Source organism: Cebus imitator, unplaced genomic scaffold (genome assembly GCF_001604975.1).
Source record: "Cebus imitator isolate Cc_AM_T3 unplaced genomic scaffold, Cebus_imitator-1.0 Scaffold119, whole genome shotgun sequence".
Taxonomy (NCBI): Eukaryota; Metazoa; Chordata; class Mammalia; order Primates; family Cebidae; genus Cebus; species Cebus imitator.
Genome location: NW_016107434.1, coordinates 3,095,893 through 3,167,981, shown reverse-complemented (window position 1 = coordinate 3,167,981; position 72,089 = coordinate 3,095,893). Strand labels below are relative to the sequence as shown.

The window sequence follows — 72,089 nt, the reverse complement described above, 5'->3', positions numbered from 1 at the left end:
GATTCAGAAGCCAGGGGGGTGGTGCTAGAGATCAGCAGCTCCCAAACCTGGCAGATCTCCCAGTCACCTGGAGAGCATTGTAAAAATGTAAACAGATCTACGGAATCAGCATACCGGAGTGTAGAGTCTAGAAATTGGTTGTTATAGAAACTCCCCACAGAGAAGGCAGAGCAAGAACACGTTTTGTGTGTAGTTTCCTTAATAAATGTCTTGGCTTCACCATCCTCTTGTTTAAATGCACCAGGTAAGCTTTGGAGATGAGAGATAGGACACCTTCCTAGTGATTCTTAGCTTCAGCCAAGTTTACGAACTCCTGGGCTCATGTGATCTTGCAGTTCTCTTCCAACCCTGAGTGCCTGCAATTTTAAGTAGAAATGAGCTGGGCATTGACAGAGCAGATGAATTTGGCTACATAGACCTAGTGGGTTTACATTGTGAAGATGTGGGCTTGGATGACTCAACACACTTTTGGAGGAATCACACAGTGTTAATGCCTGGGATTAGCCTAACTGCCCTGTTTTCTGTGCTTCCTTCTCTTAGTGCTTGGTCTAACTTCAGTCTCTTGTGTATTTGCACATTCCTATAATATACATTTGCAGCACTTAAACATATAGAATCATGTGTTACTTAACTAGCAGGATACATGGTGAGAAATGCAGTTAGGTGATTTCATCATTGAGTGAACCTTATAGAGTATACTTACACAAACCTAGATGGTGTAGCGTACTTCACACCTAGGCTACATGGCATAACTTATTGTTCTTAGGCTACAAACCTGTAAAGCAGGTTATTGTACTAATTATAACACAATGGTATCTGTTTAGCTAATCATATCTAAACACAGAAAAGATACAGTAAGAATATAGTATCAAAGATAGGAAATAGTTCACCTGTGTAGGGCACTTACTATGAATGGAACTTGCAGAATTGGAAATTGCTCTGGGTGGGTGGGTCAGGGAGTAAGTGGTGGGTGAATCTGAAGGCCTAGAATGTTACTGTACCCTACTGTAGACATTATAAGCACTGTACATTTAGACTACACTAAATTTCTTTTTCTGATAAAGTAATTGTGCCACAACATTATGGTGGCTCTGACTTCATTAGGCAATAGGAATGGTTGAGCTCCATTATAACCTTATGGGACGATCATCATATATGAAGTCTGTGTTTGACCAGAATTTCATTATGTGGTATGTGACTGTACTTTAAAAATATCTATTGTAATATTGATATAAAGGCATAATTTTAAAATATCTATTATGTCTCAAGTAATAATGCAAACTATAAAACTATCCTGGAAAAATGTACTGATCACATAGGGTATCCTTCATGAAACTTCCTCCAATCTGTGTGAGCTATCTTACCTCCAGAGCTTTGGGGGTTTACTATGTCTTCAATTTTGGCATTTAATGATTTTTTAAAATTCATTTGGTTATAGACACTATCTTTTAGATAAATTATAGGCCCCTGGAAGATAATTACAGTGTTTTGTACCACTTTATTTTCTCTCTCGTACTTTGTTTTTCCTTGTGTATAGTAGATGCTAAGTTATTTGTTGAACAAATAATCACCGTGTTTTCTTTTGGCATGTTGAAACTGATTGCAAGATTTGCTATCTGCTGCTAATAGATGAAAAATTGTATTTATTTGGGTTTTGCTGATAGAAGTCCCTAAATGTATCCCATATGGGTTGCTTTTGCCCAAGAATCTAAAATCTTAATAGCTTTGTTAAAGAGAATAGACATGTTCAGAACAAGAAAGATTAGTTAATGGAGTCAAACAATCGCCGGCTCTGTTCTCGACTGTATTACTTTCAATTTGTTTAGAAAAAAACAAGGAAGTGGAGATCCTTTGGATTCATGGCTATGCCAAGCCTCAAACCTCTTTGGAGCTCAAATCAAAACCTTAGAGAGCATCTGTCCACACTCTATTTCCCTAGCTTGGCAGAGAACAATGGAAACCTAAAGTATGTCTCCTTCATTCAGCCTAGAATATTTCTAAATTACTTATCTGTGGGACGCCTGACAGCTACTGCCTTGGGCAGAGATGCAACAGGGGGCTGCCTGGGTAGAATGATTTGAGGGGCGCCAGAGAGGCTCCCTACTCCAGACAATCTTCCCTGTTTCCTCACCCTTTTGTTCCAGTCACCCGTGCAAACAGGCTGTCAGTGCTAGTTTTTGGTGAGACTCTGTAGGTGGTAGAGGTTTCAAAACCAGAAGAGGGGGAGTTGGCATCTGCTAGCACACACATGTCTTCATTATCAGGATTGGAAATGTCTTCCCAAGACTAGCCATGCATTTCAATTAAATTTGTAAATTTATGACACAGGGCTGATTTCAGTTTTCAAACTGTCTCCCAGACTGCTCTCCCTAAATGAGGAAATGAATGCAATGCTGTTACCTTTCACTCTACACTTAAATCGCCCGGTCGGCGCTGGGTGTTATGTCTACTGAGTGCAGAGTGATTGGCTTTAACTGATCATGCATTCCAGGGCAAGTCCAGGGCTCCCCAACTTCTACTCCCCTGTGGCCTGGGGGAGAAGCTCTGCAAACGGAAGAGGCCTTTGTTGTGCAATTAATCACTGAAGTCAAAGTATGTTTGGGTACTACAAGTGATAGCTCACAAAAACTATAAAGTGTCTGATCTGTGTAGCTGTTAAAATGCAGTCTCTATGAGGAGTTTTTGACTTGTAAATAGGAAAATATAGGAATAAAGTAGGGAAAATGGTCAAATTTGGATTGGACAAAGTAGAAGTGATATGCTAATTTATCATGGTATAACTTTTTTTTTTTTAAGAGACAGTCTCACTCTGTTGCCCAGGCTAGAATGCAGTGGTGTCATCATAGTAACCTCCAATTCCTGGGCTTAAGTGATCCTCCTGCCTCAGCCTCCTGACTAGTTAGGACTAGAGGCACACATCATCATGCCCAACTCATTTTTTAAAAAGCATTTTTTTTAAATAGGATCTTGCTATGTTGCCCAGGCTGGCCTTGAACTCCCAGCCCAAGCAGTCCTCCTGCCTCAGCCTCCCAAAGCACTGAAATTACAGGTGTGAGCTACCATGCCCAACTGGAATAACTTTTAAAGGCTAAATTCTGGTGTGTTAGGAGCTAAGCCTAAAATTACTTTCTGCTGGTGTTCTTACTTTCCTGCTGGTCTGTTTTATCATGGCTGCTAGTGAAACTGACCTGGGAGGCACAGGAGGTGGTTGGTGCCAGAGCTGTCAGGGCCAAAGGTCAGACTCTGAAGAGAAAATGAGCATGGAAGAGTGTGTCTATCTACGTAAGTGGCCCTGTTGGCCTGCGTGGGATAAACGAACTTGGAGTTACTCATTATTTCTTATTGTTTATGGCTCTTTTCTCTTTGTTATTTTTCTACCTTTTGGAAACATTCCACATAGACTAGTCAATGATGTTTTCATCAGCTGCTGTGGCAAGGAAAAAAGTTTCCCTTTAAGAAATTAGTAAGTTTGGTTTTTTTTCTAACAGTAGAGTGACTTTACTTATTTCATTGACTTTTATAGCTATTAATCATGTGCAATAGTTATGTCAAGAATTCAGAAATGCCTCATGAGTGAACCTTGTCAAGAAGGATAGAAATTAGAGTGGTCCTCACAGTCCTAGACAGGTCTCCATGATTGCACATATTTAGAACCAAAGTTGGACATTAGTCCTTTTTTTCTTGGAGAAACAATTAGACTCTGAACTGCAGGGCTATACCTTGTATAAACTCAAGGAGTATCAAAAGACCTGAACAAACTGCATAGCATGGACAGAGCCTTACTTCTGATGTTCAGGCTACCAGGCAGTGGTTGGAGGGATGGCTGGACATAGCCATATCCCTCTGAAGGCACATTTAGAAGTGCCCTTATGGCATTAATACCATCTATGCTTCAGGTAAGCCTAATGAGGAAAATACCAAAATGTTGTCCCCAATCTTCTCTATTCAAAGTGCCATAAACCATGTGATAGTGAGCTTTCTGAGGCAAGAAAGCCACTTGCATGTTGCCCTGAAGTCTGCAGGCTATTTCTTGTGTCTTGGCCTGATGTGACTTAGTTCAAAGCTGCAAGGAGATCATGGCACAGGAGTGAACATTCACTCCTTTTTGTATTTCATCCTTCAAGCTCCATATACCCCTTTTCTGACTTTTTCTTCTGAAGGGAGATCATCAGAGTGTCATTATTTGTTCACAGAAGCTGTCCCTGGGAATGATTGGTAAAGCCAAGCTATTTCGGGTAGTCAGACAGGCGAGTCATTTATTTTACCGGTGTGATCTACGGTGAGGGCCAATACATTTTCTATACCACGGAAATCTTATTCACCATCCCAAAGGGCCGTAGGCCAGAGTTAACAGAGCCAGTGGCAAAGATGTGCGTTTTTGCATCTTCCTTTATCGTGTTCCTCCATGTATTTCTGAACAGTCATGAGAATAAAGAGCTCTTGCATTTTTTTAGAGAGATTCTGAACTCCTGTATTTACATTTAGGGTAAGTCCAGTGGCGTAGCAGCTTGGACCTTCAGTTTTTATCATCCTGCTTTTTAGGGAACGTGGGCATTCCCTGTGGCATGCTGACTTAAAGGCACATTACCTGTTGACACACAGCATATCTTATCCATTTTTTAGACCATTTTTATCTTTTCCTTAGCAATGGATAATATTAAAACCTTTTAAGAGATTCACAGTATAGCTGATCAGATCTCATACATTTCCCAATATGCCTTTTATGAACTATATTCTCTTAATGTGTCTGTTTATCTGCCAGTATTTCCAAAGCCATTAACCTTTAATGGCTTGGACAAAGAAACATACATGATCTGAGCCATGCACTAAATAAGTTACACTGTACTAGCTGGCTGGCAGGGCTTTTTGAAGCTGGTAGCACTAGAGGCCAAAACTTTACCCCTCTGCTCCTCAAGTCACTTCTTGGTCCTGTTGTCTACAATACAAAAAAGCAAGTAATGTATTAACAAGAATGCCCTGATAGAAAATATTACCAGATTGCATTTTCTCTCCTGACTGAAATGAACCAATCAATATCATTTAGGAGAATTTCTAACCTATCACCAATAGGTATTGAAAAGATAATGCTATTTTTCAGCGACCAGTTACCTATTTTGAAACACTAAAATTAATCCCATATGTTAGAGTGTAGACCCCAACCTGAACCATGATTTCAGACCAGTTGTGTCCAGACGCCAGTCATCAGCCTACATTCCTTTTTACATTAAAAATATAACTTAGTCATTGGCTGGGCTCAGTGGTTCACACCTATAATCCTAGCACTTTGGAAGGCCAAAGCAGGTGGATTGCTTCAGTTCAGCAGTTCAAGACCAGCCTGGGCAACAAGGTGAAACCTGTCTCTAAAAATACACACACACGTGTGTGTGTGTGCGCGCGCGCGCGTGCGTGCACATATATATACACATACATACCTAGCCTCATACTTAACAGTTACTCAAAAGTAATAGGCTGGCAGTCTCGTTACAGTTCACACAAATATGCAGAATGGGAAAGAAGGGAAACGAGGATGAGATGAACCTTCCCCCGCCCAAAAAGTTAATTGTAGTCACAGAATTAAGTTGGGAGAGGCCATAGGCAAGGTGTAATGTTAGCTCCAATTTTCATTCTCAAGTTATTAAAAGCAAAGGAGGGAAACAGACATTGGAAAGTAGCATAGGGCAGGAATCAGAGACATCAAAATTCCAGCAAAGACCATAAATAAAATGAATCAGTGAAATATGAGGCAATCTCTGTCTTTATAACAGGGAAGTAAATTGGTTCCCCACTTATTTCCACAGTCTGGTTCATCTGGATCTGTCCCCACTGTGCCTGTATTTGCCAGACACTGGTGATCTCACAGGCTTAGAACTTATCTGGAAAGTAACAAGTAGAGGACAGTGGGAAAGCTGGACATGTTGTGATTTTTGTAGATTTGATGTGTTTTTCGAGCCCGAAATCTGAAATCTTGTGGCTATGGCTGTCAGAATAATCATCCTTTTAACAGGCCTCGTCTTCTTAAATCAGTTGTCCACCTCTAAGAGATTAATGGACAGTTATTTAGGAAGAAGCCTTCTGTCAGCTTCTATTGTCATTCTTCTGAAGCAGATGGTGGTTTTTCGCTTTTCACACTAGGAGCTTCAACAGGTTCTGTTTAGAGAGGAAAAAACAAGGAAAACAAACCAACCCAGCAGACCTCTTTTTTTGGTCTGTCATTTCACTCTGTCACACAGGCTGGAGTGCAATGGTGCGATCTTGGCTCACTGCAACCTCTACCTCCCGGGTTCAAGTGATTCTCCTGCTTCAGCCTCGCAAGCAGCTGGGACTACAGGCACGCACCACCATGCCTGGCTAATTTTTTATTTTTGGTAGAGACGGGGTTTCATCATGTTCGCCGGGATAGTCTCCATCTCCTGACCTCATGATCCGCCCACCTTGGTCTCTCAAAGTGCTGGGATTGCAGGCGTAAGCCACCACGCCTGGCAGACTTTTAAAAAATAAAAACATACAGAAAACATCAATGTATAAAACAAAATAAAGCTTTTCTTATTGAAGCAGAGCTTGCCAACACTGGCATCTAGAGGATCCCCTAATTCTGCCTCTTCTCCTTAAAACACCTTTGCTGAACATGAAAGCTCTTTAAAAAATAGATTACATATATTGCCCCAAACTATTGGATTTCCAGTAGTGCAAACAAATATAAAGCAGCCTGAAATCTCTTATCTGCCCTACTTCCTCGATATCTCATTTATCTCGATTGGCTGGTGTGCTCAATCCCTGTGGTCAAAAATAAAAGCACTTCTGTTATTACAAACTTCATGATGATTTCAGTATCTTCTGCCGTGTACAACACAAACCAGATAAATACTGAACATCAGAAGAATAAAGACATGGTATTTCCTCAGTCTCACAGATGGCTAGATTCTAAGTTGCCTGTAATTAGCTACAGGCATGTGGCTCTAGTCTGTAGAAAGCCCACAGTATGCTATAGGCTCTCCCAAAAGATGAGGCTGTAACAGTGGGGAGCTTAAGTTTCTCACTGGAAAGGCATGTCACTTTTTGAATGCAGTTCACCTAGCTGCCTGTAAACCCCAGCTCACTGATGAGTTCAAGAAAAAAAAATAATAATAAGATTTTGTGGTGGTTCTAATATGAAAGCAAGGTTACAGTCAACTTCTACAGGGTCAAGAGTAGGCAAGAACATCAGAGGACATGACTCACTGTCCCATCTTACACTTGTGTCTTTCCTCAGTAGACTTTGGCAGCATTTGGTATTTACTGGGGCTCCCAATAACTCCTTAGGGAACATATGCATGATAATGAGAAAAAGGAAAAGATAAAGTTTTCAAAAATTTTACTCAGACATTTATGAATTCAGAATATTTGTTATCTTTCTCTAACATGTTTGTATGTTTTTTTCCTATATTTCCAATTTTTTTTAGGGATTGCCATATAACATTCATTCATTTATTTATTGAGAGATGGAGTCTCACTCTGTCACCAGGCTGGGGTGCAGTGCTATGATCTCGGCTCACTGCAACCTCTGCCTCTGCCTCCTGGGTTCAGGCGATTCTCCTGCCTCAGCCTCCCAAGTAGCTGGGACTACAGGCATGTACCACCATGCCCAGCTCATTTTTGTATTTTTAGTAAAGATAGGGTTTTACCGTGTTGGTCAGGATAGTCTCCATCTCTTGACCTCATGTTCCACCCACCTCAGCCTCCCAAAGTGCTGGGATTACAGGTGTGAGCCACCACACCCAGTCAACCTTTATTTCTTTTCATTTTTATCAATCCAGGAGGTACGTGGATTTATGTAAAGTTTGTTACACAAATACATTTCATAGTGGTAGGGTTTGGGTTTCTATCCATCACCCAAAGAGTGAATATTGTATCCAGTAGGTTGTTTGTTGGCCCTCACTGTCTCCCCTATTTTAATCCCCAGTGTCTGTTATTTCCCTCTATGTATCCATGTGTAACCCCTGTTTAGCTCCCACTTATAACAGAGCATATACTATTTGATTTTTCATTTTCTGAGTTATTTCACTTAGGATAATGGTCTGCAGCTCCATCCATGTTGCTGCAATGGACGTGATTTCATTCTTTTTATGACTGCATAGTATTTCATGGTATATGTGTTGCACATTTTTTGATGGACATTAGAACCAACATCTAGGCTAGAAACAAAAACAAGTACACAATGAGGAGGCTGGACATGTATGCAGCTAGAAACTATCTAACCAGCAACTTTTTTTAATTTTTTTTTTTTTTTAAGTTCTGGGGTACATGTGCAGATCTTGCAGGATTGTTAGATAGGTATACACATGCCATGGTGGTTTGCTGCCTCCATCACCCCCATCACCTTCATTAGGTATTTCTCCTAGTGTTATCCCTCCCCAATCTCCCCACCCCTCAACAGCCCCCAGGGGTGTGATGTTCCCCTCTGTGTCCATGTGTTCTCATTGTTCAACACCCACTTATGAGTGAGGGCATGCGCTAACCAGCAAATTTTCTTTGATTAAATGCCAAAAGCCCTTACCTAAGTGGGAAAAATAAATTCCAGACTTAGGACAAAGTTAATAACCTCTCTGAGTCTTGGTCTCCTTGTGGGCAAAGTAATGTGGCTACTTTTAATTATCTTGAAATATATACCTAAGATGACATGTGTAAATATTTAACACATTTGGGTGGCCTTCAGCATCTTTTCTTTTTCCTTAATACTCAATCAGCTAATCAGCAACTAAAACTACACTTCTAAATGTTTTTATAGATTTTTCCCAAGGATAAATGCAAAAAGCAATTATAACTCTTGAGTATTTACTAAACATTTAAACTGTTTTAGGCAGAAAAAGAAAGTTATCAATGCATATCACTTGTCACATAGGTATTTGCTAAGAACCAACTTGTATCTGGCACAGTGCTGGATAAAGGAAGAAGGAGAGGTCCCAGATATGCATAATTCCTTCTCATTATCCTCAAGTCATTCCAATGGTTTAAGAAAAGACACCTACCCAGTTTTAAGATGAAATGTCTTAAGTACCTTAAGAGAGGCACAAAGTGCTTTGTCACTTAGGAAAAGAGCAATTACTTCTGGCTAAGAGAGATGAAGGAAGCTTTGGTGACTCTGACACTTAAGCTGTGAATAGAAGAATGGGAAGAATTTGAACGAATGGAAATGACTTAGTTGTTGAGGGAACAATGAAAGCAGGATGCAAAGGTGAGAAAAAGCCATGTACAAAGAATGTAAGTCATTTGGATGGGTCATTGAAGACGTGGAGTGAGGTGAAGGAAAAGATACTTAATCAGTAATCACATAGTATTTTAATTTTTATAGCAACAATGTTATTAGGTGTGGTATTATTCATACTTTTAAGAGATGAAAAAATTGACGTGCAGGGGGTTAAGTGACTTATCCAAGGATAGTCAGCTAATTAAACCAGAGTACTATGAATACAACAACAGATCTGGGTCTGAAAAGGTAAGATAGACAAGTAAACTAGGTTTAGAACAGGGGCAGATTGGATTGCCAATCCAAAACCATATGATTTGAATCCTATGATATAGCCCAGGAACTGGCAAACTACAGCCTATGAGCCACCTCTGGCACACTAACGGTGTTTGTCAATACAATTTATTAGAATACAGCATTGCCTACTTATTGGTTTATTTTTCTGATGGCTGCTTTCATACTGCAACAGGAGAATTAATTTATTGTCCAATGAACAAATGTTAAATTTATTATAACCAACATGCACATGTGCACAGGGAAATGGGATTACTAAATGTGTTTTAAACAAATTGTATAACATTAGCTAAGTCAAGAGCTAAGCTACTCAGCCACTTACAGATGCCAACAAGTATGTGATTAATATTAAGCAAGAGATTTTTATTTGAAGCATGGAAGAAAAAGCATATTTTTAAATGTCTGAGTTGGTAGATCTTTAAGTATTTAATGTTTTGAAGAAATTTTGAAAATAAAAATACCAAGGATAATGTATCACACCCATGTTCCCACTACCTAGAATTATAACTTAACATTCATCACATATTCTTTAAGATTTTAAATTTAAAAATGAAACATTACAATGAAATTCTACATGGCATGTTATTGCCAGTGTCATTCTCTTCCCAGGTCTTTCTAGCAATAACCTCTATGATGAAATTGAGTATCTTTCTAGTCTATTTTGAATACTTTTATGTGTGTTTCCATATATAAACACAGATAGTTGTTTGTATGGGTTCAGTTTAAAATTATATGCACAATGTTGCATACTGCATGCAAGTAACAATAGCAGCTCACATTTATTCAGCTATTACCACCTGCCTGAAGCTACACTGCTGTTGCAGGACGCCACCACTTACCCAAAGCTAGCCTCTGGGTCAGGGGTTTCCTCACTATAGTCCCTTCTGTGGTTGGCAGAAAGATGTTACAGGAAAGGGGTCCCAATCCAGACCCCGAGAGAGGATTCTTGGATCTCACACAAGAAAGAATTCAGGACAAGTCTGTGGAGTACAGTGAAAGCAGGTTTATTAGGAAAGTAAAATTAAAAAATGTCTACTCCATAGGCAGAGAAGCGTCAAGAGCTGCTGGCTGTCCACTTTTATGGTTTTTTGAAGATACGCTAAGGGGTAGATTATTCATGCCTCCTCTTTTTAAGACCATACAGGATGACTTTCTCATGTTGCCATGGCATTTGTAAACTGTATGTTTACAAATATAGTAAACATACAGTTTACAAATGTAGCAGTGAGGACGACCAGAGGTCACTACATGGCCATCTTGGTTTTGGTGAGTTTTGGTTGGCTTTTTACTGTAACCTGTTTTATCGGCAAGGTCTTTATAACCTGTGTCTTGTGCTGACCTCCTATCTCTTATCCTGTGACTTACAATGCCTTAGCCATCTGGGAATGCAGCCCAGTAGGTTTCGGCCTCATTTTACCCAGCTTCTATTCAAGGTGGAGTTGCTTTGCGCCTCTGACACTGTCTTATCCTCATTGATCCTATGTATCATGCATGTTTACTGTCACGTTTCTTAGGAAATAAGGCACACAGACAGGTCTGTTGTGCAGGGTCACACAGCTATTAAGTGATAGGGTTAAGAATTCTGCAATCAGGCTTTGGATCCTGAGCTCTTGACCATCATCATAGATGGCCTCTTCACTGTATCACTGCAGAATTCTTCACTCTCTCAGTATCATGCTTCTGATATCTGTGATTGTTGAATTTGTGGATCTAGTTCATTCCTTCTCACCATTATACCCTATTCTGTGGAATGAATACAGTACATAAGCAGCATTGCACGTTGCATGGTGGTTAAGACCTATAAAATTGGAGTAGGAGGCATTCTTCTCTCAGACTTGTTGTAAAAATTAAGTTTAATTCAAATGCAGTAAGTAGAGCAGCATCTGGTACAGATTAAGTACCCAATAAATGTTATTTGCTATTGTCATATATCTGTTATTCTATTGAACACATTCATTAGGTTGTTTGCAGTTTTTCCTCAATTGCGTTTTATTGCCACAGTGAAAACTCTGTCAATTTATAATTCTTTTGGGTATCTCCCTACAAGAAGAATTGATGGCTCGTAGAGTGTGTGCGCTTTCGGTTTTACCTGATGTTGCCAAAGCCAGCTACACCAATTTATTCTCCCTAGTGCACTGTGTGGCACTTCCTATTCCCCGACATCCTCACAGTTAATATTTTCTGATTATTTACATTTGCCAACCTTATGGGTAAATTCAACCTTCATGTTGAATTAATGAATTTTTAATAAGTTTTACTGAGACACTATTTACATATTCTAAAACTCACCCTTTTAAAGTGTACAATTCAGTACACATTAGTATCACTCAGTACACAGTGGTTTTTATTATGTTCACAAGGATGTACAACCATTATTTCAATTTGATTTTGAAGAAAATCTTACCAGTTAGCAGTCACTCCCCATTTTCCCCAGCATGGGGAGACCCATGGTTTTGGTAATCTGCTTTCTATATGGATTTGCATATTTTGAACATTTCATATAAATGGGGTCATGTGTTTTCCGATTGGCTCCTTTCACTTAGTGTTTTTGAGGTCTATGTTGTAGCATGTATCAGCAAATTCATTCCTTTTGATGGCTCAGCTATGTTGTATGGATACACCACATTTTGTTTATCCATCAGGTGATGGAAATTTGGTTGCTTCTACTCTTGACTATTATAAATAATGGTTAAATAATGGCTCTGTAAACATGCTTTTTTTATATAGACATGTTTTCAATTTTTTATAGACATGTTTTCAATTTTCTTAGTTATACATATGTATCTAGCAGTGGACTTGCTGGGTCATATGGTAATTCTGTGCTTAACATTTTGGAAAACTGCCAAACTATGTTCCAAAGCAACTGTAACTCTACAATCACATTAACAATGTATGAGGGTTCCAATGTCTTCACATCTTCATCTCTAGTACTTGTTATTGTCTGTCTTTCTGATTCCAACCATCCCAGTGGATGTGAAGTAGCTTTCCATTGTGGTTTTGATTTGCATTTCTTGATGATTAATGATGTTGAGCATATTTTTATGTGCTTACTGACCATGTGTATGTCAGCTTTGGAGAAATGTCTATTAAAATCCTTTGTCCATTTTTAGAGGAGGGGGTATTTGCCTTATTTGAGTTTTGAGGAGTTCTTTGTGTTTTGGACACAAGTCTCCATCAGATATATGATATATAAATATTTTTCCCATTCTGGTTGTGGAGGTTACAGTAAGCCGAGATCACGCCACTGCACTCGTCTGAGCAACAGAAGGAGACTTTGTCTCAAAAAATAAACATTTTGCCCATTCTTTAGGATATCACATCTTAATTGATGTGAATTGGTGAATTTTAATATTTGTGCTTTCTCATTTCCTCAGAACTTCATTTTTCAAAATCATCTCAATATTACCTGCTGAGTGGATCACAAGCCAGAGTACATTGAAGTAAACAATGCTCTGGGTACACAGATTCCATCTGTCAGAAACTATCACATTGTTCACAAAAACAGTCTTCAGCTAGTGAAGAAAATTAAGTTTTGATAAAGCTGAGACGCCTTCACACCTAATTAGGGTTTGAATTTAATAACAAGTCCGGAAAAAACATTTCAGTATTTTCAAATCACTGATAGATTAATTCAAAAGCATTTGAGTTTATGTTTAACCTGCCTTACTTTTTCCTTCTTTCCTTTTCCCTCTTCCTGCCTTTTCCCTATTTCTATTTCAGATTGAAAATGGCTCAGGAGTCAGTCAGCAAGTTGACGTCAGAGAAGAAAGTGGAGACAAAGAAAATCAATCCCACTGCTAGCCTGGTGAGACATTTTTCAGCATAACCTAATGATTTTCATTAAAATTGAAGTGCGTCCAGGAGTGTGTCTGAATTCAAGGGCTAAAATTCAAAGCTGAAATGTAATATCCAGATTCTCATTTCCCATCCCAGAGTTGCAGGTGGGGGGGGGGGAAGGTGTGGGTCGAGGTGCAAAACATAGCTTTATGTTTTTCCTGTAAATTCCACATAGATCATTTCTGATTAGCCACGTTTAGCCACTTGCCATTTCACGTCCTTTCATACTCTACCCACAACACAGTCGCCCTTATTGCAAAGGATGTTTCTCTCAGAATGTTTAATTACATTCATTCTCTTCAGTTCCTTTTCCCCATTAAGGAAAAAGGCAGGGATTCTATTTTGTTAGTTGGGAAATTTGAAGTGCACAAAGATACAGCCTACCTAGGGTCACTTGGTAAGTGGGTAACAAAAACCAGGACCAGATTTTGGGCCTCCTAACATCTCTTCCTGTGCTGGAAACCAGCAGTCTCCCCAGTCTTCTAGATTTGAGATTGCACTGTCCTCCAAAGTCCAGTTTTCAATAGAGATCACAATGAATCTCCACCTAGGTGATACAGACAATAGTCAGAAGAGCTGCATGGTTAGGATCCCAGGATGTTGAGAAGGAAATGTCCTGGGTTCAGATCACAGCTCTGCCACTTAAGTAGTTATAAAACCTTAGTAAAGTTACCTTGTTTCTTTCTCTTCCATGAAAAGAAGTATTACCTTTTCCTTGGGGTTATTTTGAGAAAAGTGAGAAAAGACTTGTAAAATGCCTTAAGAGCTTAGTAAGTATTAGTTGTTTTTCTTGTCGCTGTGAATTTCAGCTGCTTTGGTTGACCCTGCAATGGGGAATGGCAGTGAGTAGGAAGCGGAAGTATCACCCCTCCCCTCTAGGAATTTTCAAACGCTACCCTCTCTGGCCTGATGTCCCACAACTACTTATTTAGATATGATTATCCTTTTTGCTGGATGCTTCAAATCCTTTGAAAATGTAGATGGGATCCAAATTGTAAAGTGAGATTATTTCTGTGGATTGACCATGGTGTTTCTCATTACCACCCCATGAGCAGCTAAATGAATGTTTCATGAGGTTGATGAATGAGAAATGGAGAAGTCAGGGCCATAGAGTTGGTCAGGAAAAGCCATTGTTGAGGACATGGCCCCTGTTCCCATTTGATGGTATATTTGTGACATGCATTTGTATGATTTTCATTGGCAGCCAGCTGAACCCCGATTTTTATCTTCCTTCATCAGCCTCTACCTCCTTCCTTCAGACCTTTTATTTGGGCCTCTATCCAGATTTTTACAGCCAAGCCTGTCCTCCAAGGCAGGGAGAATGGGGTCACCCATGTAAACCAAAGGGAAACGGTGGGTTTACGACCTCCCCTGTGAGCAAGCTCCCAGTTGTGATCCTGAGCGTGTTGGAGTTGATTCTTTTATTGTCTGTTAGTGTGGGTGGGTGGAAACTAGGGAAGAGCTTGTAAATGGATTTCTGATTCAATTTTCCAAGTCAGGGACGGGGTCCAAATTTAGGATGAGTGTCAAAAAATTATCAACTTAAGCTTATGTCTAGGCCAACTTAGTAATTCACTGCAACATCACATCTCATAGCTCACAAGCAGCTAAGGATCCATTCTCAAAGGCTTCTCTCTGCATCTGCTCATTCCAAAAGAGTGTGTCCTTCTCCTTTTTAGCCTTCTAATTGTCCTCCCCTAAGAGCAGGCACACCCATCCTTACCATACTCATGTGTTTACTTCTCTGGTGTCACAGATACTGTTAGGGTCTGTGTTTCTGTGTGGTGTGCCCCTATTTTTACATCTTCCCAGCAGATGCCTATGTCCCTCCCTTTAGAAGGCTGTCCATGAGGAGGAAGCTCAGAGAATGAAGGGCAGAACATCCATGGCAAATCGGGAACTTCTGTCATTCTGTAGAGACTAAATCTGGTCATCTCCCATTTTGCATGGCTTTTGTTGAGTTCTGCCAAGTTTATTATTTGCAAATACATTCAACTTGGAAACAGTTTTTTTTCATATCTAGACTCCTTAAAAGCTATTTCTTGATCATTCCCTAATTCCATCAGTGGGCCAAGGGTAGGGTGGAAGGAGTCCTGGAGTAACACTGTAAAGTTAGGTCTTTGTCACAAAGGAGGAAAACAGAAAAGACCACCCTGGCTTGGTAAAGGCCCTTGTTTTAGATGGATGTAGTTGGTAGATTGGCTGGTTGTTGATTTCTTGTTTGTCTTCTGGGGAGTAAGGGTAATAGGTAGGGAGGGGCAGATAACTGAGGGCTTAGGGAAAGAACAGTATTTCTAGGCTGTTTGGCATAATTGCACTCAGCATTCTAGACCAAAATTTAACAAATTTATCAAAACTTAAGAAATGACACATTTTTTTCCCCATTAACAGAAAGAAAGACTGCGTCAGAAGGAAGCCAGTGTGAACACCAACTAAGATGAAGACACACGGAAATGATGGCACTCGCCATGGAGAACCTTGTACACATGCTCTTTCTGACCCCAGGGCTGCAGGACGTTCTTGAGAGATGTTACTAAATGTTTTTTTGCTCATCTCTGAGGTCATCTGCAGAGAGCCCCATGCCTTCTTTAAGAAGTCCCTTATTAAGCCACAGGAACAATGGGAAACTATTTAAGGGAACACTGCAGAAATATTTGATTATTATTTCTTATTGAAGCCCAAAGTCCACTCTAAGACCAGAAGAAATACCAAAATTTTCTGAAACTTTTTTTAAAAGCTGAAATTTCCAGCTTTATAACCAAAGCTTGATATGTGTCACATTTTCACAGAAGAGAGAAACGATCATTTAGGACAGTTGCCTTGGGAAGAGTTCAAGTCTTTGTCTTTACACCCTGCTGTTTTGATTATTGGTCTTAGTTTTGATCCTATTGCAGCAAAATCCTGCAGCATCTTACTCTCCAATAATGTTGCAACTTACCAAAACTATTTTTGGAGGGGTCTAAGAATATGTATTTTCCAGACTAGAAAAATGATTTTGTTATTCATGTAATGGAAAGGAGAAAAAAAACAGAATTGTACCTGGGTAGAGAAAGGGAGATAAACAGCCATAAACTTCATCCTGGAGAACAAGTTATCATGCAAGGACTAGACATCTGTTATTAAGTGAGTCCCATTCTTGTTTCTGTATCAGTCCTTCATGGTTTTGTGGGCCAGCAGAGATTCTGCACCCTAACTCTCAAGAGAAACTAATACCTGAGCAAGCACAGCCTTAGGGTCAGAGAACCTGCTTGGACAAGGGACCCAGTGGCCAGAGCACCTTTCACATTTTGGATCATTCGTAAATGGGCAATGTTGTGTGGACATGCCGCCGAGTTCTACGTCGTGTGCTGTGACTGTGCAGCTGGACCTCCCCCACCATCCCCAGGAGGCAGTTTCCAGACAGGAGAGCAAATGCAACTCACAGCCTCCACTCATGACCCTGACAAGGTGTGTGAAGTAGGATGAAGCAGGACTGTTTAATGTCAAAAAAACTTAAGGGCAGAAAAAAAGTTTCTTACATCAAAATGAAAAGATTACATTAATATGAAACTCCAAGTGGATTATTATTCATAGGCAGCTTTTGTGACCCTGGCTCTTGAGTCACATGGGGAAACCACCTTGGACCTCTCTGACGATGTTGTCCTTAAGCCACCTCTCTGAATTTATCTTGTGAGGAGTGAAGATAGGACTGGATATGAATTGAGAATATGATCAAAGACTCATTTTTAGGCCTTGAAGGAGAGGCCCGAGCTTTTTCCTCCAATTGGTAGAGGACTGTCCAGAGATGAGCAAGCATCTTAAATTCCTTCCTGATCCAGCCACCACATGTGGCCTGCCCCTTCCTCCACCGTCTTTCCAGAACCCTTGGACTTGCCAGGTGCCTGAGCATCTTCCCAGGATATGCCTGCCAGCCAGCAGCCCCTCAGGAGTGCTCCTGCAATAGATGCAGTAACAAAAGCAGCACCATATCCTCATCTAATGTCAGCCTCCGGAATGAAGTGCAGTCAGGATCAAGTCATACAAGCCATATTCATACAGGTGCTAACCACCTTTTCTACTGGTTCAACTGAAAGGAATATGGTAATATAATTGGATTTTTTAAATTCAAAATAAAGGAATGAGACAAGCAAAATAGCAAAGCTGAGAAGGAACATGCATGACTAAAAAGGCTTGAAGTTGCTTGTGAGCAAGCTGCTTTTTATACGCTTTCTTAGTTTTCTTGATTTTCACTTAACTCAAGACACCCAAAAGAACTAATTAAAAACTAATTCCACTCATAGCCGTCCCCGTGCTCCTTCTAGTGTTATGCACAAAAAAAGTGCCCGTTTTACCCATGCCATAGAAATCAGCTCTGAGTTCTGTGGTGCCCTGGTAGGCTGCTAAGAGCAGCAGGTGGTTTGCAGTGGAGTCACAGTAGCCCACTTCGGTCTCCAAATAGGATGCTCATGAGAAATCACTAAAGGTAAGCAAGGTTGTCACTGTGGCCACGTAACTCTTCCAGGGCCAGTGCTGAAGAATAATGAGTGAAAACACTTAATTGGAGCTCATCCTAGTCAACAGACTAAAACTTGGCAGTAAAATGTCTGTTTCTACAAAGCAAGATTTGCCTGCCTCGGTTAGGGAAACCTAGTGGTTTTGTCACACTAGTCAATGTATTAATGTTAGTGTTTTAAGACATGACAAAATCTTCATTATTCTCACCTAATTTGAACCCTGGGATGCCCCCTCCCAAGTCCACCAGTGTACCACATTGTTGACACAGCCTTCATTTTTAACTCAAGTTGATGCTCAGTAAAGGTCAATGATGGTTTGTTCAAGGAATTTCATCTACAATAACCTGGAGTCCTTGAAAATGATCCCTGTAAAATGCTGTTGAGCTTGTGTTCAGTGCAACAGGAGTGTCTAAACCTTCCCTGGAGAAGAGGTGATCAGGAGGCCATTTGGCAGCTTGAGCACATCCAGCCAGCAGGCTTTAAGTGGCTGTTGTAGGCATAGCCCTCCCTCAACTACAAAGCAGAGTAGCCAGTATTGCTATGCTGTGTCTAACCAGACACTCACACCTGACTTACTAGTAACTGAGAACCCTTAATCTACAAACAAGTTTTTCTCTTCCTAGACAAAATTCACTAAGTCTAAGGACACAATGTGACAGTTCAGATTCTTGCATTAGAAATTCACAATAAGTGTCAGAGCACACAATATCATAAGTTCCATAAATTACACAAAATATATCATAAAATATACTATAGACATGTTAGGTAAAAAGCATCAGGCCCATCAAGTGTCAAAAACCAGGTTATGGCTCTTACCTCAAGAAGCGGCAGCTTATGGGGAAAAAGGAATAAGAAAAATTGTGGCCAAGCAGAAGTGGATGTATATGACGGCAGTGGAGGCCCAGAGGTCTCAGGTGATTGCCCTACTGCCCAACAATTGCCTTTTGAATCCTTATGCTGATGATGGTGTCTTTCTACACACTCACTGCAACTACTCAGGAATTATGGAGAAAGATTTTCTGACATCTGAGAAGTAGAATAAGGAAACCCAGTGGTGCTATTATACTCAGATTGCCAGTATGGTTGAGAAATTGAGTATCAGAGGGCATGCTGGTCTCCCCTCCCATCTATCACGGTCAGAAGAAGCTGCAAACCTTCTTGGCCTCCTTCAGGTACACCTCTTGTTTTCTTAAGTACCACAGAGAATGGTGTTTCCTAAATGAATAGTTCATATACGGCTGGTAAAGAAAATGGAAAAACTGAAGGAAGGAATGTAACATGTTTGTAGAAATAACCCCTCTGGTAAGACAAGTCTTTTTTTCCCTAAGGGCCACAGTGAGATGTAGCAGAAGAAATATGTGTATTTGGGGCAAAGATTTACCTGTTGGCCTGGGATTGCATATTCCCTCTACATGATGCTGTCTGCAACAGAGGAATTTTCTTTTTAATTATATTTTTCCTTTCTTGAAAGTTATGTATCCTCATTTCTATTTCTATTTCTGCTTCTCCCTTGGCCACTTCATTGATGCAGATCACACAACAGCACAGCAAACTGCACTAAGTCAGTGTGTGACGGGGAATTAGCAATGCACACCTGCAGGCCCTTTTTCCCAGGAACCAGGTTCTAACATTGACAGGGGAAGCTGTTCATTCCCTGACATACTAAATTGGTCAGTTTTGTAGTACTCACCTCTGCCCACAAAAACAAAGAATCAATTTGGAGCTTTATATGGCAAAGAGAAGGAATACCTCCGAAAATAGCCTTCCTCCCTCTCCCCTCCCATATATCTGATCCAAATATCAAATATCTGATTTTATAAAGTAGTTTAAGCTGCCTTTTTAAATTGCTGTCAAGAAGCATCAGGTATATTTGAGCTCCTTTTTTTTTAATCCTGTCTATTCTAATCAGAGAAAGAAATGGCCGAAAAGTGGAGAGGAAAGAAAAAGCTTCTGTTTTTAAAAATATTTTTATAGTAGTTATTTTACCTTTAGGGACCCTACAACTGAAGAGGGTGGAGAGAATAAGGAAATAGACTTTTCATATCTGCTTTGTCTTCATAAAGAAACCTGCCACACAGATGAAACCAGTCTATGTGGCCAAACTGATTGATAGGATTTGCAAAGTGGGTAATTTTTAGCCTTTCCAGAATGCAAATAACTTGCTTGATATATTTCCATTTTCCAGCTATAAACAATCCAGCTGCCTGGAATCTTATTAGTACAGAAGCGGCTTTAAAAAAGCACCCTCGAACACTGGACTCAGCAGATCTTTCTCCTTTAAACTTACATAATGATATTCATATCTCCATTAGCAATTGAATCCAGGCATAACCAGGCTCAGTTACACAGCTGTATGTGACCGAGAAGCCCATTTTGTGTCACTTCTGCACACTCGTCAGCTGTTGACACCTTATTAGATGCACTGCATTTTTGCTTCACAATTCTTCATCTCCCTTCCCAAGGAATGGGCAGTCTACCAAACTCTTCCAGATCAATGCTTTGTTGTAAAGTGATAAATTTAAGAGAATTTTAACATGTCAAATTTGAAGCCAATTCAGTAGCCTTATTTGTTCCAAGACTCTTTAACCAATACTGTGATATAAAGCTAGCATTTGGGAAACTTGTGTAGTAAAGAACTGATTTGGAGACATGAAGATATTAAAATGGCAGCCAGCTAACTCTGTCTCTTGAGCCACTATGCGCTTTCTACCAATGGAAAGATGATGGAGGCAAATTAAGCCCCATTCAGTAGGCCTGCTGTCCAGTGGAACTTACTGAACTCATTTCCTCCTCTATCCCCAGCCCTTCTCCTGGCTACTCTGGTGATAACCAGGGGCATAGAGGACCTTCTCTTCTCCAGTAGGGTAGTTTCCTGTAGTCAGTAGCTCACATGAACTCCAGACTTTATTTTACATTACATCTCTGAAGTACTTGATCTGGGGAAGATTGACTTTAATTCCATTTTTATATGAAAGTGGTAGATAACAGCCGTCAATTTGTTTTTCTACATTTCCTCTAAGCTTATGTAATTTTGTTTTTAAATATTCTCTTAAATATACCGAGAATCTTCTATTCTGTCTCCTTTTCTAGAGGCTGATCTAACTACACTTACTGGCTGTTTTTCCAAGCTTTGTGTGAAACTTGGTAACACTGGGCCAGCAAAATGCAAAGTAGACTACAGTTTCAGGCAGAAAATCTCATCCAAAGAATCCAGCATGGATTAAACCTCCACCACACTATAGCTCTCACACGGGCTGAACATTTTCCTAAACTCTACCTGTGCAGACAGTGAAAGGTTCTCTGCCTTTGAAACTATGAGAATGTCTTAAATGACTAATTCTCTCTATAGTACGAGCTGCCAATGCATTATCTTAGTATATCAAGAAGGAACTGTCAGGCACACATTAGCAATGGTTTGTTAATGTCCCTGTCAAAGTTGTACCTACTTTCCTTCCTTGTTTTCTTCAGGGGCTTTCTTCCACTTTCATCTCATGAAACAAATGAATTGATTGTTCAGCTGGGTTAGCTTTCCAAGTCCATCTTTCCAAAATGAAAGGTTAGTCCCATAGACCACTGGGTATCCAGGGAAATTACTCTTTACCTCCTCATGGCCTGGACGGTAGGTGTTCCCAGATTAACTCTCTGGCAATTCTTAGTATGGATTTTGAATTCCAGACTTCTTTATAGGAGATGTATAAAAAGGAATTTGTAACATACAGAAATTATACTGCTCTTCCCAGTAAGGGACGGAAAGGACATTTTAAATCGTTACATTTTAGATGTTTTTGTGAACTATGAATATCTCCTTTTTCCTCTCTTCATGCTAACCTGTCTCTAGATAAAATCTCATTTCTTCATGCATCGGACCACAAGGCATGAAGAGGTAGCTCAGACCCACTGAGACCGTGTTCTGCATAATCTTTGAAAGGCTTCCATTTCCATTGAAAACAAATCCATGAGATAGAGGGAAAGTCTAGTAACGATTTTCCTGTTTGCTCCTAGTGACACAAATAAGTTTTAGGGATCTACCCAAGGGATAGGTCTACTCCAAAACTTAATTTTATAATTCTATGATTTCCCAAGGCATAATGTGACCCTACTGTCAGCTAGATGTCTTATCTTCAAAGAATGTAAGCTTTAAGGACTTCCCTTAAAGAACCAATCTAAAAATACTCCTAAAACGGCAGAAACTTTTCAAATTAGAAATTGAGTAATTTTTAAGAATCTTGAAAGAAATCATTCATTTGTCATGGTCTTTTTCTTTCATTGAGTTTTAAGAGTTTTAATTTAGAGTAGCATGCCAAGGAGGATGTCCTTGGACTTTGACTTAGGGGATCGTGCTTTGGCTTGGGAATAAGCACTGGCCTGCATGCCCAGAACCTAAGTGAAGGCAGTCAGCATCCTGGTATGAATCGGACCTAGCAGAAATGTAAATTACTTAAAAGTGCTTTAGAGTTCAGTTTTCTCAGTGACACCCTGGACCCTGGATGCTGCTGTCTAAAGTGCATTTGGTCCATGCAGTTCTATGTCTTCATATAACTGGGGCCTTGTGAGGTTGCAAGCAATGGGATAAGTGAGAAAGAAAGGATGCGTGGAGGAGTAAAATTTGAACGAGGCTAACGCAATGTTTTGCTGATAGATTACATTGTTAGGGAGCTGGTGGTTTGGGGGCATGGTTTTATCATTGGCAGCTTTTCAATGGAAATTGAAGGCATCTCTGTTAGGCAGATGTGAGTGCCCATGATCTTGTATTTATCAGTGCCAGACAGTGTACTGGAAAAGCAGGTACCCCAGTGAAACTGGTCTGTACTTGGTTTAACAGCTCCAACAGTTTCAAAATCCGTGGGGCTGCTTGTCCATAGACCCTGTTTACTGCATGCCTGTTCAAAAGTCATTTTGACGTCTAGCTTCGTTTTGCCTTTTTCCTTCATATTCCGTGGCTTTTTCTTACATTTCTCCCAGACCCAGATTTTTTCACCCCTCTGCATCACAGACAACCAAGTATCTCCCTTGGCCCCTCCTCCATCCCCTCATACCCTGTGCTCCATTCTCAGCCGTTTGGACAGGGAACCCCGCTGTCACCAAGGAGCCCATGTGAGACACACTGCTGTGACTGCCTCTTGTTAATGTCAGCATCACCTCATCACTTAGGCAAAAAGGAAAATCCATAAAAGATGGAAAATACGTCTCTTTTTCATTTTATTCTACTTTAAGAAGGTTGGCTGGGGTGGGGGGCATGTTATTCTAGGTCTTCAATTTCTCATAGATTTACCTTAAACTAAGGCCATTCTTTTGATAAATTTGTACATCAGACCGGATCACCAGCTATGATGCAGAAGGCTAAATTTTTGAATCTCAAGTAACTTTTTATGCTGCTGGACAAATCGACTTAATTCTGTGCAGGCAAACACTTTGAATCATAAGGCTTTTTATTGCCATTCCATTCTTACTACTACTCATGATTCAAGCATCTACCCCTGTTCTGAATCAGGACGTTGACACTTTGTGATTATTTTCAGATGAACAGTAAGTGCTACACTCTTGAAAGCACTTAAAGTGTGAGCATGTCCTAAATTGTCAACCATTTAACCTGGTAAAACATAGGCTTTTCTGTTTAATTATTAGACCAATCTGTAGATATAATCTGAAAGGGTTTTAGGCAGTAATGAAGACAGTTGGGAAAGGAGAAGGCAGTTTAAAGACATGAAACCTTATGTTACATGCCCTTCGATACTTTTAAGCATAATCTCATTGGATTCAGGTATTTTTCCCTTTGCTTAAAAATAGGTATTTCTAATTTGTTTGCATATTTAATTTTGTCAAAGCTGAGAAATGTTCATGAGTTTATAAATGTCATTTGCAACCAAATGAAGTATTTATTTTTAAAAAGAAAGGTTGAAGGAACTGATTTGTACATAATAAAAATGTGTATATTTTTTTTCCTCCTTGACAGTACTTGGTCACCATATCAAGTGTATTTTTGTACATAATATATATTGATTAGAAAAGTGTCAGTTGTCTATTCAAGAAAATTCTATCTCTGTGATAAGTTATATTTATCCTAATCTGTTGATACCTCCATTCACTTAAGAGATAGAATTATATTTTTTGGAATTTGCAGAGAATTGCATTCATGGCTTTCAATTGTAAATATGCTAAGGGTATTTTAATAAATCTGGGTTTCATGTCCATCTGGTGTGCAATGCAGATTTGTTTTCAGGTGGTGTATAAAGCAATATCCCCAACAGTAATGTGGAGAATACCAGTCATTTCTAGCTTGCATTTCCACTCAGGTACACTATTACTACTCTGCACAAGAGCTGGGTCTGAGTAAGTCTATCATTTTTATCTTCCTTTCTCTCCCATTTGTACTCTTATCAACTGTGGGGAACTTGGCCAGGCATTCAAGGGTAACAGCAAACACACACAACCAGCCCCACATTGTCTCAAGGCTTATCCAGAAGCAACATTCCCTGAATGTAAGTTGCCCAAGGACTGGGGCACAAAGATTGGTGACTTCAGGTTATGGGTTGAAAATAATAAACTAGAGAAACAGAATAGAAACATAACTGTATTCTTACTAAGCACAAGGTACATATTCTTTTCAAGGAATAATATGAAGCATGCAGGTATTTTGTAAACATAAAACCAAAACACTTTAAGCAAAACAGTGTTCTATTTAAATACATATGTGATTGTGTTATTTCTTTGGTGTTCCTGAATGCCATACACTCTAGAGTTCTAGATATTTGCTGAAATGTATTCCATTACATATAGCAATGTTTAGTGAACAGACATAGCTATTATCTAGGAAGACATTTCATCACTGCAAAATCTTCTAACTCAGTCATTGTGCTGCAAAAATCTTTGGACACTGAAGAAAATCTCAGTAAAACTGCCGAAGTTCAAGGGTATTGTTAAAAATCACATGCAGTGTTGGTCAACACTTCAAGACTAGAATCCAGATTTCTTGACACTAAGGCCAAAGCCCTTCCCACTGATGGATTCATTCATTAGACTGCTCTCTCCTATGAAATACTCCATCATGGAGAAATATTCTGGAACTATTTTTTTTAAAAGAAAGATCCAAATGCTGCTAACATTTTTAACAAGCATTATTGGGGTTTTGTTGTGAATTACAGCACCTATATGAGGGTAGAGGCCTGAGTATCGTAAGGACCTAGGAATAAATACCAGCACAGCATAGGAAGCATCTCATCTCTGGTCTAACCAATACTTATCCTCCCTTGCTTAGTTAAGGAGCATACATTTTTGCCTGCTCTTTAAATAGTCTACGAAGCTGATGGTTCAACGTCTGCCTTAGTATGTTTTGTGTTCCTGTAACAGAATACTTGATAATGGGCAATTTATAAACAGAAATGTATTGTCTAGCAGTTCTGGAAACTGAGAAGTCCAATATCATGGCACCAGCATCTTGTAAGGACTTTCTACATCATCACATGGCAGAAGGCAGAAGGCCACAGAGGCAAGGGGACCCTAGCTTTGTTCACAACAGCATTAATCCCACTCATGAAGTGGAGCCTTTATCGCCTCATCACCTGTTAAAGATCCCATGTCTTAGTACTGTTACAACAGCAATTAAACTTTAATACGAGTTTTAGAGAAGACATTCAAATCATAGCACAGGTTATAAATCCCTGAGGCTAAATATTCTCTAGATCAGCTGCCCACTTTCACTTTGCTGTGATTGTCACTATGGAAATAAACTTTAAAGCTCTCCACTGACCCTTTGTGCACGGTAGATGCTGCTCAGTCGAAATCTTCTGAAGGTAATGTTTGCTTCATGTCCATCATTGTGTGATGATAAATGCTAAGAAAATAACTATATTAGTTATTAATTTCTATGTAATAAAATACCCCGAAATATAGTGCATTAAAGCAACAATGTTACTTATTTCTCTTGGTGTTTGTTGATCAAGAATTTGAGAAGGGTTCAGCTGGGCAGTTCTCACTTGGTGTCTCAGGGTTGTAGTGATATGTTTATTAACTCATCTGTCATCATGTTCATAAACATGTTGAGATATCTGTGAACATCTAAAAAAACATTGAGTTTGTCATCATCTGAAAACTGGATGGCTTGAGTGGGACTGGAAGTTGCACTTCCCAGTTATCTCACTCAGCTGGCAAGCTGGTGCTGGCTGTAAGCTGGAAGCCTCAGTTCCTCTCCACATGGGAGTCTTGAGTGGTCCATAATAAAATGGGTCATGTTTTTTTCTGACCAAAGCACAGAAGCTACACCCAGTCACTTTCATCATATTAAAGCTATTTACAAATGGTCTGCCCAGATTGGGGAAGTGAGGAACTAGATTCTACCTCTTGATGTAAGAATATAAATGCCACATTGCAAGAGCATGTACGATGGATGTATATTGAGATCTTTGGAAAATACAATCTGTCACAGCTGCTTTCCCATTTTTTCTATCTAGTCTTTCTCCTCCTTCCCTTGTTATTTTTGTCCTAAATCTAGGTTTCAGATTTCTTTTTCAAAATTTTTTCTACTTTTCCCCTTGCACCACGACTGTGAGGACTCCCAAGCCATGTAGAGCTGTACCTTTAAAGAGTCCATTAAACCTCTTTTTCTTCGTAAATTACCCAGTCCTGGGTTTTTCTTCATAGCAGTATGAAAATTGATTAATACAATCCACTACCTAGAGTAATCAAAATTACAGAAAGTAGAATGGTGGTTGGTTTCCAGGGGCTGGAGGAAGAGGGAGTAGGGAATTACTGTTTCATGCGTTTGGAGTTTCAGTTTGGGAAAGATGAAAAGGTTCTGGAGATGGATGGTACTGATGGCTGCACAGCCATGTGAATGTATTTAATGCCCCTGAACCGTACATTTAAAATATACCACTTGAATCATTTTTATGTGTATTTTACCACAATAAAAAATAGTGTTTATGTATTAAGGGCTTCCTATATACTAGGTACTCTATTAAGCATTTTTTATGTATTTAATACTCATAATATTACAAGATAAAGAGTATTACTATTCCCATTTTACAGATTTTAAGAGTGAGTTTTGGAGAATCTAGTAACTTTCCCATGCAGTTGGTGAGTGGACAAAACAGAATTCCAACGCTCAAGAGAAACATTCTCAACCACAATACTGTCCGTCTCTTAAGTCACAAACTCAATTAGCTGATTCAGGAGAAAGAGAAAGGTATAAAGATTCTGAGGTCTTGTCACATGGGTGGTCTTATAATTTCATTCTTGAGAGACAGTAAAAATGTTCCATTTAACAAGATGCTTCTCAGGCATTGTTTTGTTTTTTGAGATGGAGTTTTGCTCTTGTTGCCCAGGCTGGAGTGCAATGGCATAATCTCGACTCATTTCAACCTCCGCCTCCTGGATGCAAGCGATTCTCTGCCTAAGCCTCCTTAGTAGCTGGGATTACAGGTATATGCCATGACACCTAGCTAATTTTGTATTTTTAGTAGAGTCAAGGTTTATCCATGTTGGTCAGGCTGTTCTCAAACTTCCGACCTCATGTGATCTGCCTGCCTCAGCCTCCCAGGGTGCTACAATCACAGGCATGAACCACCACACCGGCCCATTATTGCTCTTTCAAACATTTGCTTACTTTTTGTCAAATACCTAGCCCAAAAGCATTTACAGCCACCAGCGCTTCTGTAAAAAGCAAAGAAAGTAACAGAATACATTTGTATACATATATCCTTTAAGAACAGCTAATATACATCCAACACTTTCTTCCTCCTATAGGTGGGAGGAAGCAGGGTATAATTCAGGCAAAAAGCGAGCAGGAGCTGCTGACAAGCACTTGAGGGACAGTAGGAGACAAAGAGGAACAGCCATCTAATCCACCTTTAAGTTTTTATCCTAAAGTAACCTCGTAGTCAGTCTGCAAATATATCTGTCAAAGTAGAACAATGTCCTAGCTACGAAAAAAAATGTTTAAAGAAAATTGGATCATGCACTGCCCAGAATTTCCCAGCACCATCTATCAGTATTGTGGCTATGTCCGTTGCTTGATCAGAACCAAAATGAGACCCAGTTGGAGCTGATTCAGGATTATTTTGAAGATATTTGCCACTGAAATTAAATCTTCTGTTGAAGGAACCACAACAGATAGTCATCCTCAATTTTCTTATGCTGGCCAGAAATGGAAAGAAAAATCCTTCAAGAATCAAAATGCCCTCCCTCATACTTCAAGTTCTAGAAAACCTAAGAGTTATCAAATTATTCAATCACTTTGCCTGACCTCCAAGACTTCCAGCCTAGTTCCAAAGATCAGAATGGTTTGGCTACCTCTGGGGAAACTATTATATTTGGAGGGATTTGTCCCACAGAAGAATTTTGGCCTCAGTCATGGGAAGACAGTGCTCAATTAGCAAGTCAGAACACCGCTGCTCTTTAGCTTCTACTTCTGATTTAGTGTGAGAGGTAGGAGACAATGAAGGGTCCCCATCAAGGGCTCTCCCAGTGGCCTATTACAAGCATCTCCAAAAAGATCCTTTTTCTGATGTAACACCTCCCTCATCCCACTGGATCCATCTAAAATTCAGTAGCAACTTAGATTAAAATGGTCTCCTAAAATGCACATTTTTATTTGTGTCCTCAAATGAGAAATCACGACCCTATAAAAACCGTAGGGGCAGCACAACATAAGGAAAAATCATGGCCTTTGTGATCAGACCCAATCTTATACCCAAGCTCCACCACTTACTAACATGGTGGTCTGATGCAAGTTATAGCACTTCAAGCCTCAGATGCCTCATCTAAAAATAGGAATTTAAAAGTATCTCCAGTGGATCATATAAGATGGTCAGGGGCTCTTTCTTCATGAACACACACAAGTTTGCCAATGGTACAATGAAATAATGCAACAATTTGTGACACAGCAATAAACATCATTTTCTTCTTTCATTTAAAAAACAGTGTCGCAAGTGGCATAAGGTTAGAGAAAACCAGGCCCATGCATGTTTGTGTCTGTTCACAATGTCAGGCTTTGATCAGTGCCATTTCAATCACAAAAGCCACAGGCTACGTGGAGTTTCCAAGGAGGCAATTCTTAGTATTTTCTGTTCACTCGGTAGTCAAAACGAAGGGCACACAGGTTCAAGCCACTTCACAAGTCAGTTAATATTGCAAACCATACATAATAGCATATATGTTATGGGTTAAATATCTTAAAACAAAGTAATATTTAACATCAAGAGAAAAAAAAGATAGGGCAAAGGGTTAATGAACCAGTCCAGGTGGCCCTAAGACGACAAAAAGAGTCCTGATTGGGTCTGGATGGTTAATAAGGTTTGACTGTGTCCCCACCCAAATCTCAACTTGATTTGTATCTCTCCAAATTCCCACATGTTGTGGGGGGGGGCAGGGGGATGGTAACTGAATCATGGAGGCCGGTCTTTCCCATGCTATTTTCGTGATAGTGAATGTGTCACAAGACCTGGTGGGTTAGAAGTTTTCACTGTTGCATCTTCCTCATTTTTATCTTGCCACTGCCACATAAGAAATGCCTTTCACCTCTCACCGTGATTCTAAGGCCACCCCAGCCATGTGGAAGTTTAAGTCCAATTAAACCTTTTTCTTCCCTGTCTTGGGTATGTCTTTATCAGCAGCATTAAAAGGGACTAATACAGTAAATTGGTGCCAGTAGAGTAGGGCGTTGCTGAAAAGATACCTGCAATGTGGAAGCATCTTTGGAACTGGGTAACAGGCAGCGATTTCAACAGTTTGGAGGGCTCAGAAGACAAGAAAATGTGGGAAAGTTTGGAACCTCCTAGATACTTGTTGAATGGCTTTGACAAAAATGCTGATTGATGTGGACAATGAAACCTAGGCTGAGGTGGTCTCAGATAGAGTCGAGGAACTTGTTGGGAATTGGAGCAAAAGTGACTCTTATGTTTTAGCGAACAGACTAGTGGTATTTTGCCCCTCCCTTAACGATTTGTGGAACTTTGAACTTACGATAGTTGATTTAGGGTATCTGGCAGAAGACATTTCTAAGCAGCAAATCATTCAAAAGGTGACTTGAGTGCTGTTAAAAGCATTCTTTTTTTCCGATGGAGTTTCACTCTGTTGCCCAGGCTGGAGTGCAGTGGCATGATCTCAGCTCACCACAACCTCCACTTCCCGGGTTCAAACAATTCTCCTGCCTCAGCCTTCTGAGTAGCTGGGATTACAGTCACCCACCAGCATGCCCAGCTAATTTTTTTTTCTACCCACTATTAGTAGAGACGGGGTTTCCCCATGTTGGCCAGTCTGGTCTTGAACTCCTGACCTCTGGTGATCTGCCTGCCTTGGCCTCCCAAAGTGCTGGGATTACAGGCATGTGTCACTGTGTCCAGCCAGAAGCACTCCATTTTAAAAGGGAAATGGAGCCCAAGAGTTCAGAAAATCTGCAGCTTGACAATGCAATGGAAAAGAAAAACCCATTTTTTGAGGACAAATTCAAGCTGGCTGCAGAAATTGGCATAAGTAACAAGGAGCCTAACATTAATACCCAAGACAATGGAGAAAATGTCTCCAGGGCATGTCATAGGCTGTGATGGGAGCAGCTTCCACGAAGACCTAACAGGAAAAAATGGTTTTGTGGCCTGGGCCCAGGCTCCCCCTGCTGTGTGCAGCCTAGTGACTTGGTGCCCTGTGTCCCAGATGCTCCAGCTGTTGCAAAAATGAGCCAAGGTACAGCTTAGCCCACAGTTTCAGAGGGTGCAAGCCCCAAACCTTGGCAGCTTCCATGTGGTGTTGAGGTTGCAGGTGCACCCAAGTCAAGATTTGAGGTTTGGGAACCTCCCCTAGATTTCAGAAGATGTATGGAAATGCCTGGATGCCTAAGCAAAAGTTTGCTATGGGGCAGAGCCCTCATGGAGAACCTGTGCTAGTGCAGTGTGGAAGGGAAATGTTGAATTCGAGCCCCCCCAGAGCCCCTACTGTGGTACTACCTAGTGGAGCTGTGAGAAGAGGGCCACTGTACTCCAGACCCCAGAATGGTAGATCCACTGGCAGCTTGCACTGTGTGCCTGTACACACCACCAGCCCACAAAAGCAGTTAGGAGAAATGCTGTGCCCTGCAAAGCTGCAAGGATGGAGCTACCCAAGACCATGGGAGCCCACCTTTGGCATCAGTGCGGCCGGGATGTGAGACCTGGAGTCAAAGGATATCATTTTGGAGCTTTAAAATTTGACTGCCTCACTGGATTTCAGAATTTGATGGGCCTTTTAACCCCTGTTTTGGCCAATTTCTCCCATTTGAAATAGCTGTGTTTACCTGATACCTGTACCCCCATTGTATCTAGGATGTAACCAGCTTGCTTTTGATTTTACAGGCTCTTAGGCAGAAGGGACTTGCCTTGTCTCAGATATGACTTTGGAGTGTGGACTTTTGGGGTTACGGCTGAATTAAGAGTTTGGGGGACTGTTGGGAAGTCGTGATTGGCTTTGAAATTTGAGGACGTAAGATTTGGAGAGGCCAGGGGTGGAATGACATGGTTTGGCTGTGTCCGCACCCAAATCTCAACTTGAATTGTATCTCCCAGAATTCCCACATATTGCGGGAGAGACCCAGGGGGAGGTAATTGAATCATGGGGGCCCAGTCTTACCTGCGCTATTCTCGTTGTAGTGAGTAAGTCTCATGAGATCTGATGGGCTTATCAGGGATTTCTGCTTTTGCATCTTCCTCATTTTTCATTGCCACTGCCATGTACGAAGTGCCTTTTCATGGCCGGCCATAATTCTGAGACTTCCTCAGCCATGTGGAAGACCAAGGTATATCTCAGTCTCAGGTGTGTCTATCAGCAGCATGAAAATGGGCTAACACAGTAAGCCTAGCCAGGAAGTGTCTGACGTGGCAGAGGCTTTGGTGGTAGATGCCAAGTTTTTATTACAAGTGACTGCAAGACCTTGTCAGTTAAGATGGCTGTTTTAAACTCCTGAAGGCTTAATTGTTTTATAGTCACAGAATTCTCTGGGGAAAACTGGTAGTGGAAGAGTGTGCTTGTTTGCGATCTTATCTGGTTGGATGCAATCTTTACTTTGTATGTTTATTAAACAAAACATGTTATCCTTATTGGCAAAGTGCCCTATGAAATATAAAGTCTTTTCCTAAGATGGAATTAGTTATGTCAGAGGTGCTCTACACAAACAGCCAATGTTTGAACTTCCCTTTTTGAACTTCACAATTGGAAAATATTGTCTCATCTTCTGAACCCAAATCTTGTCACTTGATTACTCAGCTTGCATGTGAGTTGATTCATTCTGGCCTTTCCCATTTCTCTAGGGATGAAATATTCTTTCAGTTCTATTTAGCCCACAACAGTCCATTATTTATTCACTTGGATTTTTGCATTTGTTTCCACATCTGTTCAGACCAGATGATTTTTAAGCTTCTCTAAGCAACTAGTACAGAAAGCAACGTATGAGCTCCCATCTTCAAGGCCTACAGTATACCAAATAGTAAACACACCACTCATGAAAACGAATGCACATTTACAGTAAACAAAGTATTTGGGGAGAGGCCGTTGACACTTAGAGCTGAAGACTGGCTCTTTAAACATTTCTCTTCAAGAATGGCAAAAAAGAGCCTATTTCAAGTAAGATAATGACCCATGTGGGACGCAGGCAGCAATATAGAAACTGTATAATCACATTTGCAGATAAATCAAAAGATATGACAGGGGGTTGTCCAGGCAGCAGAAATGTGTGTATGTAGATTCCTCCTATGTCGAGGCATGGTAGGTAATTTGGGTCTCCTCTCCACTGACAGCAACAGGAATAGAAAGATAATTTTTAAAACTTTACTTGAAAGACTTTACAAAGTAAAAGTTACCGAACTAAGATTTGAGAAAAGATCAAAGAGATAAAGATGACATTTGGCATTGTTTTCCACCCAAGGATTCTAAAAAAAGATCACTGAGAGGCTGGGAAGCTTTGATGTGTTAGAGGTACAAAAGTGAGGTCAGGCACCATTATGTTTAAACCTGATTTAAAAAATCACCTTGTTTTGGGTTAAGGAAGTGGTTCTCAAGTACCAAGGGACATTTGGCAATGTCTAGAGATGTCTTTGATAGTCATGACTGGGAGGGGATGCTGTTGGCATCGAGTAGGGAGGGGCCAGGGAAGCTGCTAAAGTTCCTACAAGGCATAGGACATCCCTTCCACAGTAAAAACTAATCAGACAGAAATTTCAATAGTGCTGAAATAAGGTGATACCAGACGGCTAGTGCTCTCAAGTGCTTGGAACGACAGCAGCACAATCCTTTCTGGAGGTACATAATGTCATCCTATATCCATAAAAAACAATTTTTCAAATGAAATTTGTCACACAATCAAGGATAACCCAGGATACAAGGAAACATGCTCAATACAACCAAACAAGCACAGTCTTTACACATTGAAACTATCAGCTTCTGATGTTCAGGGAGAATAATTGAAAATATTGGAAATTTTGGCCAAATACTGCAAACTATGAAAGATTTCCGGGCAAATTTGAGAGAAAGAAAATAATGCAATAATCCCAATTAAGAATGCCAAAGATGGGTGTTACAGCAAATTAGAAATAAAGTATTAGAGAACTGGTAAACTGAAAAGCAAGTCAGAAGAAACTAAAATGAAACTCAAGAGAGATGAAACATTGAAAAGAAGGTATGAAATGTAGAGGATACAGTGAGAACAGACGTGATAAAGCTATATTAGCACGGCTGATGGCAAAACGTTCCAAAACAAGGGAAAGTATCAGCCAACAAATTTAGGAAGCTCTGGGAAACCCAAGCAGTATGAAGGACAAGGAATTCACTCCGAGATGCATTCTAATTAAACTTCAGGAAAACAAAAATAAAATTTTAAAGGCATCCATAGGGCCAGGTGAGGTGGCTCATGCCTGTAATCACAGAACTTTGGGAGGCCGAGGTTGGTGGATCATGAAGTCAGGAGTTCAAGACCAGACTGGCCAACATGGTGAAACCCCCGTCACTACTAAAAAAAAGACAAATTAGCTGGGCTTGGTTGCTCGTGCCTGTAATCCCAGCTATTAGGGCGGCTGAGGTAGGAGAACTGCTTGAACCGGGACTTGGGAAGTGGAGGTTGCAGTGAGCCAGATGCCACTGCACTCCAGTCTGGGCTACAGAGCGAGACTCCATCTCCAAAAAAGCATCCAGGGAAAAAAGACATTAAAATCAAAGACTTATTATACAGGTTGAGAATCTCTAATCTGAAATTCTCCAAAATCTGAAATTTTGATCACTATTATGATATTATATGAGGAAAAATTCCACAACTGACCTCATGATGGGTTGCATTCAAAATGCAGACACACAACCTCAGTGTATTCAGGATTCCCAAAGGAAAACAGACCCTTAAGCCATTTAAAAGCAGCCATCCAGCAGAAAGCCTCCTTATTCCTAGAGGACCCTCTTCCTGTCTCTCAACTGCTTCTGATATTTCTTATCTCAAAGGTAAAATTCAGTGTATAGTAACCTTTTAATCAAAATGTACATCAAAGGTAGAGATTGAATACCTGCCTTTGTTTGTGGTTGCTGTTATTTAAAAACTGATACAGGTATTCTGGTGATGCTACTGTGCTGCATAGTTACCGTGAACATTTTTCCACTCCATTCATGGTACCTCCTATTTTTTGTTTTTACTGTTAGGTACTTGAGTAAGGGTAAGAAAATGATTGTTTATCAGTTGCATATAAATTCAGTCAGGAAAGGTGGTGACGCCAAACAACCACAGATTGTCCACGCAGGTGGGTGAGACAGTGGCACCTATGCTTTCTGATGGTTCGATGTAAAACTTTGTTTCATGCACAAAATTATTAAAATATGTAAAATTAGCTTCAGGCTATGTGTTTAAGTTGTATATAAAACATGAATGAATTTCATGTTTAGACTTAGGTCTCATCCCCAAGATATCTCATTATATATATGCAAATATTCCAAAATCCAAAATTATTTCAAACCTGAAAAAAACTTATGGTCCGAAGTATTTTGGGTAAGAAAAACTCAACTTATAATAGGATGGTAGATTTAAATTCGTATTTTAATTATTAAATATATACCCCAATTAAAAGAAATTCTGTGAGAATGAATTTCTTGGGAAGACCAAAAATCTTTCAGCTACTGGGATATATGAAGATTCAGAAAGGAAGAGAGTGAAAGGGTGGAAAATGTACAAATATACCATTTAAAGTTACAAAAATTAGATCGATTTCTCAAGTGAAAGCATGAAATCCAGAAGGTAATTATATGCTTAATTCAGTGTTCAAACAATGCACACAAAGAAAATTTGTCACCTGAAGTCCTGCTCTAAATTATAGCTACATTAATATACACTAAAGGACACTAAGAAAAAAGCATTACTGTATATTAAAATGAACACTTCACATTGAGAAAAGGCTTAACTTACTAGGAAGATAAAACAATTTCATTTGTTTATGTAATGGCATAGTCTCAGAATATTTTTTTTTTTCTTTGAGACTGTGTTTCACTCTTGTTACCCAGGCTGGAGTGCAATGGCGCAATCTCGGCTTACCACAACCTCCGCCTCCTGGGTTCAGGCAATTCTCCTGCCTCAGCCTCCCTCTCAAGTAGCTGGGACTACAGGCACGCGCCACCATGCCCAGCTGATTTTTTTTGTATTTTTAGTAGAGACGGGGTTTCACCATGTTGACCAGGATAGTCTCGATCTCTTGACCTTGAGATCCACCCGCCTCGGCCTCCCAAAGTGCTGGGATTACAGGCTTGAGCCACGGCACCCAGCTTTAGTCTCAGAATAGTTAATGAAAAAATAGAAATATGAAGAGAAATCGAAAAATCCACCCAACACTGTGGGAGTACCTGAGAAATCACACAGAAAGTAGTAGGATCATTAACAGCATGATTAATAAACTGATCTAATCTACATATATAGAACACAACACTCAACTAAGCACATACGAAATGTTTACAAAAATTGACTGTTGGGTCATAAAGCAAGTCTCAACAAATTTAAAATAATTTAAAATATGCTCTGTGAAAGCAAATCAATTAAAATGGAGATAAACTTTTAAACTAGAAAATTTCTAAGCAGCAAGAAATGTTCTTCTAAATGACAGTGGGTGAAAAGAAATCACAATGAAATTTTTAAAATATTTTAAGCTGAAAGATCTTCTAAATGACAGTGGGTGAAAAGAAATCACAATGAAATTTTTAAAATATTTTAAGCTGAAAGATAGTTTTTCCATGGAAAAACTTGTGTAATAGAGCAAAATCAGTATTTAGCAGCGAAGTTATAATCTTGTGTATATTTACAAAAGAAAAGTATTAATCTCAAGAATTTAGACATGCTATAACAAAAGTGTCTTGGAGGAAAAAGAAATTAGACAAATATATAAAATCAATTAAAGTGAAGAATGAAATAATTACAACAGAAAATAGGATTAACACCACAAAAAGTTGTTTAAAGTCTAATAGTTTTTAAACTTTAGGGAAAACTAACTTAAATGAGAGCATGAGAACCAGTATCAAAGCAGTAACAGGACACCAAAATATGGAAAAATATTTCATGTTCATAGATGGGAAGAATATTGTTAACATGTCCACACTACCCAAAGCAATCTACAGATTCAGTACAATCCCTATCAAAATACCAGTGACATTCTTCATAGAAATAGGAAAAACAATCCTAAAATATATACAAAACCACACCAGGCCCAGAGTCATCAGTTATCCTAAGCAAAGACAACGCAACTGGAGGAATTCTATTACCTGATTTCAAATTATACTAAAGAGATATAGTAACCAAAACAGCACGGTACTGGCATAAAAACAGACACATAAACAACGGAACAGAATGGAGAACCCAGAAACAAATCCACGCACCTACCGTGAACTCATTTTTGGCAAAGATGCCAAGATCATACACCGGGGAAAAGACAATTCAATAAATGGTGCTGGAAAAACTGGTTGTCCATAAGCAACAGAAGTAAACTAGACCCCTATCTTTAACTACAAGCAAAAATTAAATTTGTTAAAGACTTAAATCTAAGACTTCAAACTATAAAGTTACTGCAAGAAAAGTTTTGGGAAAATCTTCTGGACACTGGTCGGGCAAAGGCTTCTGGGGCAACACTCCACAAGCACAGGCAACCAAAACAAACACGGGCAAATGGAATCGCATCGAGTTAAAAAAGCTTCTGCCCAGCAAAGGATACAACCAACAAAGTGACGAAACAACCCCCAGGATGAGAACAAATATTGGCAACCTACGTCTCTGACAAGGGATTAACAACGAGAATATATGAGGAGCTTAAACAACTGTATAGGAAAAAAAGTCTGATCAAAAGATGGGCAAATAATTTGAACAGGCATTTCTCAAAAGACATACAAGTGGCAAACAGGAATATAAAAAAGGTGCTCAACATCACTGATTATCAGAGAAATCCACATCAACACTCCAATGAGGTATTATCTCACCCAAGTTAAAACGGCTTATATCCAAGACAGGCAATAACACACACTGGCAAGGATGTGGATTGTAAATTAGTACAGCCACCATGGAGAAGAGTTTGCAAGTTCTTTGAAATACTGAAAATTGAGCTACTATATGACCCAGCAACCCCACTGTTGGGTATAGACTGGAAAGAAAGGAAATCAGTATATTGAAGATTTGTCTTCACTTTTGTGTTTGTTGCAGCACTGTTTACAATAGCTATGATTTAGAAGCCACCTAAGTGTCTGTCAGCAGTTGAAGGGATACAGAAAATGTGGTACATATACACAACAGAGTACTATTCAGCTATAAAAACGAACAAGATCCAGTCATTTGCAACAACATGAATGGAACTGGAGATTATGTCAATTGAAATAAGCCAGGCACAGAAAGAAACCCCACACGTTCCCACTGATTTGTGAGATCATTTAGAACCACGTAGAAAGTATACACATGACTTCTACATAGAAAATTCTAAATCACTATTGTGAGCAATTAAAAATGTAAACAGAGGGTAGTAAGCATATTTATACACTCAGTATTTAGGATGTGTCTTAGTCAGTTTGGGCTGCTTTAAGAAATTAGAGTAGACTGGGTGTGGTGGCTCATGCCTGTAATCCCAGCACTTTGGGAGGCCGTGGCAGGTGGATTGTTTGAACCCAGGAGCTCAAGACCAGCGTGGGCAACATGGTGAAACCCCATCCCTACAAAAAAACAAAAATTAGCTAGACATGCTGGTGCATACCTGTGGTCCCAGCTACTCAGGAGGCTGAGGCGCGAGGATTGCTTGAACCTAGGAGGCAGTGGTTGCGGTGAGCCATGATCAAACCACTGCACTCCAGCCTGAGTGACAGAGACCCTGTCTCCAAAAAGAAAGACAGAAATGGCCAAAGATGGTTTATCAGTCTCTTTTGCGTTACTTTAACGGAATACCCGAGTTCTTTTTAAAAAAAAAAAAAAAGAAAAAAAAAAGTTTGTCTCATGATTCTACAGGCTGCACAAGCAGCATGGCACCAGCGCCTGCATCTGGCAAGCATCTCAGGCTGTTTCCATTTATGGTAGAAGGTGAAGGGGAGAGGACAGGAGCAAGAGGGAGGAGGGGAAGGTGCCAGGATCTTTTTAACAAGCAGCCGTCGTGGGAACTATTAGAGCAAGAACTCACCCAGAGGGAGGGCATTCATCTGTTGACGAGGGATCCATCCCCATGACCCAAACACCTCCCATTAGGCCCCATCTCCAACACTGGAGATCAAATTTCAACATGAAGTTTGGAAGGAACAATTACCCAAATCGTATCAGGCGGGGAGGCTTAAACAGTAAGTATATTATTTGTCACAGTTTCTGGAGTCTTTAAATCCAAGATCAGGGGACCAGCATAGTGACGTTCTGGTAAGGATCCTCTTGCAAGACAGACAGCTGACTTCTTGCATCCTCACCATGGTGAAAGGACAGTGACAGAGCTATCTTATTAAAGCACTTATCCCATTGATGAAGGCTTCCTTATTATGACCTACTTCCCTCCCAAATCACCTCCTAAGACTATCATACTCTGGATTAGAATTTCAACGTCTGAGTTTTGGGGGGCCATAAACATTCAGTCCATTGCAGGATGTTAATTCATCCCCCAACTAATAAATAGATTCAATGCAGTTGCATTTAAAAATCCCAACAAATGTCATTGTAAAACTTGACAAGCTGATTCTACTATTTGAATGTAATTGCAAAGTGTCAAGAATAGCCAAGATGCTCTTGAAGAGAACAAGCTTTTTAGACATGCATTCTACCAGATAAAGTTTTTTTTTTTTTGAAACTATACAGCTAGTAAAACAGTGTAATATTGGTACAAAGATAGACAAATGGTAAGAATAAAGACTCCCCAACAGACCCATATATAGCTATACAATCTATTACACAAATGCCACTCTAGAGAAGTAGAGAAAATTGTTGCAAGCAATAGTTCTGGGATTATGCTACATTTAAATATAAAAGAAAACTTGACCTCTAGCTAATATACATATACAAGTATCAGTTCCAGGTACTTTGTAGATCTACATGTGAAAGGCAAGGCAATCAAATTTTTAAAAGACTGTATTCATGATTTGAGAAAGGAGAAGATTTTTAAATAGGACACAAAAAGTTACCAACCATAAAGACTGATAAATGTTACTACATTAAAAGTAAGAGCTTCTCTTCTATTAAGGTACAGACTGGGGGCAGCTATTTGCTACACGGAGAACTCTTACAAACTAATATGAAAAGATCCCAACTAATCAAAGAATCAGCAAGAAACAACACAAAAGGAGAAAGCCAAATGGCCAATAAATGTTTGCAAAGATACTCAACCTCATTATTGATCAAGGAAGACCACACTAAAATCATGAGATTAGCCGGGCATGACGGCAGGTACCTATAATCCCAGCTACTTGGGAGGCTGAGGCTGAAGAATCGCTTGAACCCAGGAGGCGGAGGCTGCAGTGAGCTGAGATCATACCATTGCACTTCAATCTGGGTGACAGAGCAAGGCTCTGTCTCAAAAAAAAAAAAAAAAAAATCACAATGAGATTATTACTGTGATTTAATATACACCCACTGGAATGGTTGAAAGAACAGACATCCAGCATTGGTGAGGTTGTGGAGCAAGAAAATCCTCCGATGCTGTCGGAGGGAGCGTAAACAGACAATAACTTAGAAAAACACTTGGCATTATCACTGAAGCTGAGCACACACACACCTTATGACCTAGCAAAATTCCACTCATAGGTAAATGCTCAACGGAAGCACATGCACTTTTGTACGGAGAAACACATAGAACAATTTGTATACCAGCCTTATTCATGATAGGCCCAACTGGAAATCTCTCAGATTTCCATCAAAAATAGAATATATTTTTTAAAATTATGCCATATTCACAGATTATTATACAGGAATGAGACAAGTGCCAACAAATGGATGAATCTCACCAACAAGATTGGCTGAAAGAAGCCACACACACAAGATAATATGCAGTGTGATTCCATTTATAGAAAATTCTCAAAGAGGCAAAATAAACTATAATGTGCACAGAAGCATACTGAGGTCATAAAACTATAGAGAAGAGCAAAATAGGGACCCATAGAAGTCAGGATAAGGGGTATTGTCGGGGAGAAGATGCGATTGGATAGGAGCATGACTGGATACGTAATTTGACAGGCCCAGTGCAAAATGAATATATAAGGTTCCTTGTTCATAAATTAGGAATTTTGAAACAATGTCAGTAGAACACTAACCAAGGTGTGCGGTCTGCTGAGCATAGGATCCCGTCTCGCATCCATAAAGCCCTCCTGGGTCAGTATACTCAATCAACCTCCACGGTGCTGGCAATGTTACAAAAGTCTTTTGTTCGACAGTAATTCAATAAGCTCTACTTTGTTTTGTGTCTTTATTGTGTATGTGTGTGTATATATGCATGATAAAGAACATTTTTTTTTAAAGGACCAAAACAAAATACAGGAGCCGTATTTTATTCCAATCCTAGGAGCCTTGGAGGCTAACGCAGATTAAATTATGTTGTAATTAAAAAAAATAAAAATAAACTAGGGCATCAGAAGGCTAGGGTTTTGTCATAGCTCTCATTTATGACTTTAGGTAAGTCACTTGACCTTTTAGAATTTTGGTTTCTCAATCTGCCGAATGTACATTCACCTCTATTTCACAAAGTTATAAGAATCAAATTATATCATAAAGTAGCGCTTTAGAAAGAATTGTCATACACTATAAGATAGTAGCACTGGAGAATTCTATATGCTTTAAACTTCATGTTTATATATCCCTATGCTATGCACACCAGATGATTTCAGTTTACAAAGCTGTCTCCTGGTTACCTTCATGTTTTGCTTTGGGCTAGGTCAAGGATAGCAATGGAATCTCCAGGCTCCTTTGCAACCTCATGCCCATTTGAATTCCAGGACTGAAAGTCCAGACCCACATATAAATTTGTTACTACAGTGATCTCTCCTGCACATAGAGTCTAAAGTAACATCCTGTGTCCTGCCCACAGCACCGAGACCATCCATTTCCATCTGACTGATTGGGAGTCAGAGGGAGAGCCTGTGGATTAGAAGTAAGAATTGATACTCATTCTCAGGAACTGAACGAAAAGAGGGGTTCTGGTCCTTTGTGAGAAAATCCCATAGAATCTATACAATTCTTTCTCAGGCCTAAAGTTATGTAATTTTGGTCATGTAGTCAGAACCTCTGGGGCTTTCATTCCACATATTAAAAGTCTTCTTTTGGATAGGATAAATTTTTTTAAAAAAGGAGAAAAATATGGAGAAGCAGCAGGTGAACCCCAGGTCTGAAAGGACAACTTGAAGCAGTCTTTGTTGTTGTTTTAAACAGTCTCACTGTTGTCCAGGCTAGAGTGCAGTGGCACGATCTCGGCTCACTGCAACCTCTGCCTCCTGGGTTCAAGCGATTCTCCTGCCTCAGCCTCCCGAGTAGCTGGGACTACAGGTGTGCGCTACCACGTCCAGCTAATTTTTTGTATTTTTAGTAGAGACAGCATTTCACTGTGTTAGCCAGGGTCGTCTTAATCTCCTGACCTAGTGATCCACCTGCCTCGGCCCCCCAAAGTGCTGGGATTACAGGCGTGAGCCAGCACTGCCCGACCTGAAGCAGTCATTTAAGAGACCTCTATTCAAAACGTAAGCAAAGCCAACCCCATCTGCAGTTCCACCACTGTGTATGAGTATATCTCCATGTTTAGTTGTTCAGATAGATTCTTTCTTGCTGGCACCGACTTCACAGATCTTTAAGTGCTTTTGCTACTGATTTGTCTGAAATGTCCTTGGGTATACAGATTGGGTCTAATAGTTTCTTCCTATTTCTTCAAAACATCTAGGGGGGTGCTTTATGAGCACTGAGAAAATATCCTAGGGAGACTTGCGTGTCAGCGCAGTGAGGGCCCAAGTTTCCTCCCAAATTTATACTCCCTTCAGACTATTCTTTAGGCTTCTGAAGAGCCTCTCTTGGGAGCCATCCCCATCAGATTTAAAAGCTTCAGCCATGGCCATAGTTTGTATTTTAGAACCATAAAGTGGAAAGAAATGCTTTATGACCTAGTACCTGATATCCAAGGAATTGATTGAAAACTGACTGGAAAATCTGATAGATGTGTTGACATAAAGGGGTTCCCTGAACTCTTTCATGCTGCAAAGGTGAGCTGCACCACAAGGCACAGAAAAATAAAATCAGCCTTTGCCGCTTGTGTTTTCAGTCCTCACCTCACTGAGTGCTTTCATGGTTTGTCTTTCCACTAGTTCATAAGGGATTCTTCACAAGAATCAGAATTGCATTGTAATGGCAGCATTCATTTGCAAATGCTTCTTACAGACAAAACCTCTCCTTTGGAGAGGCAAAGGGCAGGGTGAGTCTTACTAAGTGGACAGAAGAGAAGAGGCCGGGCACAGCGGCTCATGCCGCTCATCACAACACTTTGGAGGCTGAATTGGGTGGATCACCAGAGGTCAAGAGTTGGAGACCAACCTGGACAGTATGATGAAACCCCCGCCTCTACTAAAAACACAAAAATTAGACAGGGTGGCAGGAGCCTGTAATCACAGCAACTCAAGAGGCTGAGGGAAGAGAATCTCCTGACCCCAGGAAGCAGAGGTTGCAGTGAGCCGAGATCACACCACTACACTCCAGCCTAGGAAAAAAAAAAAAAACAAAAACAAAAACAAAAAACCCACACACACCAAAGAGAATAGGACAGGAGATCCAAGTCACAGTACCGCCCTTGTCTCCAACCAGTCACAAGGCTTTACTGTACCCTTGGACTCCTCGAGCTCGGCCTCTTCATCCTAAAATATGAAGGACAGTACTGCCCTGGCTACCTCAGTGTGTTGTTTGGCTCCAATAACATTCTCTCTGTAGAAGGGCTTTTAAGTTTAGTAGAATTAGACCAATGTGAGTTTACCTACTCTTCCAGAAGAGAAAATAGATGAAGAGAAGCTATGACTTCAAGGTCATATAGCTGCAGTGAAAACATCATGTACTGAGACTTGAACCTTTTCTCCTGCCATGGAACTGCAGTTCTCCAGAGCAGGCTGACATCTTGGGGCAATTGTTCATGGTTTGATCCGCTTGAGGACAAAAACGGGGTGAAATGTTTTTACAGATTCAGTTGAATGCCTCGTCAATAGTATTCACCCAAGATTAATTGACGAAGGCTGGCATGGTGGCTCGCACCCTTAAATCCCAGCACTTTAGGAGACCTAGGCAGGTGGATTGCTTAAGGCCAAGAGTTCGAGACCAACCTGGCCAACACGGTGAAACCCCATCTCTATGAAAAATACAAAAATTAGCTGGGCATGGTGGTGCACACCTGTAATTCTCAGCTATTCAGGAGGCTCAGACAGGAGAATTGCTTGAACCCTAGAGACAGAGACTAATGAGCTAAGATCGCACCATTGCACTCCAGCCTAGCAACAGAGACTATTTCAAAAAAGATTAATCGGAGATTTTCAAATGCCATTTGCTTTCTCTCACTGGGATGAGGTTGGGTTCAATTATTTGCATCTTCACCACCAAAAGAACAAATGAAATCAAATTCTTGGCCTTGTCATCTGATTGCCTGACACAGGCTGCATCAACAACGACAGGAATAAAACTACCTGGGATGAAAGTCATGGAGGACTTAGAGAAAGAAGACTTTGGTTTCTTTCATTTAAGTTGGATTCTTCTGCTTTACTGCTTCGCTAATAGGGTTGTTCTGAAAGGATTTTTTTTCCACATATCGGCTGGGACTGGGAGCGGGAAACTTCATTTTGAAGTAAAACAACTAAAAAAAAAAAAAAAAAATCCTGCCCCCCTAGTAAGCCAGCTTTGTTTCCTTACAGAGAAATGTGCATGAGGCTTTGCGTAGCTCTTCTCATAAGCTACTGGCATTTTTTTGGCCTCCACTGAACCACCCCAGTTGCCTATGTATAGTCCTGTCTTGTGTAAAGAATTTAAAAAGCATTAGAATGCAGAAATCAAAGAGACAATAAATTTAAAACCAATCTTATTGTCTGCAGCCTAAAGTGTTATTCAGATCAAAGGGGTGGGGACATCTGGCTTCTGGCTTGCTACAAAAGGCAGATCACATTACCTACCAATTGCTGAATTCATCCACTCATTTTTGGGGTCTAGAGAACATGGCTTTTTCAGCTCCCACTGAGGCATATTGGGCGAATCAGTCAAACCTCCTGACACTCTCAACAAAAAACAAGCTCTACAGGATCACATAGAAATGTGCTCAGGAGTTTGTTCCTGTGCCTCTTTGGTCATCCGAGTCCTTCAAGAACCCAAAGCCATGCCCATGTTGTCATCACATGGCCTCGTCCACTGACCCCTCTCTCCTGTATAGGCTCATCCCCTAAAGCTAGAACTTTTTGGTTTCTAAAGCTAACTTAGTTAAGGAGACACATCGTGTTGAATTATTTGACTGTTTCTGCCCAAATCACAATTTGACACCGAGTCACCAAAAACATAGTTGAAAACTTGTGTGCCTCCCTTCTCCCCATTCTCTCCCCAATTTTGGTTATAAAAACACACACTTGCAAAGCAAAGCTATGCTTTATACAGACATTAAGTAAATTCCTAGTCGAACTGTGCTGTTCGACTAGGAATTTATTTAACGTCTGTATAAATTCTATACATGGGCTGGGCATAGTGGCTCATGCCTGTAATCCCGGAGCTTTGGAAGCCACAGTGGGTGGATCACCTGAGCTTGGGAGTTCGAGACCAGCCTGGCCAACATGGTAGAACCCCATCTTTACTAAAAATACAAAAATTGGCCAGGCATTGTGGCACATGCCTAATCCCAGCTACTTGGGAGGCTGAGGCACGAGAATCGCTGGGAGGCAGAGGCTGCAGTCAGCCAGTATTGCACCACTGCACGCCAGCCTAGGTGACAGAACAAGGCTGTCTCAAAATAAAAATAAAAAAAAATAAAGTAGACATGATTCAATTTAAAGGCCTTTCTTAATATCTATCCACAACTAGGCACAGTACACATGACTCTGACTTCATTTGTTCTAATGAATGAACGGCAAAAAGGCAGGATAGGATTTTTCCCCCATTGTTTCAGAGAGCAATCAAAGAAGGAAGTGCCACAATTAACCATATTTTCCAACTACTCAGTACTTCCTCATTCCAATCCTCTCCCCCCTCACCAATTCCTCACTCCAAAAACTCTAGAAAGGAATGCAGACAATGGCAATATGGATTCTGTATTTAGAACATCAGAGTTCTTGGCAGCATTCTTTAGCTACTGACATGGTTCACTCATTCTCCAATATAGTGGATAAGGTTTCCATTAAAGGACCCACAAATTGCTTCATACTGCTCAGTCCCACTTGTATGTTTCCCTTCCATTGCAATTTCCTTCTACTGATTTTGGTTCCCTACCTGCTTAGTGGCCTTCTGGAAACTTACAAAGCAAACCAGCATTTTCTGTTTACTGATTACCTCAGGCTTTTCCTCTCCTCACTTTTTACCTACCCTAATCTTTGAGCTAAAACTTTCACTCCCAGCCAAAAGTTAAAGAGAAAATCACCAAGAGATTTTGCACCATCCTAGACTGATCATCTTCTCCAAAAGACATGATTCTCTTCCACAATCTTGATTATTCACCAAGCATACCATTTATTGCTGATGAAATACTTTTTGATTGCAAGACAGGTTTAAGGGTAGAAGAATATTTTAGAGTCTCAGTTCCTGGAGGGAGTTGGAATTGAGATTTTTCCGTCTAGTATTTCATTACTGCTGATGGCTCGTTACTTCTATTTTGAGAGTAGTGCCCAGTTTCCCTTGAATCATGGGTGAGAATTTGGTATGGATATGGCATTCGAGTGTTAACTGTGTCTGGAAATCGGTGACTAGTTAAAATGTTTAATAAAATACACAAGAATAGACCAGCAGGGAATAAAATAGCTCTTCCAGCCTTCCTTTCAACAACTGGAATGGCAAGTTTTCGGTGTCAAGTATTAGAGCAAGAAACCCAAATAACATCTTTTAACACCGACTTCTATTCTTTTCCCTTTTTCCTTGGCAAATGGAGCCTCTCTGGAGCTCATTGACACATTCCATAAACTTTTCTGTATGCCTTCCTACTCTCAAAATATCCATAAGTGGGGTTATACATATCCTCACTACTAGTAAAATAAAAACTTAATGATTTTCTTAATGAGGGTTAACATACTATAACCTGTGGCCCTGAAAAGGCTTAGGAATGCCCCCAGCCAGGCTCTGCTCATTGTATCTACGTATTTATGGCAGATACAATAGCAAAAATGTTTTGTGTTCCCCCATTAGAGAGCCTGGATTTTGACAGATACGTAATTCTTCTTGGATTTCTAAAAAGTGGACTTTTTTCTACCTCTGCCCTCTTCCATCCTTCCATAAAGCGTAATCAATAAAGCCAAATTTTGGCAGAAGAGAAAGTGAAAAGCAGAATTAAATGTCTAATAATTGAAAGCATCATGGACCCCATTATGGTTTATGGCCTTGTTCTAGGGGTCGGATGAGCACACGGTAAAGAATGTGGCACTAAATTTATTAGCATGGTTATCATCTTTCAGACAAGACATAAAGCTGAGGGGACTCACTTCTTCCATCACCTGCCATCACTATAGATCCCATGGCACCTTCTATAAGAAGAGTCCAGTTATCCTGGCCCAGATCCAGATTCAGCTATTTGATGACTTGTATTTCCTTTGTAGTATGCCTGGGAGACATTATGGGCTCCTCTTCTTTGAAACTGTCACTACCATAAGCACAGCCAAGATGACTCCAGCAAAGGGATGTAAGAAAAATTCTCACATCCTAGCATGTGGATCAAGTGAACAGATTGAACAGTGTGGCATGAAGTAGGAAGCTGAGCCATGCATGGTCTGACCCACTCCACCATGACTGCTCACGTCTATCAAAAATTCTAGATTGTGAATGGGCCACATCAATGCCATACATATTCTGGCTTTTCTGAACTCCACACATTATAGCCTCCTCTCAAAGTGTTGAAAAGAAAGGTAAGTTTTATTTTCTGACCTTCGCTTATTGTCTTTAATCCTCAAACATTCTCCTACAGTATTTAAAAGAACAAATCACTCAGGCCGGGCGCGGTGGCTCAAGCCTGTAATCCCAGCACTTTGGGAGGCCGAGGCGGGTGGATCACAAGGTCAAGAGATCGAGACCATCCTGGTCAACATGGTGAAACCCCGTCTCTACTAAAAATACAAAATATCAGCTGGGCATGGTGGCGCGTGCCTGTAATCCCAGCTACTCAGGAGGCTGAGGCAGGAGAATTGCCTGAACCCAGGAGGTGGAGGTTGCAGTGAGCCGAGATGGCATCATTGCACTCCGGCCTGGGTAACATGAGTGAAACTCTGTCTCAAAAAAAAAAAAAGAAAATCACTCGAGGCATTATGCAAATCATTTTGATTTCAGCTTGTTTACATCTAAAATAGGGGTCATTTAAATATCTGTCTTGCCTTTCAAAATTAATCAGAACCAGACAATTATGTAAAAGTGCATTTTGTTTTTATTTTAAAGCAATATACATAATCAAGTTTTTAACAAGTAACAAGGCAGGCAATGCCTGGGTTGAGATTTAGAGAGGGAATGGGAAGAAACAGGAATGAATGATGCAATAGCTCCTTCATTCATTTCTGCCTACCAAACACAGCTCTGGATCTGCTGGAAGATATGTTATCTCTGCTATATGCTAAGGTCCCGCCTTCATAGAACCAGTTTTGGATGCCAGTTAGCATAACAATACAGTGTTATCCTGCCTCTGTGGAATGTACAAGAAGTGTAACATTGTACAAAGAGTAACATTGCTTTGTTTGCATTAAATGACAGTGTATCAATTCACTAGAGTAAAAGCAATAAACAATATTTGAAACTTTAATGACTCAGATATAGATACTGCTTAGGACTCTTTGGTGACAAGTGATAGAAACCCAATACAAACTAAGCCAAAAATGGAATTTATTGACTCGTCTAACTTAGAGTGTAATTTCTTTTTTTAAAGGCCACAGATTTTTGGGTGCTTCTCTTTTCAAGAGGTGAAGCCCAAATACCCTCATCTTCCATGGGGGCAAACTTAGTGACTTGCTCTAACAAATAAGGTAAAGTAATAGTAAAGGTTTCTGACTTTCAAGAGTAAGCCATGAAAGGCACTGTGCTGTCATGGTTGTCAATCCTTGCTGTCTCTTTGATTACTCACTCTAGGGGAAGCCAGTTATTAAGTCGTCAAGAGAGGTTCACCTGGGGAGGAACTGCGGCCTCCCTCTAATAGCCATATGAGCACACCACATTGAACGTGCATCTCCAGCCTTTAGATAATTGCAGCCCCCTACTGACACCCTGACTACACTCTCACCAGAGATTGAGCCAGAACCACCCAGATCACTCACTCCTCCATCTCAGAAAGGCAGGAGATAATAGATGTTTGTTGTTTTAAACTAAATTTTAGCATACTTGGTTACCAAGCAGTTTTAAGTACTGTAGGATAATTTAAAAGTTGGCTGGACTTCAGGCATGGCTCAATCCAAGAAAGAAAAAAAAAAAAAAATCAAGATAGCATGTTCCTTTTACAGCTCTGATTCTCTCTGTATGGGGGCTTCATTCTTTAAGTAGTTTCATCCATATACCTGGGAATGATGGTTGCCAGCAGGAAAAAAATCTCCCAGCCTCCATAGTCAAATCTTAAGGAAAATTCTTATGGACTTTAAGTTTCAAGTCCATTTCTAGAACCAATCATGGTAGCCAAATGAAATGAGCATTCTGGTTTGCCTAAGTGGTCTCATGTCACCCTCATCTCTTCTCTTCCATAGATTAGCTTTTTGTTCAGTTGGCTGGTTGCTTTGCAGAAACATCTTAATTTGAGGTAGTCCTACTTGTCTATTTTCATTTTTATTGCTTTTGTTGTCATATACATCATATCATTGCCAAGGCCAATGTCATGAAACTTTCTCTGTTTACATCTAGGATTTTTACCGTTTCAGGTCTTACATTTAATTCTGAGTTGATTTTTGAGTATAAGATAGGGTTCAATTTCATTCTTTTGTGAATATCCAGTTTTCCTGACACCATTTGTGGAAGAGACTGTCATTTCCTCCATTGAGTATGCTTGGCACCCTTGCCAAATGTCAGTTGACCGTATATGCATAGATTCGTTGTTGAGCTCTCTATTCTGTTGGTCTGTATGTTTGTCTTTATGCTGGTAACATACTGTTTTGGTTACTGTACTTTTGCAGGATATTTTGAAATCAAGAAGTATAATGCCTCCAGCTTTGTTCTTTTTCAAGATTGATTTGTTTGTCTTCTGTGGCTTCAGATGAATTTTAGAATTATTCTATTTCTGTAAATAAAAATGCCATTGGGATTTTTGATGGGGATTGCATTGAATCTATAGATCACTTTGGGTAATATGGGCATTTTAAGAATATTAAGTCTTGCAACCCATGAATACATGACTAAATCATGAAAAAACACAAAGACTGGACAGACTTATGACTAAAGATTATATCACTAACTAAAGTAACTCCCAAAGCCCAGAACCAGATCATTTCACTAGTGAATTAAACCAAACATTTAACAAAATTGATGCCAATTATTCTCAAGCTCTTCCAAAAAATCCAAGAGGAACACTTTCTATTTTATAAAGCCAGAATTACCTTCATACTAAAGCCAGAGACACCACAAGAAAATAGAATTACATGCCAATATCCTTGATGAATATATAGATGCAAAAATCCTCAATAAAATGCTGGCAAACCAGATTTATCATCATATTAAAAGGTTCAAACACTATGACCAAATGGAATTTATCCCTGGGATGCACATATGCGTCAAGATATGAGTTAATGTGATATATCCATTCACAATGATAAAAAGTACATAATCATTCGATGTAGAAAAAGTATGACAAAATTTCACACACTTTCATGAGAACATTCAACCATTAGAGGAACAGTACCTCAATATAATAAAGGCCATATATTTTTTAAAAACCTGCAAGATTATACTCAATAGTAGAAAATACTAAAATCTTTTCCTTTAAGATTAGGAAGAAGGCATACACGCCCATTCTCATCACTTGTATTCAATTTAGTGCTGTAAGTCCTAGCAAAAGGAATTAGGTGAGAAAAATAAAGATGTTCACATTGAAAATGAAGAGTAAAATAATGCTATTTGCAGGTGACCATCTTATACACAGAAAACCCCGAAGACTCCATCAAAATACTGTTAGAACTAATAAATTCCGTAAAGTTGCAGGATACAAAATCAACATACAAAAATCAATGGCATTTCTATACCAACAATGAACTATCTTAAAATTAGGAAAACAATGCTATTTACAATAGCACCAAAAAAGAATAAAAGACCCTGGAATAAACTAAGAAAGTAAAAGGTCTGTATACTGAAGACCACAGTACTTTGATCTATTTCCTTTCCCCAATATGAAAACAAGGTTTAGATACTAATGTTTACTAAAGGATCTTATTTATCTCCTGTATTTATGGCTGAAATCACCTTCTCTGTTCTGTTCCTTGTCACCAAACAAGGTGGCATGAGTCTGTTGGAAATGAGCTTCCTTGCCTTCCAGACCATTCATTTTAAACGTGTCAGTACTAACCCCTTAAGTATAGAAGTTTATTACTACACAATATAGTGGATGAGAAACATTAAATGTTTAAGCAGATCTTTACTATCCTTGACTCCTTCCATCTCTTCTTTAAAAAAAATTTTTTTTTGCAACAGCTACTTTCCCCCATCCCATGTGGTGCCATCCAGCATCTCCTGCCATGCGTTACATCTCCTGCTTCCTTTCTAGGCATCAGGGTAACATGAGACCACATTTGCAAATCAGAAAGCTCTCTCCATTTCGTTACCATTGATTTGTAAAGCCAATGGACTTGAAACTCAAACCAAGTCCTTGAGATATTTCCCTAATAGTTGAATATGGACACTGGGAGAAAGATTTTTTTCTTCCTCTAGGATGACAAATTGTAATAATCTTGTAGGCTTTGGGATCACTTTTTCATGACTTTGGGCTTCTTGGATCAGAATGTTCAGTTTCTTCACCACATTTGAGAAGTTTTCAGCCATTATTTCTTTAACTTCTCAGTTCTTTTCTCCCTTTTCTTGCATGATGCCAATAATGAGTATGTTGTTCAGCCTATACAATAATGGGGTCCTATAAGTCCTTTGGGCTTTTTTCATTTTCATTTTTCCTCTAACTGAGCTATTTCCAATGATCTGTCTTCAAGTTCATTGATTCTTCTGATTAACCTAGTCTTCTGTTGATGTCCTGTAGTAAATTTTTTCAGTTCAGTTATTGTGTTCTTTGACTCCTTTTTGGTACTTTTAAATATACTCTGAAAATTCATTTTTTCATCCGTTGTTCTCTTGACTCTGGTAAAAAACTTTAAAAGAGCTATTCTGAACTCTGTCAGATAAATCACATAACTTTATTTGCTCCATTTCCAGAGATTTATCTTGTTCTTTGGTTTGGAATATTTTTGTGTGATTCTTCATTTGCCTTAACTCCGTGTTGGTGTCTGCACATTAGATAAGGCAGCCACCTGTCCCAGTCTTCACTGGTGCGCCTCAGAGAAGACTCCCACCAAGAAGTCTGCCCAGAGATTTGGGGGCTTTTCACAAATCATTCCTTCCCCAGGGAGAAGCAGACATGATTTTTGTTGTCTGTGCTGAGCCAGGAAGGAGGTGAGGCAGTAGAGGCCAGGGTGCCAGGTCATCTACTGGTCTACACCTCTGTCTCTGTCCTTCCCCAGGTGGCTAGATTGTAACAATTCTGTCAGAGCTCCAAGACTGACACCATAGAAGCCAGTCCTCTGGGGAATCCCCTCATAAAAGTTGGAGGTACTAGATATGTGAACCAACTCTTCTCACCTGGGAGAAACTGAGTGCTAGGGAGTCTCTTGCCGACTATGTGGCACTGTGCTGTGGTTAGAGATTCGGACAGGGTGCTGTCTCAACTCTACCAGCTTCGCCGAGTCTGGCTTTTCCATTTCCTTGGAGTGCAGGATCCTTTTCATTTCTAGATTCCTCACAAAGGAGTTTAGCCATGAATTTTTGCACAATAGGTGAGTTTGTGGATTGAAGAGTCCATCGTCTTCTAATACAACATCTTGCTGATGTCACCTGCCCGATTATCCAATTATAAATTTCTGCTCAGTCAATTTGTTGGTGCCAGAGCAAGAAGCAAACATTTGTAATGCCCTAGGTGGTAACCACCATCGAGATTATACAAAAAGGTTTAGGTTTGCCTTAATTCAGTCCCTTTTCTCATTTAAACTGTTTACAACCAGACTAAGGTGTTGAGTTTAGGGATACACACTTCGGTGATAGAACTATAAATATATACAAGGAGGCGATTAAATTTTAGGAGAAGCGTTAACTACAATGGTACAGGAAAAGGTTGAAATTGAGGTGGGGTATAAGTTTCTGTGATGCATGCAAACACTTATTCCCCTAATGGTAATTACAAGGGTGTTTGCCTTACAAAAATTTGTAAGGTAGCAGTTCTTTTGTAAATGCCTTAGGATTTTTACATACAAGATTATGTCATCTGAAAACTGAGATCTTTTCTAATCTTGGTAACTTTTTCCCTTTTTTTGCCTAATTGCCCCAGCTAGAACCTCCAGAGTATTGAATAGTGACAGCAGATATCCTGTTAGTTGCTGTACAAGGAAAGCTTTCAGTATTTTTGTTTTGTTTTGGTTTTGAGACAGACTCACTCGGTCATGTAGGCTAGGGTGCAGTGGTACGACTTTCTGGACTCAATTGATCCTGCCTCAGCCTCCCAAGTAGCTGGGATGATAGGTGCATGTCACCCCATCTGGCTAGTTCTTTTAAAATTTTAGTAGAGACAAGGTCTCACTATGCTCTCCAGGCTAGTCTCAAACTCTGGAGCTCACGTGATCCTCCTGCCTCAACTTCCCAAAGTGTTGGGATTATGGGCATGAACCACTGGGCCCAGCCTGCTGTATGTTTTGTAAACAAGATGAAACGTCACCAAAATTTGGTTCAGATACTGAGATTGATGTCATATACCCCCCAAGGGAGTATGAAACGTTTATTACTCACATGAGGCTTTTTGGGGAGAGCAGCTCACGTCTCCTCTAACGTGGTCTGAAAGTGACTTCAGAGAACTGGAAGGGAGTCTGGCTTGGGTTTTTTATGACGGTTAGAGAATTTGACTTGGATGAGAATTCCCACATGCAGACAGGGCCCTGCATGATTTGATCATACTGTCATTTCCCCAGCGTTTGTTGTTTAAATAACTTTTCTGAACTAATTCTATAAAGTCTATATTTTTGTGTGTGTGGATACTGAAGTCTTAGCTTGGTTAGCTTAGTGGTCATCTAATAGTTGTACAGGGATTTCCTCAAACACTTAGAACCAATAATTCAACCAGTTTTTGCCAAGGGGCTCTGTGTGAATGCTAAGGCACACTCAACGCTCACTCGGCCAGGCAATTCCTAACTCTTCTCCCTTGTGCAGAGCCCCAAGATCAGCCTGAAGTGAGAGCTTAAGGCTTTCTCAGGTCTTTCCTGAGCATGCGTACAGTCCTGGGCATGTATGGAGTCCTATTTATGCATTTGGCAGTCCAGATTACCAGTAACACTTTGGAGCATTTCAAAGCCCCTATGAAAATCTCATTTTCCAGGTTCTTTTTTTAAGGCTTTTTGTTTAGCCAATTGCTTTCCCCATCTGTCATACAGATGCCCCAGGCAGCCATGAAGATAATCGATTGCCTAATTGTTTTGACAAAATTTTTCATACTGGGAAGCTTCTAATCAGGTCAAATAAAGATAGCCTTGCAAGTGGAGATTCCAGGGTCTGCCCAACAGGTTAAATGACAATTGTCTAGGAATGGGACTTTGGAAGAACTCCGTTCTGCCATATCCAGTGGCTCCCAGACGGCTAGTTTTTACCAGCATTTGATTTCAAAGCTATTGTGGAGCTGAAGAGGGGGAGATGAGAATAGTGAAAATTACAGTATCATAGTGCTCACTGTTCGTAGAGATTTAGTCTTTCCTTGAATGAATGCCCTGCCAATTGCTGCAAGTCTTCAGTTAATTTCCAGAGCTATAAAAAGTTGCGTCTACTTTTGCCAGATTCTATTGGTGTTACGGAGGACAGACTTTTGGGGAATCCTTAGCATTGTTGCTGACATCATCCCACACACTTTTCTTAGGTTTTAAATGCTCATCCGTGTGAAGTCCCACTCACCTATTCAGGCCTATGTTCAGATGTTTCCCCTTGGGTGTGGCTTTGAGAACACTGTCTCCTTGGTACTTGCTTCCACTATCCACCTCCAAGTCCAAGGCCATAACAAAAAGGGGGGTGGCAAAGAGGCTTTGACTCAATGCTTCAGATCTTGGGCTCCTGATGATGCAACTATAACCTCAAGGTGGCCTTATTCACTAGATGTGAACCATCTAGTTAGATCTATTTTTAGAGTGCTGTGTTCTGTTCTTTAAAGAACAAACAGATAAAAGTTGCTCACAGTTTTGCATAGTGTTTAAAGGTCCCAATATCACAGTAAAACCATTTAAGTTCGCTGCTTTCTAGCAGCGGTAACGGTACCTACCCTCAATAAGCTAATGTCAAGATTAAGTGAAAAACAATTCACAGAAAATCCTTAGCACAGGGTCTATTGTAATCATTCTGTACATAGTTGCCAGGGTTTTCATTATCGTCAGAACACCCATCCCTAATAGAAATCTTGTATTACGTATCTGAGTAGAAAGGAGCCTCAAATCCACAAATTCACAATTGCACACCCAGGGCAGTGACTTAACTCTACACCTCGCAACACTATTAAATTATATCTAGCCTATGGTTTAGTATTTCCAAGGACAGGAGTTCACTAGCTTTTAAAGGTACCTCATGGTATTGCCAGTTACCCCTATCATTAGGAAGCCTTTCCTTCTACTGAGCCCCCAAAATTTTTTTCCCTGGAACACTCTGAAGTTATTGTAATTTGTGTGATGGCCCTTCCATCTGCCGGCCTCCCTTATAACACTTTATTGCTCTTCTTTCTAGCTGTGCTCTATGGAAGAGGCGGATGCTTCCCATTGCACACCAGCTCTCCCTTGCCACGACCTGAGGTGTCCTATGGAAATCAAGCAGGATCTGAAATGCCTAGGCAAAAGGAATCAACTCCACTGAAGACTGCAGGAGCTCTAGTTCTCTTTTCCATCTCCCTTCCCATGATAAATGCATCTCTGCTCCATCCATGCTCTAGGAACACTACCAGGTAAAACGCAAATGTATGCTCACACACAAAAAGAGGTTTGATTTATTAGTTGCTCTTTGGCAAAAGCTATATAGAACATTATTGGGGTGAAAATTAAATTCTAGTTACAGATTCATGAAACTTGAAGCCAAATTAGTTTTATGAGGCTATCAAATCCTTTCATCCTCTCCTACACAGCAAGGTACCTCAGTCATAGTCTATGTAATTGTTTTTAATTGACTAAAGCAGACATAATACGTAATACAGTCGATATTAAATATCTTGAGGAATGACAAATCAATAGAACTACTTTCACTCTTAAGCATTAACTGGTCACTAACAGGTGTTCTGTATATCCACTTTTATTTTCTCCTTAAACTTTGTGTGAACTATTCATCAGTATCTGCTATTTGTATACACACATAAGTCTTCGAAAATAACATGTCAAGTAAATGGTATTTCCTTAATATTGCTTTAGAAATGTTAACCTTTAAAGAACATTTTTAAAAAATAAAGGTTCAGGCACTGACTCAGTAACACACGTTCAGATGGATAAAGATTTTGTTTCCCGCTGACCAGATAAGAGACTCCCAACAACATACTAGGTGCCAGCTGCTTCTTTGCCCAACTCAAAGTGATAAAGGAGGAAAATAAAACATGCTTGCAATCAGTGACCAAAAGATTTGAATTACATTAAATAACCATAACTTTTCATTTAACTATTCACATTCCACACAGTGGAAATTATCCTCTCCCGATTTTTCACTTACACTTGAACTACAGTAACAAAAAACAACTTACAGACTTCCAGGATTGCATTTTCTTTTAATGCCAAGCACAAAGTATACATCATAAAATTCGTATTTGGTGTTTGGCATTATTTTAATAGGTACGATCAAGATCACAAGTATCTTGCCATAAAAATATTCTACTATAATAATGAAAAGTATGTATCATTACATCATCGATGACTCCAATAAAATGTTACAGATACGGCATTTGCAATAAATGTTGGAAGACAGCACATTAGTCTTAATACAGGCACAGTAAGAAGAGCAAACATTTCCCTCTTTGGCTAGTGATGTGCTTTCATGGTAGTTACACTGCTGATTATCCCAGTGAAGTTAGTTTTGAGCATTTTCTCTTTACTTGAGCCAAATCTGGACTTATATGCAAGACAGTGGTAAAAGCTCCTAAAAAGATTACTGCTGCCAACTTAAGTCATCTGTTAAAGCAGGCTTGTGGCATAGTTAAGAGAAATTCAGTGTTTGCTGGTTCTGAGTGTCATTTATCCTCTCTGGTGTGGTTTTGTATCTTCGGCTTCCTTTCCTTTTTACTCTCCCACTCTCAAAACTCTGCCTTAGCATTTGTGTGCTTAATCAAATCCATTCTGTGCTTTACTGTTGGAGAATGTGGATAATACAAAGATCTGGGACAGGGTCATACAGTGTATACAAAACACAATGTGTTTGGACAAATTCACCTAGTGCGAGAATCAGTAGTCAGTTTGAAAGTTTCAAAATCAGACCCAATATTTTGGACATTTAAAATATCTCCTGCCTTGAAATGGCTGTTTATAGTTGCTAGACGGCAGAGCACTGAATCAAAACAAGGAAACAGCTTCTTGAGTTGCAAGGGTTCTTTGAATGCTGGAGCCCTGATAGGCAACTGAATCCAAGTCTGAATCCAAGTCTACAGTGCTTGTTTTCCGTATTACATAGGACTTGGCTAGTGAGGCTGAGAAGATAAGGCAAAAAGAGTATTCGGAGAGTTTGCATAGAAAACCTCAGGCTTGAAGAAATCAGGTTAACCAAATTCAAAATGCATCAAGGTTCACCCACCCTGCACTTTGGCCCCTACATAAATCCTAAGTAGGCATTGTCAGTAGGCCAAGTTTAATCAGGACAGTGCCTACCAGGAGACACTGAATGGTTACCGTATGTCCATCCAACCAATAGCAGATGAACAGCTAACACACCATGACGCAGTGCTCTCCTAGCAGGGTCCTCCTCTGATCCTCAGAGAGCAAATCAAGAAAGGCGGGTCATATCCCTTGTGTCTCTAGCAGGTGTTAACACCTAACTACTCTCTAGCCAGAGGCACTTCCCTTTATTTCCTTCTCCTCTTCTCCCGTCCCAATCTCCTGACAATGGTTAAAACAGACCCCAAAAATACCTCTTGCTAAAACAGTCCCTAAACTCTCTCATCTTAGAATATTGTCAGGTACCCTTAGCAGAGCTCAGCTGAGACAGAATCTTTGTCAATCAGGTTAAGGGCTCTCAGAAGCATTATGGGAAATACTGAACTGGAAATTAGCTGATTATAATCACAAAAAAGGACTTTCAGCCTCTGAGGGTTTCATTTCTTACTCCTATGCAGAGTTCTCAACTACCTCTTTTCCGCCTGAGGGACAAAGCAGAGGGGTTAGTTTGGCTTGGCTAACTTGCTTCAGTCTGAAAATATTTGTGTTTTCAGTTTGGTGTTAGGTTTGAGCAGATCACAGTGACGGCTAAAGTTGATCACTTTCTGGCAATCTCATTTCTTCTCTGTTCACTTGGGTTCTGTTAAATACTAGGAAAAGATGTTCTCAGAACCATGGGCCTCACTGTGTTCTGGCACTGGCCTTTCAAGCCTCTGCAATCTCCCTGACATTTGCTGGGCCTCATTTGGCCTTACCCTCCCTTTGCTTGCCCTTGCCCCCATAAGCCTCTCCTAGAGTCTGGAGGGTCTTCACAAATGAAAAATTTACATCATGGTTAAGTGAATTAATCTAGAAACCTTGGCAAACGTGACATTAGACTGACATCGGCCGGCCCTGGTGGCTCACACCTGGAATCCCAGCACTTTGGAAGGCTGAGGCAGGTGGATCACCTGAGGTCAGGAGTTCAAGACCAGCCTGGCCAACACAGCAAAACCCCATCTCTACGAAAAATATGAAAATTAGCTGGATGTGGTGGCACACGCCTGTAATCCCAGCTACTCAGGAGGCTGAGGCAGGAGAATTGCTTGAACCAGGGAGACAGAGGTTGCAGTGTGCCGAAATTGTGCCACTGCACTCCAGCCTGGGGAACAGAGCAAGGCCTTTTCAAAAAAGATTAGACTGACAGTCACAACTTAAGGGACAGGCTGTGGGAGGGAGGATGAAGGGAGGATGCAAGCACAGGTTAAAAAGGACTTCTCCATGTTGAATGCAGCACTAAAACATGTCTCTTGCCCTCAGAATAGCCTCTTCCATGAACATTCATTCTGAAGGGAGATTCTGGTCCCCAGGAGGGCACAAGGAACACAAGGGCAGAACCAGACCACTGCCCCGCCCCTTTAGACGTGAGCAGGTTAGTGTGGGCTTCTGCTACCATCCCCATTAAAGCAAATACATTTACAAAATAGGAAGTGCTCTCTAGCAGAGACTGTTTCCTCTGGTGTCTAAAAGCACCCACAGGCACCATCCACACAAACTACGCAGAACCAGGCTCCTGCCAGGAGGCAGCTGGGGGTTCTTCTGGCCTCTAGGTTTAAGCCAGTTAAGAATCTGGTGGTTTTAGGTCTAGGTCTTCCTGGGGCTGCATACCTAGGACAGGCTGGGTGCACACCTGGATTTGGCTTAATCCAAGTCGATGGATATGCAACGACACTGCTTCACACGTGTGACTCTCTTCTTCTTGGTAGGTGGCTGTAGTTCAGGGCAGTTGAGTGTGACCATCATGGTAGTGAATTTCTTGGGCTTGCAGAAGGAGCAGGACTGAAAGGAGCCTTCCTCCTTCCGGATGTGCCTGGGGATGTAGAAGGAGTTGCACTGGCCGTAACAGAAGCGGTTGATGATGGTGCGACTGTTGCACCCTTCCTCGTGGATGGTCTGCTTAAGCGGCTGGGTTTTGCACCAGTCTCGCTTCAGGTATTTGCGCTCCGTCACATGCAGGGCCTCTTGGCTGGACTCCAGCACCTCCTCCCCGGGCACGGCTGTGCCCCGCCCTTGGCCCCGCCCCCGGTTCCTGGAGCCAGGCTGCTGGGGCGACTGAGTCTGCTCTGAGTCATTGTGCTGAGCCTTGTCTGGCGGGGGGATGGCACCTTGGGACCCTTTCTTTTTCCCTTCAGCAGCAGGCAGCAGGGTCCCCAAGAGGAGAAGCAGGGCTCCCACCGTGTAAGCTGTGCGGCTCATACTAAAAGGGAGGAAGCACAGAGGGGCAGACACAAAACATGGCAAAGTTAATTTAAAAGTTAATAGCACCTAGCATTTTAAACGGTACTTGTTAAACACGTATGTAAATTATTCCATTTACTTCTCATAGTACCTGTATGAATTAGGTACTGTCATCTCCATGACCCAGCCATCAATCCATGGAGTAATTCCCCCACAGTCTCAGTGACTAAAAGTCAAGTTTAAACTTAGCCAGGACCTAGCTGTTTTCTATTCTCACAAGAACTTCTCCCTGGCTTCTGGCATCAACGGCATGACTTTGTATTACATTTACTTAACTATATTCATTCTTGTATTTGATAATATTTAGTAAGCTCCTATGCCCTATGACCTTTGCACCTTTTGGAGGGAACTTTGTTTTGTTTTACAGCAAGATAAATTAACCTTTCTGCCCAGAGGACTTTTCTCCCCAAACAGCCTGAGGTTTCCTGAGCTCGGAATGCTTGTGAGACTTTGCATTTTTGTCAGACATGGAAGGAGATTCATGGAGACCTGAGCTGTGAATGCTCATGAGACTTTGCATTTTTATCAGACATGGAAGGAGATTCATGGAGACCTGAGCTGTGAATGGCTCATGAGACTTTGCATTTTTATCAGACGTGGAAGGAGAGATTCATAGAGACCAGAAAGCATCTGACAGAGGGAAAACAGAACAGGAACGTCACAATCCTGGTGCAGTAACTTGCTGTCTGATCTTAAGGCCGTCACTTTACCTCTCAGTAAGTGACTCAATTTAAGCAAAGGTACCAATACCTTGTCTCCCCCACGTAAATTGTTCAGATCCAACTCAATGTCAATGTGAGAGCATTTGGAGAACTAACCAAATGTTGGCGGTACTGCAGACAGAGTCAAAGACAGGAGCAGGTAGCTGACATGACTCATGAGGCTCCGCCATGTGGCCTCCCTTACTCTCACCTTGAAACCGGGCAGAGATACTCAGCGTGTCATTCTTTAAATACCTTTTAAATACCTTTTAAATAGTGAAATATGTCACTCATGTGTTGTATATAAACAGTTTAAAAGGTAGAAAAACGGGCATGACGGAACAATTATGTGCAAATATTTACATCAATAAATGCCATGGACATGTTGACTACCTTAATGGCAATGAATTACTATGAATAGGTCTGAAGCTAGATATGGGTCTGACGGGGCAGTGACATGTGAACAGTGGCAAAAAGATAACGAGGTAAAGCAGAGGGAAAACAAAATAGGAAAGCATAGACAAAACAAATGGAGGGAAGAATGCAATTCAGAGAAAGGGGGACTCTTCTACAAGTGGGTATTCAGGGGAGGTAGGGCAGACAGGAGGAGGAAGAGGAGGAGGAGGAGGGTGAGGAGATTTTTTTTTTTTTTTGAGACAGTCTCATTGGGACGCCCAGACTGGAGTGCAATGGTGCGATCTCGGCTCACTGCAACATATACCTCCCTGGGTTCTAGCCAATTCCCTGCCTCAGTCTCCTGAGTAGTTGGGATTACAGGCACGTGCCATCATGCCCAGCTAATTTTTATATGTTTAGTAGAGACGGGGTTTCACCACATTGGCCAGGCTGGTCTTCAACTCTTGACCTCAGGTGATCCTTCCACGTCGGCCTCCCAAAGTGCTGGGATAATAGACATGAGCCACCATGCCCAGCCAGAGCAGCTTATTTTTAAAAAGGAGAGTACAAGAGAGAAGCCTCAAGCCTAAGAAGTCTCTTCGGACAGTGCTTCTTAGACCTGAAAGTACAGTTATCTGGAGATATCATTAAGATGCAGATTCCGATTCAGCAGGTCTGTCTTATTAAGCTTCGAGTAGCAAGGCCTGTGAGTACTTGCTGCCATGGGGCACATACAGAATTAACATGTGGAAGGATTTTCTTTTCAATGAATGCAGTTTCAAATTCACAGCCTCTCCTGTGGCCATCACAACAACCAGACTTGAATCCTGAAGCTTCTCCTGTCCAATTCCTATGGTTTCTGAACCTAACAACACAGCTGTGTAGCCCCCATTTCCCTGCTCTTTTGAACACCAGTATTACACTTAACCACTTAGTCCAACTGAACAGTAACATTATTTCTTCCTCCAAAACTGGACAAGTTGGTATTGTTAGCCAGAACAATTACCTTGCACAAAGAGCGTAAAATCTAGATTTTCTAATCGACAGCGTACAGTAAGGAAACACCATTCAACCCTAGAATAATGTGAAATTAAGATAATAAAATACTGAATTTAAGATATCTTTAAATGGCACCATCTTCCCAGCATTAACTGAGTACTTTTAGACCAGTTCAAGTTTGGAGCTGATAATGTGACATTCAGCTCCAGCTGTCTCCTGTGGGCATTTAGTGTTATCAATTTCCCTCAACACTGCTTTAGCTGTGTCCGAGATTCTGGTACGCTGTGTCTTTGTTCACATTGGTTTCTTATAACTTATTCTTAGCTTAATTTTGTTATTTACCCAGTAGTTACTCAAAGGCAGGTTGTTCAGCTTCCGTGTAAGTTGTGCAGTTTTGAGTTTCTTAATCTTGATTTCTTATTTGATTGCATTGTGGTCTGAGAGACTTATGATTTCTGTTCTTTTGCATTTTCTGAGGAGTGTTTTACTTCCAATTATATGATCAACGTTAGAATAGGTGTGATGTACTGAGAAGAATGTATATTCTGTTGATTTGGGGTGGAGCATCCTGTAGATGTCTATGAAAAAAAAAAAAAAAAACTCAATTTCCTATGTAACCAAAAGAGAGCCTGTATAGCGAAGACAATCCTAAACAAAAGAACAAAGCTGGAAGCATCACACCATACAAGGCTTCGGTAACCAAAACAGCATGGTACTGGTGCCAAAACAGATATGTAGACCAATATAGACCACAATATATAGACAGAAGAAAGGCCTCAGATACCACCACACATCTACAACCATCTGATCTTTGACAAACCTGACAAAAACAAGCAATAAGGAAAGAATTCCCTATTTAACAAGTGGTGTTGGGAAAACTGGCTAGCCATATGCAGAAAACTGAAACTGGACCCCTTCCTTACACCTTATGCAAAAATTAACTCAAGATGGATTGAAGACTTAAACGTCAGACCCAAAACCATAAAAACCCTAGAAGAAAACCTAAGCAATACTATTCAGGACATAGGCATGGGCAAGGACTTCATGACTAAAACACTAAAAGCAATGGCAACAGAAGCCAAAATTGACAAACGGGATCTAATTAAACTAATGAGCTTCTACACAGCAAAAGAAACTATCATAGTGAACAGGCAACCTACAGAATGGGAGAAAATTTTTGCAATCTATCCGTCTCACAAAGGGCTAATATCTACAGAAACTTAAATTTACAAGAAAAAAAAAAAAAAACACTACCCCATCAAAAAACAGATGAAGGATATAAACAGACACTTCTTAAAAGAAGACATTTGTGTGGCCAATAAACATGAAAAAACATCACTGGTCTTTAGAAAAATGCAAATCAAAACCACAATGAGGTACCATTTCACACCAGTTAGAATGGCAATCATTAAACAGTCAGGAAACAGATGCTGGAGAGGATGTGGAGAAACAGGAATGCATTTACACCGTTGGTGGGTGTGTAAATTAGTTCAACCACTGTGGAAGACAGTGTGGCGAGTCCTCAAAGATCTAGAACCAGAAATACCATTTGACCCAGCAATCCCATTATATACCCGAAGGATGATAAATTACATGAAGACACATGCACACGTTTGTGGCACTATTCACAACAAAGACCTGGAACCAACCCAAGTGCCCATCAGTGAGAGTGGATAAAGAAACTGTGGCACATGTACACCATGGAATACTATGCAGCCATAAAAAAGTTCATATTCTTTTCAGGAACATGGATGACGCATTCTTGGCAAAGTAACACAATAGAAAACCAAACACCACATGTTCTCACTTGTAAGTGGCAGTTGATCCATGAGACCACATGGACACAGGGAGGGGAACATCACACACCAGGGCCTGTTGGGGAGTAGGAGTCTAGGGGAGGGATAGCTTTAGGAGAAACACCTAATAGATGACTGGCTGATGGCTGTAGCAGATCACCATGGCATGTGCATACCAATGTAACAAATCTGCACATTCTGCCCGTGTATCCCAAAACTTGAAGTATAGTAAGAATGGAAAAAAAAAAAAAAATCACTTATGAGAAAAGTCCAGTTATAATACAGGACTGAATTTTTCCTGTGACTAGGATAAGTTGAGCCATTCTCCTCGTCTCAAAATACATTGTGAATTTGAGGTTTCACGAGTTTCTGCTATTTATTCAATAGGGACAAAAGTTAAAATAAAATACAATTCAGTTGCTGCCCTTTTCAGAGGAGGAATACAGGAGATGGCCCCAGGCCTATGCCCACAATCTTCCTCTACCTCAAGAAAATGGTCTCCAGACAATGTCACCCCTCCCAGACCAAGACTCTCCAAGTTCAACATCTGAAGTCAATCTGAGACTAACTGGCAATGTATGTTAACTGCATATGACAGGTTTACCTCATAAGGCCATACCTTTCCACAAATATCTATCCGAAAAATGCAATTTTATTTCTCTGAACCAACTTAAGGCTTTCTTTAGACAACTTTTCCTTCTTGGCATTTTCACATCTGTTGAGTAAATAGCTAGTCTGAGAGTTGATGAGGGCTTATTCATCACCTTACCCTCAGTGCCTGGCACAAGGCAGGTGCTCGTTAAAATTTGGTAAATGCACGATTGTTATGAACCTCACTAATTTACAGAGTTACCATTCTTTGCGTTTTAAACACCTTCACTAGTGCCCGTGAACAGAAGAGGCAATTGCAATCCTTTGCATGTCTGACTCTCAGCGTGGCAAATTCCTTCCATCCTAGAGAGCTTCCTAAGACTTGTCTTTTTAGGAATTCCAAATGTTCCTCACATTTTATCAGTCTTCATCTGGAATCCATGGGTTTCACTTTCTAATTGAAGCCATTGAAATTAATACTATGGCAGAAGCCAGCAGCAGAGTTGTAAATTCAAAATTAGTCAACTGGTTTTCAGTTTTAATTTGGACAGACTTTGTTCCTATGGGAGTATGTCTACCTTCTAAGCCAAAGGGTCTAGAATGACAGGCTTTTTCTCAAAGTAAGATTTATTAGCTACGGAAAGTTAAATTGTTATTCGTTTTTTAAAAGCCTTTTCTTCAAAAATCTTTACTTATTGGAAGATGTTCGAGTTGTCAACCTTTGTTTATTCAGAGAAGTAAACACCAACTTAATGTCAATCGAGACCTCAGCTTCTCAACAGCAGTGCTCTGAGGCACACTAGCTGCTCTACATGAGTGACGGCCAGTAGGGTAAGAACTGTAATTCATAGTGGAACCAAGGCTCTGCCACATCCTGATCCATCATCCAAGCTCTCGCCACCCACAAACTGCTCTTGATTCTTCAAAGAGGAATGATGTGCACATGAAATCCCAATTGTATTGTCACCAAATAATGTGCACTTTGTAAATATCAGAGATGTAGAGGAAATGAAGATGCACATTTCTTGAGGACAATTCTTTTCCACAACAAGATGTAGCAGGGAGTCCCATAGTACAAATTCAATCCATAGCTTATCCAGACTTAGGTTCCTATGACATCCATACCCAGTCATTAGCTGCAAAGACTATGGTAATTTCCACTTGTGAAGTGGCCTATTCGTGTCATTAAATTAAGCTGCATCTCATAGACCCAAGGTGCATCAAGATACCCAACATCTCCTTTTCCAACTCTGCCTCCACTTCCCATCAATGCAATTCAGCTTCAAGAAATGTGATCTTCTGAGTTTTCTTTGCAACTGTTCTCCACCAGCAAGTCTCACCCCATCTCCACCTCTTTTTTCCCCTCTTTGCCTCTATCCTCTTTCATTTTACTTGTCCCAAAGGACACATACGCTGAAAGCAAGTCCCCCTACTGCACGCTTTCCTTTGTTTCCCTCAGGGATCAAGAGTAAACAGCCACAAGCAAGGTAAGCCACATTAACCACCTCTATCCTGTGCAGGTCATGGCGATCTATTCGTTTTTACAAAGCCTCTAGGAACATAATATTCTAATTCTCAGGACTCAAAAACGGTATCTGTATGGCCTGTTTCCAGTGTCCTTGATGTTTCTGGGAAAGTTTAAGCCAGCTCCTTCCATCACTCTTGCTGCATTTCTCATTTTAGCTAAGCAACCTCCTCAGAATCAGTGAAAGGGAGTTTTGAGTAGGAATTACAGTGAAAATTAAGTATCTGTGCCTGGACTTCTGGTCAATGACCTCCTGTTGAATCAAGCGTTAGAAAGACATTCAATAGGCATGGCATCAAATTATTCTCCCAGCATAAGAAATAGTGGAAGTGACTGCAAATGCTCTAATTGTAGGCCAGGTTTTAGAAAAATTCCTTTTTCTCAGGTCTAAATTTTTGGGAAAAGTATAACTTTTTCAATGTGATCTTTAATTTTTAAAGACAATTGTCTGGAGGAAAAAAAGAAAAAAAAAATCAAGTTGCACCAAGGAGGTATTAAGAGTTCCCGATTCGCACACAGAGGATAAAGTCTCATCCCCTTTGTGTTGTAAAAACCCTTAACAGAGACTATAGTCTGAAGACTAGAGTGTCTGAAGACCAAGTCAGCTAAATCTGGCTGGGGCCCAACATTGCGAAGGACAGGGAGACCACCTAGATGTGAAATATCTCAGGAGTCAAAGTTCTTAGGCATGTTAATGACTATATACAATTCTTGAGGTCAACCGAGTTAGTAATACTGTGTTCACTGAGCAGCACTACTGAGACATGGCCATGTTATAGGTTCTGTTCTGTAGTGAAGGATTTGTCAGTCACTGCATAATGCAGGATATTCAGGATTTCATTTTGGAACTGCCCTTCAATATTATCCTGCTTCTCTGTAACATGACTACTTTTCCTAACATTACTAATAAGAGTTATCTTTCATTTTGAAGCCCTTACTGTGCCAGGCATTATGCTGAATTCTGACCCAATTTTATCATTTTTCCATAATAAAATGAGGTAGAAAACTATCTTTTTACCAGTCATGGAACCTATACTCAGAAAAGTTAGCAATCTGTCCAAGGTCACACAGCTCATAAGCTGGAGAGCCAGCAGTTTAAACCTAATTCCATCTGGCCCCAAACACAGGTCCTTAACCACTGTCCTGTTGACACCTAGTGCTGTCCTTAACAATGGAACCACGGATATGTTTTCTAATACAATACAAATTGAAGATTACAAATGAAACAATTGTCTATTTTCTATCTTCGTGTTCAGATGTAACCAAAGATTTCCCTCGTCCCAAGAATGAATTCGTTGTACTTTGAATTTCTAGGAGCATATGTTAAAACTAAAGATTTTTTTTTGAAGATGTCAGACACGGGCTGGTAGCACTTGCCTAATTGTTGCTTTTTGGTTGGAGGCTGCAGTCACCTCCCCTAGCCACTGTCCGCCAAACCCTTTTCTTTACGTAAAATGTTTAGGTTTCCTGGCTCTCCTTTACTGTTTTGGAACATGCTCCACAACTTTGCTGTCAACAAGCAGTTCTTCAGGGGAGGTGTCTGTGGCATGAAATTTCTTTGAATTTTATCACTTAATACTTGACCATTAAGACTGAAGACATCATTGGCTTATTGTCAAAGACAGGGTAGGCAGCCCTCATTCAGAGATGTGGGTACATAATAGGTTTGTATTCTTCTGTGTAACTACACTTAAAAAGCACATTAGTCAACCTGGATTTCCTACAGAGCGTGAGTTACCCAAACATTTCACTAAAAATGAGCTTTTAAGAAAATGGGAAACCTGTGAAATTACAGTTTACAAAAGACTAATTCCTACAATGACCTGGGGGTTAAACACACAGACACACACAACACTGCCACTATCCCGATAAAAATCCCTTAAATAGTTAATATTAACAAGTTGACAGTGCAATTTATCCAGAGATAGTAATCAAATCACCTACTGTTGTAGGCTTGACTCGAGGGGGTAGTAAGAATCTGCAGTTTTCCTAAGATCTTTCCCCTCCTTGCTTTGAAAAGTACATCCCAAGACTTTCATGCTCCCCCTCCTTCCAGAAAGAGGAGAGGGGGAAGCCCTAGGGATGAAAGAGGACTCCTCACCCTAGGATGGGGTTATCTTAACCTCTTCTGTGCTATTTATTTAACTTGTGTGTACAGCCAGAAGGAAGCCACTACTCTGGGGTCCCTGGGACAGCTTAAAACCCTAGTGAGCCACTTGACACAATAGATTGTTTTAATCAGTTCGTGTCCTGGCACCATCTCGAAGGGGAACATAAACAGACGTGCACACCGCCCAGATTTGCTGTTTCCAGCAGGAGATCCAATTACCTATCGGTGGTCACCTCTCTGCCCTCGGACCATTTAAGAGGAGATTTTTAACCCCTAACCGCTGAGGCTGTATTTCTGTCTATAACAGACAGGATTCGAGTCGGTCGAGGAGGTGAAGGCAGTAGACGGGTTCGACCTGGGAGCGCATTAGGGACCGCTCTGGGGAGGCAGGAGTTTATTCACAGCGGAGGCTGATCACCTGCCACCCATCCCTCCCTGCCTGGGCCGGGACCGTCGCCAGTGCCTGGCTCAGGCAAATAAATGCCAAGCTGGGGCGCTCCCAAGGAAGAGCTGCGATCTGAAGGCAATGTCAAGTGAGTGGTGGCACATCTGTTCTGCCGGAGCCTGTAGTCCACAAATAACTCCAGCCAGCAAGGGGGTGACAGCCCCAATGTACCTCCCACTCCCCTACCGTGCCGTGCCCTTACACCGCATGCTGTGGAGGGGCCAGCGGATTGAGCCAGGAGGCAAGCGAGAACCACAGACGCTCAGCTCTTTGGAGCTGCCAACCCGAGTCCGCGGCCAGTCCCTCATCCTCAGGAGCTAGTGAGGCGCAGCGAGGCGCAGCAAGGCCGGGGCCTGTAGGACACAGTTTAAGGGATGCGCGCGGAAGTGGGAACCAGCCGGTGGCCGCTGCCCGGCGCCAAAACGTCTACCATTCAGCCCAGGCGTGCGTGGGGCCGAGAAGAGGCTCGAGTAGAGAAGCGAGCACCGCGAGTGCGTGGCCGGTCGGCAAGCGGTTGATGTATGCCGTGTGAGCACTGCTGGTTCGCTGGACCCTACGGCCAGGGCCGCGCCCCGCACCCCAGCTGTCGGGTTACCCAAGGTTCCATTTTCCGCTGTGGCTGAACACAGCGGCTCTGCTCCTGCCAGTCTCCATCTCGCCTCGGGGATGGGCAGATGCTCCAGCCTGCAGTCTCCAATGGGCATCTCAAGACGCCCCCCAGACCCAGCGCAGCGCCTCAAGCCCATGGGACCCTCTCAAGGCAACTTGCCGCGCTGTCGGCGGCCGGGACTGCGCGCCCTCGCTATGCGGGCGCGTGTGCCAGGCGCTGCTGCCACGAGCATCAGGAGCGTGTTCGGAGGGTTCCAGGAGCTGGGGTCATCCTGCCCGCTCTTGACAACCTTTTCCTAAGCTTCCCAGCAGACCCAGAGCAGCGACATCATGGTGTCCGAGATCTCAGAAGGACCCCACGATGGTTCTGCACGATTCGACACCGCGAACAGCGCACCCGGGCCTGCGCGCAGAGGGCTGCCGCGCATGGAACCGAGTGGGTCTCTGCGGTTCGTTGGCCGCCCTCTTCCTTCCACCACACTCACTCCTTGCCAGGTGCGTCCGCGCTCACCTGTCAGTGCGGCAGGTCCTCGGGGCCTGCGCTTTCGACGCGTGGCGCTGAGGGCTGCCGCGGCCAGAGCCGCCGGGGCTCGGCCGGACAGAGTAACGCTGCGGCGGTGCACTGGATCGCCCGGTCCGCGGAGGGCGCATCGAGTGCCAGGCATTGCGCAGTCTCCCGTTTAAATGCCGGCAGCCTAAGACGGCGCCCGGGGCCGCGCCTCTCCATTGGCCAGGCGCCGCCGCCACCGCCAGACCCGCTATCCGCCCCCTTTCCCGATACTGCCCCCGCCCCCCGCAACCCTCCTGCTTCCCCACGGGGTCCCCTCTCCGCCCGCCTCGCCTCTTTGTCTGCTCCCTCCGCCCAGGCCGGCTGGGAGAGGTCACCCCAGGGAACCGCGCCTGGAATGCACAGCAAATCACATTTTCCGCTCCCGTTGGAGAGGGAAGAGCGGGAGGAAATCCCCCCGGCTCCCGGCCCCTCATTCCTTCTCTGCCCCAGGTCTGGGCTTTCCCTGTCGCCCGCCCGACTTCGCCTGCATTGGTCCCGCGCTCAGTAGCGGAGACTGCACCGCGAAGAGCGATATCTCCGTGGGATCGCGCCAGATTCGGCGATTCTTCCACTCTGGAGGGAACGGGACACTGTGGGATGCTCTGGTCGAGCGACAGTCGCGGCTCCCGTGAGGCCCCGCCCGACGCCCCCAACTTCGAGGGCGCCGACTCCGGCGCCCCCGTTAACCCGGCGGGCTCGCTGGCCGCCAGCAGAAGCCTGTCGCCAACATGACACCCTCCTCTCCTCGCCCGCCAAGGGTTCTTTCAGCCCAGACGCCGGCTGCCTCGGCTGTGAGTACAGAGAAGAGTAACGGGAGGAGGAAAAAAACCGAAAAGGACCGTCAAAAGTCAAGGCCTCTATTCTTCAATGATCCTAGAGAAGACAGTCACTGGGCGAGAGGGGTTTTCTGTAGCGTATTAAAGACGGGTCAGGAAAATAAAACGTTAGATGAGGAAGTAATTCCCCAGATATTTAGGAAAAAACCTACAAGCGTGTAAAACCGTTGTCACATTCCGGATCCCAAGTATATAAATATTTTTCCGAAAGATGAGCAAACACTCATTTGTTCTTAGCTTGAAAAATTGGTTCCTCAAAGACATTGTTTTGTGTGTCGAAGCTGAAGTCCGTGCCAAAATCAGCACGTCTACATGATCTGCAGACAAGCTCCATCAACCACCTCAAAAGACTTTGAAAAAGATTGGTTATAAAGAAATTTGAAGGTGTCTGCATTGCTTAAAGCAAAATAAACGAAACAAGGAAATCCATCAAAAGATACTTATGAAACACCCGTAATTTAAGTACTTGCCTAGAAAAACAAAGCCAGACCAGAAAACAGCCTTTTTTTTTTAGTCCAGCGTTAGGGGGGAGAAACATCTACTAGATGCTATTAGGAAAATGAAATATATTTTTAAGTAAAAAAAGGAAGTCTGTATTAATATCTTTAAAATCTTAGTCTGAATGTTTTGATTGTGCAGATGGCAGTTTCTACACATGAACTCGAGGCTACACTTTACAATTCCCTATCATTTTTTGTTAAATCATCCAGTAAGCAACAGTTTGTAGTTGCCTGCAGGATGGGAGCATTGAACCAGCTTAAAGACCTATCTTGCTCAGCTGGGTCCCTGGAGAGATAGGTAATCAGAAACACAGAAGACACTTAAGCATTGACCAGTTCAGCTGAAGCCCACCACCAAGCTGAATTGGAGGCAGCTGTTCTCCCAACGTGCAAACTACTGTATTCCTCCCCCCAAAAGGGAGCATATTTTACAATTTCATTAACTGCTTCTTATCTAAAATAAGCTTTAATCACTTTTTTTCCTCCCCCTCAAGACTTTTTTTTGGCCCCAAATCAAAATACGAAGAGTTGAAATTTCTCCAAAAATGGAAGTGATTGTTTTTGGAGCTCTCACACTGGTTCTATTTCAATCTATCAAATCATGACTCTTCATCAAGCGTCTCATGACGTATTTTCTATACTAGAACCCCCACTTTTTCCCCCCAACACATCCCCCCCATATCCCAGGGAGAGGGGTGTGCACCGCATTTTTCTTCATTCTCACATCTCGCCGGCATTATAGTATTGCCTGCCACTAGAATGTGAGGTTCATAAGGGCAGGGGCTTATGTCTCTTGCTCACTTCGACTGCATGAACCACATAGAGTATAGTCTAACACAGCCGTGGGATCCCATAATAGTTGTGGATTGAGAATGTTCAGCAGATTCCCACTAACTGGGATTTATCAACTGAGCCAAATGCTTAAGATATAATCATCGTGGATAGGGTATGAGGCCTTTACCTCAGAGTTTAGAGTCCAGTATGTTTCTATTTATGTAGAAACCCAAGGTTTTTGCCCCATTTGTGTTTTCATAGCTCCCAGCCAGTTATTGCATACCATTATCCAATCAGGATGAAGGCATAAGGGTAAAAATTCCCTAGACGGCTCTAAACATGGTTACATGATTAAAATCTGCGTTTAGTGAAGGGAGAAGTAGAAGACTCGACGTAAAGTTAAAACTCTTAAATCCGAGATGCCTAAACGATACTTGCCGAGAGAAAAATTTAAGTAG

At 41.1% G+C, this 72,089-nt stretch overlaps 2 protein-coding genes across 4 annotated transcripts in view; one reads left to right on the top strand and one right to left on the bottom strand.

Moving 5' to 3' along the window:
* Positions 1-24,038, top strand: part of FMN1 (formin 1) — a 421,043-nt gene extending 397,005 nt beyond the window's left edge. For both annotated transcript variants that reach the window (XM_017539536.2, XM_017539537.2), the window contains 2 exons: positions 13,238-13,322; positions 15,746-24,038. In XM_017539536.2, coding sequence (XP_017395025.1) covers positions 13,238-13,322; positions 15,746-15,790 — 130 coding nt within the window. In that variant the 3' untranslated portion in view covers positions 15,791-24,038. The remainder of the gene's footprint in view (positions 1-13,237; positions 13,323-15,745) is intronic.
* A 31,611-nt stretch (positions 24,039-55,649) lies between these two features.
* Positions 55,650-69,653, bottom strand: GREM1 (gremlin 1, DAN family BMP antagonist). Of its 2 annotated transcripts, none has more exons than XM_017539534.2 (3): positions 69,483-69,653; positions 59,192-59,758; positions 55,650-57,338 (listed from the first exon to the last, which is right to left on the bottom strand). In XM_017539534.2, the coding sequence occupies exons 1-2, from the start codon at positions 69,620-69,622 to the stop codon at positions 59,203-59,205; spliced, it is 696 nt and encodes a 231-aa protein (XP_017395023.1). In that variant the 5' UTR covers positions 69,623-69,653; the 3' UTR covers positions 55,650-57,338; positions 59,192-59,202. The 2 variants fall into 2 exon arrangements, with proteins under 2 accessions (XP_017395023.1, XP_017395022.1); XM_017539533.2 differs by having other exon boundaries at positions 59,170-59,758; positions 69,483-69,652.
* Between the last annotated feature and the right edge of the window lie 2,436 nt (positions 69,654-72,089).

What these genes read in the sequence shown, in the direction of transcription:
- GREM1 (XM_017539534.2), bottom strand. Translation starts at nt 69,622, where the DNA reads ATGCGCCCTCCGCGGACCGGGCGATCCAGTGCACCGCCGCAGCGTTAC. An exon ending in AGGACCTGCCGCACTGACAG is followed by an intron (nt 59,759 to 69,482) that starts GTGAGCGCGGAC and finishes CCTCCCTTTTAG; the next exon opens with TATGAGCCGCACAGCTTACA.